The following is a 72089-nucleotide window of genomic DNA, read 5'->3' as shown; positions in this document are numbered from 1 at the left end:
CCCAGCACAGGTTCACAACAGACCCCATTAGAAGTCATAACCTCTCTTATTATTAATACCTACCCAATCGTAACTAAACCTCAACCATGGATCAGACACTATCAAGTTTATGACTTATCCATCCAAGTTGTATTCTCAGTATATGATCCGTATCCTTGGCAGAATGCAACACTAGGTCAATCAAACAATATCCACCTTACGAGTCACCTATATGACTTGTACCCAACCATACGACACTCACCCCTAAGTCATATACATTCCAGTGACCAAAACCATCCAATCAACTAGCACTGCTCATCTTATGATAGGAATTCACCATTCATACCCCACCAAATAGCTTGTACCATGAGTTGTATTGGTTTTGAAAAATAAGATTCAAGGATATTTTCTAAGGGTCCAAACTCGAGATACTTTAATATCCTTCACCAATTCCTTCTTGCCTTTCTCTATGTGAGCCAAACTACCCATAGATAACCTTCTTAGAGCATCAACAATCATATTATTCTTATCTAGGTGGTAGTGAAGACTCATATCATAATCCTTGAGAAGATCAAGCCACCTCCTCTACCTTATATTAAGATCTTTTTGAGTGAACAGGTATTGAAGACTCTTATGATAATAAAAGATATCTATGTGAATACCATACAAATAATGCCTCCATATTTTCAAACAAACACAACTGCCAAAAAATCTAAATCATTAGTAGGATAATTCCTCCCATGTACCTTCAACTAACGGGAGGAATAGGCAATCACCTTTCTATGCTACATCAAAACACAACCAAGCCCTATCCGAGATACATAACAATAAACCTAAAACACATCATTGCCTTCCAGCAAAGTCAGGATTGGAGCCAAAGTCAACTTATCCTTCAACTTCTCAAAACCTTCACAGGCATCCGACCAAGAAAACATAACCTTTTTCTGAGTTAACTTAGTCAAAGGGGCAGCTATCGAGGAAAATATTTCCATAAACCACCAATAATACACGGCTAAACCCAAGAAACTTGAAGTATCGAATAGAGTCATGGGCCTAAGACACCTCTTCACCACAACAACCTTTTGTGGATCCACCATGATCCCTTTACTAGAAATAATCTATCCCAAGAGAATCACATCTTCAACCAGAACTCACATTTAAAGTATTTTGAATACAACTATTGTTTCTTTAATGTTTGCAACACAACACGAGGGTGATTATCATGATCCACCTTACTTTTTGAATCAATAAAAATGTCACAAATAAACAAAATGATGAAGAGATCCAAATACAGCATGAACTCCCTGTTCATCAAGTCCATAAATTCTGTTGGACATTAGTCAACCTAAATGGCATCACCAATAACTCAAAATGCCAATAACGAGTATGAAAAGCCATCTTAGGGATATCCACCTCCCTAATCTTAAGCTTATGGTACAGACCAAAGATATATCTAAGAGAAGAACTTGGAACCCTATAATTGGTCAAACAAATTATCTATCCGAGGAAGAGGATACTTGTTTTTGAATGTCACCTTGTTCAAATGCCTATAGTCAATGTACATCTGAAGAGAACCATCCTTCTTGTGCACAAACAACAACGGTGCACCCCATGGTGAAACACTTAAATGAATAAGCCCCTTATACAAAAAATCCTTAAGTTTTTTCTTGAGTTTCCTCAACTTAGTCATAGCCATTCTATATGGACAAATAAAATTGGACGAGTGTTCGAAAGTAAATAAATACCAAACTCTATTTCCCTATCTATAGGAACACTAGGAAGATCATCCGAAAAGACTCTGGAAACTCATTAACCATAGGGACAAAGGTCAAAGAAGGACCTTCTGACTTAGGATCTTTAACCCGGATCAATTCATAAAAACAACACTTTGTGTTTAACCTCTGATCTCTAAGATAAGAAATAACCCCCAGGAGCTAAGGAACTACCTTCCAATTCTATAAGTGGTTCACCAGGAAACTTAAAAATAACCCTACTGGTCCGACAATCCATAGATGCATAATAAGAATGCAACCAATCTATACTTAGAATTACATCAAAATCTACCATATCAATCTAAAATAGATCCACCAAGGTTTGCTTGCTACCAAAAGATACCACACACCCCTTATAGACTCTCTTAGCAATAACTAATTCACCTACCGAGGTAGAAATAGAAAAAGGATCTGAGATAACTTTCTAATCAAAACCAAAAGATACAGCCACATATGAAGTCACATAAGAAAGAGTGGACCCATGATAAAGCAAATAATATACTTCATGAAAGAAAAGATATAACATACCGGTAATGAAATCAGGTGATGCCTCAAAATCCTGCCCGAGAAGAAAAAACATATAACCTATTCTGACCAACACTAGAACCAGGGGTAGTAACAAAAGTAGATACCACCCTACCAGGTGTAGGAGCAGAAGATGAAGCCACAGGAATCTTATTTGCCCCCGTAGAAACCTTATTAATTGGATAATCCCTAAGCTAATAGACTACTTGGTCGCACTTGAAGAATTTATCATATTCCTTCTCCCAATATCCCTAATAAGGAAAACCACAGAATCGACAAAGAGGATATAAAGAAATTTACTGACCTCCGCTCGCCTTAGATTAGGCATATATGCTCGTGAATTATTATCACCTTGATGATGCCTGTCTCCTGACTGATAAGGAGCACTAGCAGAAAAGGAGCCAGAACTCCGCTACTTCTTTTACTACCATTTGCCACTATCTTTACCACCCTAAGGTTGAACATTTTCCTAATCAGAAAACCTGCTTCTCTTTCCCTGCCTATCCCTAAACTTTACTTGTTTCCTCTTCTTATCTTCAACCTGCTGCATATAAATAATCAACCTTAAGATATCTATATCTTTAATTAGCAAGGAAGTCTTGCTCTCATGAATCAAATCTCTATTTAACCCAGAAGTAAACTTCCTTATTCTCGACCTCATATCATTCACTAGATCAGGAGCATACCATGATTGCTAATGGAACTTAAAAAGATATTTCTTTACTGACACCTTCCCTGCCTGAGGTTCACAAACTTCTTCATCTTTGCTTCCCTTAACTCTTTAGGGAAGAATCGATCCAAGAAGGCATTAAAAAAGGCCTCCTATGAACCTTCCTCTTCCATATCACCTCTATCCTTGTCCCACTCCTCATACCACCGATAAGTAACATCTGCAAGATAATAAGATACACAGTTAGCCCCCTGTACATTAGTATTCTACATCACTTAAAAGATCATTTCCATCTCATCTAAGAAGCCCCGTGGATCCTCCTCTACCTTCACTACAGTAAATGATAGAGGACCCATGTTTATAAATTGACCAACCCTTGTGGCATAAACAGATAAAGTACCTACTGTACCCTTCTCAGTCTGAGCAGCAACCAACAAGGCAATAACATAGATAGACTGACAAAATTCTGCATTTGTCAGGCTGCCCTAATGGACCTGAGGAGAACTAGCCAAAATAGGAGGAACTTCAACACCATAAAAAATAGGACCATGAGATCGAAGATGTACTCCAGACGTAGGACGTACCCCTTCAGCATTTTCCCCAGATGGGACAAAAGAATTTCCTTATGTTCTAAATCTTAGAGGCCTAATTTGAAAGACGAAAAAACAAGGATTAGAGGAGATTTTAGGATTGAGAACTCAAGATTAAAGATAGAATACTAAGAAAGTGAAATATTCCTAAATGTCTTACAATATTTTTCTTATGAGTGTGGTGCACTTCACAACCCTAAAAGAGACTCTACTCGACATGACTTTGTAGACTTCCCAGTTAACCATAAACTTAGGCTCTGATACCAAATTAACACGACCCAACCTCAGGCTTTGTCATAATGGCCTCCCAAGTCCAACCAGGACTGGGGAATGACCCCTGTTACCCAACCCAACCACCTATATCCATATTTAGGTGGGCTAAATTTCAAGCATATAACAAGATAGAATTATAGTTCTTATTAAAACTCTGGGATAGGGTTGTAATAGCAATCGACCTAAGTCCAACCATACCTTAACAACTCCGCAACCATACAAAACCAAACATAGGCTGTAAACTAGGCCATAGCCAAAGAGAATACCAAAACATAATATGATTAATCCCAAAATGTAATAGGACAAAAAGTAAGAAATCATGTTTAGTAATTCCAGCCTCCCATCGTATCCCAATGCCAAGGTCGACACCAATACTAATCGTGCCCATACCAATATTCCAGAAGTACCACAAAGCCTCTATCAAAAAGAGTAAAAATATTTGCTTGGGACATGCCCCTAACTATGGACAAAACCAATATGTAAAATAAAAGAAAAAAGTGTTTAAAGAAATTCATAAAATGAAATAATGCCTTCCAAAAGGATAGAAGCTCACCACTTTAGTACAAATGCTGATATAGAATCCATTTGCTAAATAGGAAGAGTAGAATGATAGGTTCCTGTATAGCGGGGGTATACCGCCGCTAGAAGATAGGGTTAATGAATGTCTACTAGCATAAATCTCAGGATAAGGATAAAATAATGCTAGTTATAAAACCAAGAGAAAACACCCAAAATTCATATAGCCATACATATATAATTTCCAGGAAAGGGAATTAGGTTTAGCATGCATTTAAAACATTTATACCTGGGTTGTGTGGCTTTGCTGTCCTAACCACCGAAGGGCCATATGGGTTTAGCTCCCCTGCTAAAAGAGCCTTAGTGCGTGTAGACATATGATCAGGGAATATCCCATGGGATGAATAGAACATCCCCCAATATAAATTGTGACACACACACATAGTTTTTAAGACCCCTCATATCGACAAATATGAGTTTTCACTTGTGGTCCCCCAGGACCGCCACCTTTCATAACTTTGCTACACACCCTACCATTAATGTCCAATTAAAACTATGTCCAAACAATCCATTTATCATTTATTAACCAAGGCCAATATTAGTTGTATCATCTATAATTCCTTACTTGTAAGAAATATCCATAGCCAAATCATTTAGGTTAAGGGGACCGTAGGTGCCTTTCCAATTACGATATTAAATCAACTTGGGAGATTTACATGTTCTCTACAAGTATAACCATTTAGCCTTTATCCTTTTCAAACCATTTAAACCATGCATAATTCCTTTCTCAAGTTTTAAACCTGTACTAATTCCATTAAAAGAAGTCAATGAAATAAACATATCTTTACAAGCATTTTATCAAACACCTTGGGGGAATATTATAACCGTAACCAACTCCAAAGACCATTAAACCATTACCATTCAATCCAATTGTCCAAATCCACCATTAAAGGATATAAAAGCGTAGTTAAAACCATAACCAAGCATCTAATATCAAAACCACCAAATCAAAGTTGAAAACCATAATCACAAAATAGTAAAACCATGAAATCAATTATATAAACCATGCCTTTAGTTGAAATTACAATGAAGAAAGAGAATAATGCCTTATACCAAAGAATTAATAGAAAGAAATGACCAAGAAAATCCATAAAGTAATCCATAAGATAAAACCCAAGTGTTCTTACCCCAAAACCACTTGAGAGAATTATGAAATATTTTGGAATAGTTTCTAAGTATTAATGACTAGAATAATAGGGTAAATAACCTCCTAAGTTTATTAGATGTTATGGGTCCTAGTTACGGTAAGTAGGGAAATGTGTAGAATACACCCACTTAATCCCTTAAAAACCCATCACAGGGATACAACTGACTCATATGAGTCATACTATCATATACGATCGGTATCAACCACTCATATCCAAGCCTCAAACCTTGGATAAAATACTGTCTAGTATATGACTTATCCAACCAAGTCGTAACCACAACATATGAATCATACCCATAACCCGTATTCCTAGAAGAATAAAATACCAGAAGAATCAATGCTGCCCACTATACAAGTCCTTGATACGACACATACCCAGCCTTATGAATCATACCCCTATGTTGTACCAATTTTAGTGACCAAAACTATCTGACCAATTAACACTACTTAGCATACAACTGGACCATATTATCTAAACTGAGCTGATACTAATGATATTGTTTAGTGGAGCTAAACTGATTTTACTGAGTTTTGTTGACTGATGGAATGTATTGAGTTCTAAGGACTGACTGAGAGTACTGAAGTTACTAAAATTATTAGGAATACTGCAATTACTGTGATTATTGAGATTACTGAGTAGGACTGATCTGATGGATAATGAATTTATGGAGATTTCTTGAGTCATGAGACTGACTAAATTCTACTAATCATGGCTTGACAGAGATTATCATGAAAATCTAACATGGCCCTAGGCATATAGCTAAATTGTCGGGTACAATTTCCCCCAAGATTCGATGGAAAGAAACTAACATAGCATGACTTACGTGGGCACATGATCAACAATACAATTCATAATTCATATATTGAAGCACTTCATCAAACATGTGATATACATAAACTTGTACAAACATGGGAATTTCATAATATCATGCTAGTTGGAAACTTTTCCTTTATATCGGCATTTAATCAAACACGTGATAGGTGTAATATATGTAGACACCATTATACAATAATTATAATGATTCAACATCTAATTTAATTATCCTAGGGTTTAATCATAGGTTCACATGAATATACATCTGCACAAATCAATTCCACATAACATTAATCAACAAACATGGATTTGAATTCAATTGATCATTCACAACATAAGCAAAATAAACCCAACATGAAGTTCATAAAGAAAATCTAAAATCTTGACTTTAGAAAAGAGACTCTTGAGCTTCATGGATGAAAGGAGTCCATGAATGAACACTATACATACCTGGGAAGTGATTTCTTGAGGATTGACGGTGAAACCTTTTTTAATTTGAATCCCCAATAGAAAACCTAGCTTATTCTTGGGAGACACTTGAGACAAACTAGTATATTTTGGGTGAAGAATGACTAAATCATGTGTTATTGGGTATATATATAGGAGTGGGAAATTGAAACTTTTAACCCTGTATGCATCTTTAATTTATGTGAAAAGATCTCCATTTTCATCCTTGGTGCAACGCACCACTATCGCAGAGCAATAATGGAAATTTACAATTGCTATTTGAGCTATATCCGTGATGCGTTGAAGGCTCAGATGACACATTGTATCACTAAAAAGGCTATAACTCTTCACCCGGGTGTCGGATTTAGGCGAATTTGGTATCGATGGAAAGTTTATTCAATTCCCCACATGATAAAAAAGTGGAAATCTTTAAAATACCACGTATACAAAAATGGATTCACCATTCAAAGAAAGATTCTAACATTCTTGGGAAACTTTTCATGCTAGGAAAAGTACGGGGTATGACAATATCTCCCTATTGAGAAAATTCATCTTCGAATGAGACTGAGTGAGAGGGAAAGAATACAAACTTACATACTAAACATGACTGACTGGAATATGATTTCATGAGTGATATAACTGATGGTTGAATATAACATACTGAACATACATATCTGATGCATGACTAATGAGTTGAATTCATGCATTTCTGATGAAGGACTGATAATTGACTTATGAGTACATGAATGAATATTCTAATGAACTGAATTTATCATAGTGAGAATTCATTTCCAATGCATAATTACGTGCCTGAACTGATAAATGAGTGCATGGCCAAATATGCAAGGGTACTCAGTACCAAGTTTGTGATAAAACCCTGAACATAAAATTGAGTAAGACTAAGGAGAACTGTTATCTTAACTAAAAATGCTAATAAATCTGAGATCATCTTTAATAAAGATGCATGAGAGGAAATATGAGAACCTAACTAAGTCTTCTCTAATACGTGACATACGAACTGAACATCATAAATGGAACTGAGCCGTCGAATACTTGGCCCAAAGCTAAGGTTGGGACATTGAGGGTCAACTTATAAATACCCTCTACTCTAAACTAGATTCTTTATGCGAAGAGAAACTTTATTTAAGACATGAGAACATTGAGGAATAATGGGGTATCTCCCCTTTGGGACATTATGTCCCTCTAAGAATGCTCACCTTACTGAGATACTGGGGTGATGCATAGGGCATCCATGGTCTGATTCATGACTAAATAACTCATGCTAAAAATCTTAAGCTAAAATGAGAGCAAGAGGTCTATATATGCATATCATGAGTATGAAGGACCTATAATGTACCTGAATCTATGTCGGGGGAATTTTCTTGATCATGGCAAGTCTGAAGAGCATAAAACCTATTCTGACGTTGACCACTAGTGGTACTGGAAGTGATGTGCTATTGGCATAAATTTTTTCCCTTCAGAGCCCTTACTCTACATTCCAGTAGCCTGTGGCTTGGCTTACCACATCCATAACATACCTCGCCGCCTGCTCTACATACACCTAGGTGGTTCTTACCATACTTTTTGCAAAGTAGATAGGTAAGACTCCTATTCTTACAATCTTGGGCCTCAGATCCTGGTGACCCATCACGAATATCATTCTCGAGCTTGGGTACTGGTGCACTAGCTAAAGATGGAGCTAGGACTGAAAATTTATGACTATACTGAGAATGGTTACCACCTCTTAACTTAGGTTGAGCAAAACTAAAACTACCTGTCCTTACCCTCTTATTCTGCTTTTCTTTCATCTTAATCTTTTGCTCTTCTATCTACTGAGCATGGGTAATAAGTCTGGCTAAAGTCATGTCACTATTCAGCATGACGGATCTGCACTCATAAACAATGCTATCATTCACCCCTAAAACAAACTTACTCATTTGGCCCTACTATCTGCAACCACATGAGGGGCATATTTGGCTAATTGAGTAAATTTAAGAGAATACTCTTTCACTATCACATTGCCCTGCCCGAGGTTGATGAACTGTAGCACCTTGGCTTTTCTAAGCTCTAGGGGAAAGAATTTATCAAGTAACGTGGAGGCAAACTCTTTTTACTCAATTGACCCTACATCGTCTGCCCTCTCTGACTTCCACTACTTGAACCAAGTGTGAGCAACATCCTGTAACTGGTATGCAGATAGCTCAGTACTTTCAACAGTAGTCACCCCCTTGATGTCAATCACTTTCTGCACCTGATCTAGTAATTCCTGAGGGTCCACATCTGACTTTGACCCAAGAAAGGATGAAAGTTCATTTGGGTGAATTCCTAAATCCTGGCGGTAGCTGAATTGGCCACTGGGTTAGTCGGAATGATAACTAGTTGTTCATTACGAGTATCAACTGAATGAGCATGAGTAGTAAATGCGGCCCTAAACTCCGCATGAGAAACATGTTTGCCTAAAGGTTCTTCTGGCTTAGGGGTTGACTGATTCTCGTTTCTTCTTTTAAGAGGCATGTTTGGTAGAAAAAAAGGAGAAATGGATTAGACTGAGAGTTTAACTTTGAGCCTATGCTTACTGACACAACATAATTATTGAAAGAAAGGAAACTGTTCCTAAAATACCTCGTAGCCTCCTGCACATAAGTGTGGTGCACTACACATGTATGTACAAGACTATACTAGATGCACCATTTTAGAATTCCTAGGACACTATTAAACCTTAGGCTCCGATACTAATTTTGTAAAGCAATGAATCTGGTACCCGAAATGCTACATGGTGCCCATGAGCTCGAAGGACTATAAGCTAACCCATGGCTGATATCTGTAACCTGAGCACTGAATAATAGTAATAATATCGTAAATACGGAAACATGAAATGAAAGAACATAAGGTTAAATACTAGTACATAACTGAAAAATATGGTATAACAATACCAAAATAACTGAGATAATTGTCTGAATATACTGTTGTCTGAAAGCCACTAAACTATCTGAATAAGAAGTTGATGGGACATGTCCCCAACAGAGCAACATCCTGTAACTGGTATGCAGATAGCTCAGTACTTTCAACAGTAGTCACCCCCTTGATGTCAATCACTTTCTGCACCTGATCTAGTAATTCCTGAGGGTCCACATCTGACTTTGACCCAAGAAAGGATGAAAGTTCATTTGGGTGAATTCCTAAATCCTGGCGGTAGCTGAATTGGCCACTGGGTTAGTCGGAATGATAACTAGTTGTTCATTACGAGTATCAACTGAATGAGCATGAGTAGTAAATGCGGCCCTAAACTCCGCATGAGAAACATGTTTGCCTAAAGGTTCTTCTGGCTTAGGGGTTGACTGATTCTCGTTTCTTCTTTTAAGAGGCATGTTTGGTAGAAAAAAAGGAGAAATGGATTAGACTGAGAGTTTAACTTTGAGCCTATGCTTACTGACACAACATAATTATTGAAAGAAAGGAAACTGTTCCTAAAATACCTCGTAGCCTCCTGCACATAAGTGTGGTGCACTACACATGTATGTACAAGACTATACTAGATGCACCATTTTAGAATTCCTAGGACACTATTAAACCTTAGGCTCCGATACTAATTTTGTAAAGCAATGAATCTGGTACCCGAAATGCTACATGGTGCCCATGAGCTCGAAGGACTATAAGCTAACCCATGGCTGATATCTGTAACCTGAGCACTGAATAATAGTAATAATATCGTAAATACGGAAACATGAAATGAAAGAACATAAGGTTAAATACTAGTACATAACTGAAAAATATGGTATAACAATACCAAAATAACTGAGATAATTGTCTGAATATACTGTTGTCTGAAAGCCACTAAACTATCTGAATAAGAAGTTGATGGGACATGTCCCCAACAACTCCAACTACTAAAACAAATTGAAAACTAAAATAGTAATGTGATCATCATGTCCTCGAAGGATAAGGACTCACTGCTAACTCTGATCGGTAAACTAGGATGCTACTGGTTCTCTGGAGCTCGTGCTTCTAAACCTATGGTATAAGACACTATAGTGCAAATACATTAGTACTTTTAATGTACTGGTATGCAAGTGAGGTAGGATGAATACAATAGGTTCATATGCATGAGCAATACTAACTGACTGACTAACTTGAACGTGAGAATACATGCATGCATACATAACTGTAACTGAGAGCATGATATGACTGAATACTGAGTTCTGACTACTAGTCTATTGACATTGACATCTGGGTCACTGATAAGTGAGAAGCTGATACTATATTGCTGAATACTGAGGGACTGATACGATGTTACTAATACATGGATAACTGTGTTTGACAGTTCTAATTATGAAGAACTAGTCTGGTTGACTATATCTGATAGTCCTAAATCTGAATTCTAATAACATAAGTTCTGATAACTAATATAGGTGATAAGATGAGTGAATGTATCTGGCTGAGTGAATATATCTGACAGTTCTAAACCTGATGGAACTAGATGAGTTCTGTACTGTATGTGAGTAACTGAATTAGAGATCAGTTCTATCTAGCGGGTGATCTCTACATCTGATGATACTGATACTGATTGACAATAGTTGAGATCAGTCCTGTCTGGTGGGGGATCCTAGGTTATAGTTAAAATGATAAGGATTGACTGTATCTGACAGTCTTAAATCTATACTACTGAGCTAAATTGACTGTATATGAGAGTCCTGATTTTGTAACTGAAATTGTGGGATATATTTATCTAACCGACATAAACCATACTAAGCTAGTTGGGGTCAATACATCTATACAAATCAATTCCACATAACATTAATCACCAAACATAGATTTAAATTTAATTGATCATTCTCAACATAAAAAAAAATAAACCCAACATGAAGTTTATAAAGAAAATCTAAAATCTTGTCTTTAGAAAAGAGACTCTTGGGCTTCATGGATGAAAGGTGTCCATGAATGAATACTATGCATACCTGGGATGTGATTTCTTGAGGATGGATGGTGAAACCTTCTTGAATTTGAATCCCCAATAGAAACCCTAGCTTGTTCTTGTGAGAAACGTGAGAGAAACTAGTATATTTTGAGTGAAGAATGACTAAATCACATGTTATTGGATATATATAGGGGTAGGAAATTGGCCCTTTTAACCCTCGATGCGTCATTAATTTCTGAGAAAATTTCTCAATTTTCATCCTTGGTGTGATGCGCCGCTATCAAGGAGCAACACTGCAAATTTACAATTGCCATTTGAGCTATCTTCGGATGCACTGAAGGCTCAGGTGATACACTATCTGTCTAAAAAGGCTCTAAATTTTCACCCAGGTGTCAGATTTGGGCGAATTTGGTATCGATGGAAAGCTTATTCAATTACCCACATGATAAAAAGTGGAAATCTTTAAAATACCACGTGTACAAAAGTGAATTTTTCTTTCAAATAAAGATTCTAACATTCTTGGGATACTTTTCATGCTAGGAAAAGTACGGGGTATTACAATATCTCCCCCTTAAGAACATTCATCCTTGAATGAGACTAAGTGAGAGGGAAAGAATACAAACTAATGTACATACTAAACATGACTGACTGGAATATGATTTCATGACTCACATGACTGATGGCTGAATATAACATACTGAACATGCATATCTGATGCATGACTAATAAGATGAATTCATGCATATCTGATGCATGACTGGTAATTGTCTTATGAGTACATGACTGAATATTTTTATGAACTAAATTTATTGGAGTGAGAATACATGTATAATGCATAATTACATGCCTAAACTAATATATGAGTGCTTGGCTGAATATGCAAGGGTACTTAGTACTAAGTTTGTGATGAACCCTAAATATAAAACTGAGTAAGACTAAGGAAAATTGTTATCTTAACCAGAAATGCTAATGAATCCGAGATCATCTTTACTAAACATACACAAGCGAAAGTCCAAGAATTTAACCGAGTCTAGCTTGATACGTGACATATGAATGGCACATCATGAATGGAACTGAGCCTCTGAATACATAGCCTAAAGCTGAGGTTGGGACTTTGAAGGTCAACTTATGAATACCCTCTACTCTAAACAGGATTCTTTATTTAAAGAGAAACTTTATTTAAGGCATGATAACATTGAGGAATAATGGGGTATCTCCCCCTTGGGACACTATGTCCCTTTAAGAATGCTCACCTTACTGAGATACTAGGGTGATACACAGGGTATCCACGGACTGATTCATGACTGACTAACTCATGGTAAAAATCTTAAGCTAAACTAAGAGATAGAGGTCTATAAATGCATATCATAAGTATAAAGGACCTATAACGTACCCAAATCTATGCCGGGGGAACTTTCTTGATAATGGCGAGTCTGACGAGTATAAAGCCTGTTCTGACGCTGACCACTATTGGTATTGGAAGTGACGCCTTGCTGATGCAAATATTTTCCATTTTGAGAGCTTACTCTACATTCTCATAGCCTATGGCATGGCTTACCACATCTATAACATACCTCACTCACTGCCTACTCGATACACACCTAGGTGATTCTTACCATACTTTTTGCAAAGTTCATAGTTAAGACTCCTGTTCATACTATCTGGGGCTTCGGATCCTGGCAACCCATCAGGACTATAATTCTCAAGCTTGGGTACTGGTGCACTAGGTGAATATGAAGATGGGATAAAAAATTTATGACTATACTGAGAACGGCTACCACCTCTTGACTTAGGATGAGCAAAACTGAAACTACCTGTCTTTGCCCTCTTATTCTGTTTTTTTCCATCTTAATATTTTGATCTTCTATCTGCTGAGCATGGGTTATAAGTCTGGCTAAAGTCATGTCACTATTCATCATGGCGGATCTATACTCATTAACCATGCTATCATTCATCCCTGACATAAACTTACTCATCTTGGCCCTATTGTCTGCAACCACATGAGGGACATAACTAGCTAATTAAGTAAACTTAAGATTATACTCTTTCACTGTCATATTGCCCTGCCTGAGGTTTATAAACTCTAGCACCTTGGATTCTCTAAGCTCTAGGGGAAAGAATCTATCAAGGAACACAGAAGCTAACCCCTTCTACTCAACTAGCCCTACATCATCTGCCCTCTCTGACTTTTGCTACTTGAACCAAGTGTGAGCAACATCCTGTAAATGGTATGTAGCTAGTTAGCACTCTCAACAGTAGTCACCCCATGATGTCATTCACATTCTGAACTTGATCTAGGAATTCTTGAGGGTCCCCATCTAACTTAGACCCAAGATAGGATAAAGGGTTTATTCGGGTGAAGTCCTAAATCCTAGCTGCTACAGAATTAGCCACTGGGTTTGCTGAAACAATAGTTGGTCATTCATTATGAGTAGCAACTGACTGAGAAAGAGTAGTGAATGCAGCCCTGAACTCCGCATGAGAAACATGTTCGCCCAAAAGTTCTTCGGGCTGAGAGGATGACTGATTCCCATTTCTTCTTTTAGGAGGCATGTTCTGTAGAAAAAAGGGATAAATAGATTAGAATGAGAGTTTAACTTTAAGCTATGCTCACTGAAACAACATGAATACTAAAAGAAGGGGAAACTGTTCCTAAAATAGCTCATAGCCTCTTGCACATAGGTGTGGTGCACAATGTACGCATATACAAGACTCTACTAGATGCGGATTTTCAGACTTCCTAGGACACTGTTGAACCTTAGTCTTTGATACCAAGTTTGTAACACCTCGAATCTAGTACCCGAAATGCTACACGATGCCCATGACCCCGAAGGACCATAAGCTAACCGATGACTGATATCTGTAAATTGAGCACTGAATAATAGTAATAATATCGTAAATACAGAAACATAAACTGAAATTCCATAAGGTTCAATACTAGTACATAACTAAAAAATATAGTATAACAATACCAAAAAAATTAAGGTAATTGTCTGAACATACTACAGTCTGAAAGCCGCTAAACTGTTTGAATAAGGAGTTGATAGGACATGCCCCCAACTAACTCCAACTACTGAAATAAACTAAAACCTGAAATAGTAATGTGATCATCATGTCCTCGAAGGATAAGGACTCACTGCTAACTCTAATTTCTGAATAGGGATGCTACTAGTTCTTTGGAGCTCGTGCTTCTAAACCTATGGTATAAGACACCATAGCGCAAATGTGTCAGTACTTTGAATGTATAGGTATGCAAGTGAGGTAGGCTAAATGCAATACGTTCATATGCATGAACAATACTGACTGAATGACTAACATGAACATGAGAATACATACATGCATACCTAACTATAACTGAGATCATGATAGGACTGAACACTGAGTTCTGACTATCGAGTCTACTGACATTGACATTTGAATCACTAATGAGTGAGAAATTGATACTGTATTACTGAATACTGAGGGACTGATACTATGTTACCGATACATGGATAACTGTGTCTGACAGTTCTAATTTTGAAGAACTGGTTTGGTTGACTGTATCTGATAGTCCTGAACCTGATAGAACTAGATGAGTTCCATACTGTATCTGAGTAACTGAATCTGAGATCATTTCTATCTAGCGGGTGATCTCTACATCTGATGATACTGATACTGATTGACAATAGTTAAGATCAGTCCTGTCTGGTGGGTGATCCCAGGGTCTATTTATAATAATAAGGATTGAATGTATCTGACAATCCTAAATCTATACTACTGAGCTAAATTGACTGTATGTAACAGTCCTGATTCTGTAACTAAAATTGTGAGATGTATTAATCTAACAAACATGCCCCATACTAAGCTAAATAGGGTCTAATTTGTAACCCTAGTTGGAAGGGTATCAGTACTGCGCCATTGATAAAGGCAAATATTATGGAGTCAGTCCTAATCTAGCGGGTGACCCCTGGGATAAGTCCTATACATTTAAATATGCTAATAGATGATCCATGAGTATGTCAGTCCTACCTAATGGGTGACATCTCGTACCTACACTGGCTATGAAGTTTTGGAACTTAGGGATTTTTTCTAGGTATCTCAGTCCTATCTAGCGGGTGAGTCCCCATCCTTAGGCTCGCTCGGTACTAAATCCTATTCCCATCTGAAATAAACTAAACTGATTAACTGATCTAAAGTGATTATCTGAACTGAGATAAGACTAATGATATTATTTAGCTGAGCTAAACTAAGTCTACTGAGTTCTACTGACTAATAGAATGTACTGAGTTTTGAGGACTGACTGAGAGTACCGAAGTTACTGAGATTTCTAGAAATACTGCGGTTACTGATATTACTGAGGTTATTGGGATTACTGAGTAGGACTGATCTGATGGATACTGAATTTCTGGAGATTTCCTGAGTCATGAGACTGACTAAATTCTACTAATCATGGCTTGACTGAGATTATCATGAAAAACTCACATGGCTCTAGGCATATAACTAAATTGTCGTGTACAAGTACCCCTAGGACTTAATGGAAAAAAACTGACAGAGCATGACTTACATGGACACATGACCAACAACATAATTCATAATTCATATATTGAAGCACTTCATGTAACATGTGATATACATAAACTTGTACAAACATGGGGATTTCATAATATAATGCTAGTTGGGCACTTTTTCTTCATATCGGCAATTAATGAAACATATGATAGGCATAATATATATAGACACCATTATACAACAATTACACATCATGATTCAACATCTAATTTCATCATCCTAGGGTTTCATGATAGGTTCACCTGAATATACATCTATACAAATCAATTCCACATAGAATTAATCACCCAACATGGATTTGAATCAATTGATTATTCTCAACATAATCAAAATAAACCCAACATGAAGTTCATAAATAAAATCTAAAATCTTGACTTTAGAAAATAGATTCTTGGGCTTCATGGATGAAAGAAGTCCATGAATGAATACTATGCATGCCTGGATGTGATTTCTTGAGGATTGACGGTGAAACCTTTTTGAATTTGAATCCCCAATAGAAACCCTAGCTTGTTCTTGAGAGAAACTAGTATATTTTGGGTGAAGAATGAGTAAATCACGTGTTATTGGGTATATATATAGGGGTGGGAAATTTACCCTTTTAACCCTGGACGCGTCTTTAATTTATGAAAAAATTTCCCGATTTTCTTTGTTGGTGCAACGCGTCACTGTCGCGGAGCAACACTGGAAATTGAAAATTGCCATTTGAGCTATCTCCGCGATACACTGAAGGCTCAGGTGATACACCATCTCACTAAAAAGGTTCCAACTCTTCACCCGAGTGTCGGATTTGGGCGAATTTGGTATAGATGGAAATCTTATTTGATTCCCCACATGATAAAAAATGGAAATCATGAAAATACCACGTATACAAAAGTGGATTCATCTTTCAAATAAAGCTTCTAATATTTTTGGGAAACTTTTCAAGTTAGGAAAAATACGGGGTATTACACTCGCCTTCTGTCCTTGTATTGAAATAACTCACCAGAGAAGAACACCTAAGATCTTATGGATGATAAGCATAAATCATATCCTTAAAATGTTCGCATAGTATACAAAGAAGGAATGTTGTGTGCACTATAGCTCTATCTGGAGGCTATCATCCCATTTATGTCACTTACAATATCTCTATGTGGTAATATAAGCCATACTTCATTTGTTTCTCCTTATGCACCTAAGACTTAGCTTGACATTCTACGGAGCCACTTGACGTCTTTCCTAGGTGATATGTATCTAATGAATCAACTCATATAGTAACTTTAACATGCTAGGAACTAGCATAAAATGCACATGCACATACAAACATCTAAGCCTTCAAAAATGACTTTAACTTATACATATTTATAAAAAATTTCAGACGTGTAACTTATGAAGTACTAAAATATAGGAACATGTAATAAATGTGCAAGTAAACTCAGAAAACCTATGACACATGAATATATGAACCATAAATAATATGTGAACATTTGAAAAAAAAAACTAATATGTTAATAAATGAACTACAACACAAAATCTGGCACTTGATCATATAGACAGGTATAATTTTAATACCTAATATATGTAACTATAAAAAATGAAAACATATAGCATATTGAATGTTACTCCTCTATATAAGAAGATATAGTATAAGAGTACCTAGTGCATGAGGTTTAGGATTGTAAAAGTATATAGCCAGTTGGTAAGATAATCACAACACCTAAATGTCTCAATTATAAAACTCATAGACAAATATTTACATGTAAGAAAATAACTGTATATTATGCAAACGAATAGGCCCTTTATATATCTAATGCATACCCTCTGAAAAACATATGATACTCAAATAACTATACTATGTATAAGGTGACATATAAACAAATAATTCATCCAACCCACAGGCTATGAATAATAATCTGGGATATATACATAACATGTGTATTAATTAACTATATCATAACATTTATCGTATGCTTATATAAATAAGTTAACTATGAAAGTGCTTGTTACATAAATTTTAACGCTGTGGAAACTCATAGTATGTAAATAACATGATTATGACCTCTGAGCATATGAAATTTAATCTTTATGCAGATATATCTATAACCTATAAAAATAAAAGTTGTACCATATGAGCAACAAAATTGTACATTCTAATCATATAGACTTATGAAATCTGTAACACTTAAATAATTATACTTTTAGAATATGTGATGTACAAACAAATGACATATGATGATTGTGACATGTAAATAATAATCTTAGGACCTTGAACAAAAATCCATTAATGCACATGCACGTAGACTATGATCAAATATTTTATGAAATATGTAATTTGGGCATCAACACTTTATGAAACAAACGTGTAAACATGTTCCATATAAAACATGTTGTAAATAAACAATGATTCACAAAATATGTAACCTATAAACATGAATTTATATTATAAATAACATGCAAATAATTAATCTCCCATAAATACATAACAGGTAAACTAATAAGCTTATGAAAATAAGTACCATATAAATAATTAAGTTACCATATATGCAGTACATATAATCATGCATGTAAGTTTGCTATAACACATATATATTGAATTCATGACAACTTAATTTTGTTGGCATCTTGTTCCTTTGTAAACTACGATAAATTTCATGGGGTCATCTAGTCATAATTTCCATACAAGCATACTTCTTCTAGTCTCAAATAATACTAAGGATACTTCTATCCATATCCCCCGATGGGGGTGTATGTAGCTATATTATTTTTTCTTTCAGTTCGAGAAAAATTCTCTCTATATATATTCGAACATAAGAGCTAGAAATTGTTATTATTAATCTATTTGGTTATTTACTAGGGAAAATGACAGAGGGTAATACCTTATAAGCCTCATACTAGAGTGGAAAGTTAAATTGTTCCTCTTTTATTACTATTACGTGCCACATTATTAAAGTGGGTAGCTAATAGCTTATATAAATTTGGCGGGCAGATAGATTAGCTAGATACTAAAGATAATGTAATCCAAGAACTCTTGTTTTCAACATACTTTTGAAGTCATTTTACTATTTCTCCATATTGTTTAAAGATTATCCACCTTGAACATAACAACTGAGTTTCGACTGTGCTTGGATGATGAACATGTATCAGGTGCACACATACATTCCATCCTTTTCTTCAAAAAAAATTCTCATAAACTTCACCAATACACAAGAAGTAGCTAGTTAGGGCACAAAGACCCCTAGTATATGAGTACGACCATGAGAAATTAGGTGAATAAATAATTGTTATATCCTAAGACATTTATAATCTACTATTGGAAACTTATACATCTCCAGATATATTCTTATCCTCCAATACATGTGCATTCTTAAGAATTGTAGTAGATTAATGTATCCCCTCATTGAGAGTGCCTGCTAATTGACTGCTAACTACTACTATTATATACAAAAGGTACCAGACCTCAAAGTGATACTAATGTTATTTCTCACGATATGCCATCAAAACCCACAAAGGCTATTTATTCATATTTCTATAAATTTTTCAATAAAAGTCACACTATAACTAGGCGCGCTATCCAAGCATATACATAGTCTAAGATGTTCGAATAATATTTTACTATTCTTCAAATGTAAATATTTCCTTCTTGTAACCAATTAATCAATACTATGTCTTCATCTATTCTAAAAACAAATGATAACTCTTAGTTTATGTCTAAGTCCTCGATATTTTTTACTCAAATCTCTGATTGCATACAATTGCTGTTATTTTTTTAAGCAAATCACCATGGGGGTAATCCTACCCATATAATCCCACCGAATGATAATGATCCTTACCCTGAGCTTGCTAGCCTTACAAGGATTCAAACATATTGGTCATTGCCTACTCAACATAATAAAATGCACGTATTTTATGGGATAATCTATGTACATGTCTGGGAAAAAGTATTATAAAGCATCTATGCCTAGTCGACTAGCTAGGGATACCTTTAATTAACACTAGGGAGGTGTATTTACCTAATGGTCAAAACTTCCAGTATACCTTAAACTATTTTAAACTCGTAAAGATCTGATTTGATTGCCTTTACTCTAAAATAATACATTATCCCAAAGCTTATCAGTACTTTACCGAGGAAATAATAAACATCATCTACGTATTCAAATCCTATAAGTACTGGAGAGATCACACGAAGAAGCTTTTGAACTTGAAAATCATTCTTTTGTAACATTTATATTGGAATATGTCGTTTACTATCTCCGTAGTTAAACAATACTTAACTAAATATACATATAAGTAATACCCCTATAAGTTCTACTACAATAACCAACACCAATGCAATTATAAGGGTAAGTGTACCTTAATATCTATATATCTTTATTCTACAAGAAAGTATGAACTTGAAGGTTCAAACTCGCCAAGTTAACTCGAATCTTACTTTAAGTTCGTGGCTAGGCATTTAACTAAAAGTTTTCTGTTGGAAATGATAGTATCTTCCCATTGGCATAATTTGAGATTGTGTTTAATAGGATGAATCTGTATGACGATTAAGCAAAATGTAAATCTGAAATGACTCCTTATAACTTATCTTAGCTTTGTCGCACGATATATATTATGAAAAAAAAGGTTGAAAATCCTAAATGTCTATACAGGTCCCCCATTATAAATGTTGTGCACAACACATTCATAAGTAGGGCTCTACTAGGCATAGCTTCATAGTCTCCCTAAGACACCATAAACCTAGGGCTCTGATAGCACTATTGTCACGCCCTAGTCAACAACGAGTAGACAATAACTGTATAAGTACGTGTTATACAACGGACATATATTTACTCAAAAGAGTTACTAATTCTAAAAAAATTATGAGGGCCAATGTAAATGAACAATTCCAGCTCATTGAATCCAACTGATACAAAAAAGTGAAACTATGAACACGTATAACAACTTGACACTGTTTATGAAGCTTTTAAGAGAAATAATAAATATACTAGGAAAGATGGTAGGGATAGGTCTCTGGCACACCCAAACTATAATTGGGAATATGAATAAATAGTACTAAACATTCATTAGCTCCAGGTAAGAGATGAGCTCACTGACTGCCCTATTGAATGCAAACAAGTACCTATATAGAAGTGTACTCATCGATGTATTTGGTCCTCTATTTACAAGAATGCAATGCCCTGCGAACTTAGGGGAGTTAGTACATATAAAATATGTACTAATATGTAAAGCTTACATAATAGCAAGTGAACATAAAAGGATGCTCAATCAAACAATAGAATGAGAAATTGCAGATGACTAAATATAAAACCTCTTATATGAAACTATCACTTACGAGAGAATGGTGATAAATACACTATATAAGACTATTACTTATGCATTTAACGTATTAAGTTATCATATATCCACTTATGAATAAATCATCATAAATAAAGTCCTAATAAACTGCCTAAGTGATGTTTTGTGCCTACTTTTAATACAAATAATCATATTATGGCCTACCAATGGCATTCTTTGTAAGTGTACAACATATGTTATTCAGATACTCCTAACTATGATTTTATATGTCTAACTGTAATTGCGGTCAGATATAGGGTACGCCCCTCCTTAGGGATCACTACTAGGGTCTGTCCGCAGGCCATATGTGTCATATATTGGCTCGAGTCAGGGGCACCCCATCTGACTCCAAATGAAAATGGTGCCACAAGGGTTGGTATGCCATAATACTTGGTCTCATTGTAGTGGTCTGGTATCGATCTTGTGCATAAAATCACATCAAGCGATATGCTAATCAAAACCTATGTACCCTCCCATCAACAACTTTTATCAGGTAGTGTCGTATAGGCCTATGTAAGTGTATCATGATAAACACTATTCATCAATTAAAGTAATGCTTCTCATATTCCACTAACTTCTCTGCTAGTGTCAAGCTATTTAAATTCTAGTTATTATTTTATTCTATAACTATCCCGCTATATGATCCAATATATAAATGAGACTATGTTATAGCCATTTATTCTAAACTTACTGAATGTGATTAACCTAATATGTGGATTCTTAGAATTTCCAACACACATGGAAACAAATATGTGTCACTCTATACATACTTGACTTGACAAGGGTAAGAATGAATACTGGATGGACGCATGGAAGGATAAAGACAAGTAATTAAAAATGGGAAGAGAACATGAATATTGTGGCAATATTCGGTATGTAGTCACGTGTTAGATGTATAGAAGGTGAATGATTTGTTCCTGTATATCAAGTAAACAATATAGATTATGCTAGGAGAAATAAATGGTTATAAGTTATGCCTTAACGACGAAGGAGAGTTTAATCTTGCATACCTTAGTTTTGGTTTTCATAATATACAACGGGCCGCCCCTTTATCTTACTATAAGAAATCTCAAGGACTTCGTAGATAAAGTAGATTTGAGGGTTCCATATGACTTCAATGATTCAATCTATATAGCCATAATTCATTCATGTCATACTTGACTATGAAATTAAATAATTAAATCACTATATTTTATCGAACACCTAGTGGACATAGAGCTCCACAACCTTTATTGATGGTGCTTGAACATTCAACAACTCTTATCCTTAATGAAGTAAATTCTACAAACATGCTTATATAGAGAATGACATACTTCACTGCCTACAAGTTAATAGTTCACCCAATACATAACTCCATCAATTCTATCCAGTTTCAACTTTTCCTTTTTACTCAAGAACCCTAACAAATCTAACCTACTTACAGATATAGTATAAAGATTCAAATTAAATATCACTAAATGCTTATTTACAGTCATAATAAAAAAGGGGATAAGGAATTTTCCTTTTGGAGTTCAAATTCCAACTATGTATACTATAAATTAATTCTTGAAATCCTTTAAGGTTGCCACAAAATCCTTCAGTTTACGATCCTAAGTATGTAAGTATCCCTTCTCCACTAATAATCCTTTCTTGATAATTTAGGTTAACTCTCTTTTTTGAAATGAGAGAAAAAGAAGGAAGAAAGAAACATAGGAGTAGTAACGTTGTTTCTTGTTTGCTGGAAAATTCTAGTGAAATATCAGGAATACTCAATTTCTTGTTCAATTAATACTAATTTAGGAAAATAATTAAAAAGTGCCCCCACATATTCCCAATATTCTAACAAATATATATCTATATATATATATATATATACACACTCTTAATGTTATACTCTTCAACATTATTAACTTAGATTCTTTTTTTTTGAGATGCTACAATATAATTCTCCTTAAACTATAGTCACACCCACTCCCCATTGATTAGGAGTTATACTTAGTCACAATGTTAAAATAACTTTAAAAGTTTCCTGAGGTGTTACACACATATAGTTCCATATTTCATAAAATCTGCTCAATAGCCCAAAATTAGTTCAGAAGCCTTAGGACCTGAACCAAGGGTCCCCAAACCTAAAATCCATGTTTGGTACTTGATGGAAGAGTGAAATTTTCCATCCAAGATTGTTTCAACCAAATATTGGTCCCACACCTATATTTTGATTTTCCATCTTTTTGACCAATAGGTCGAAATAAGCTTAGGTGCATTAAGACCCGAATCAAAGGTTTACCTAGTCTAAAATTGATATTCTAGATCTACTAGGATAGTCAAAATTTGTATCCGAAACTGTTTTAATGATGTTTTTGCCCGGTGGCCATTTGGAACTAGCGAAGACTTCAAAATAGGGAATTGGCTCTAAAAACCAAATGAATTGCCTAGTAACTGAACCATCGTTACCAACAAGCCATAAATGACTTGGGGAAGCTATGGAGAAGCTTAAATGGTGAAAGTAAGAAGAAATATGAAAAATAACTAAAAGGGTCATTATAATATCCACTACTAAAAGAACTTTCATCCTTGAAATTCAATGGATGGAAAGAATCTGATAAGATCAAAAGGATTAGTGTAACGCCCCAAGAACCTATGCCGAGATGCCATATGATGCATAAGGCCACAAACAGCCTTAAGATAACCCTCTAAGCCTATCTTTACTCCTATAATTCACCATGATAATAATCGAGCGGTAATAAGGAAGAATAATCATACCATGAACATACTGAGATAAAAAATAATACTGTCCTGTACAATCAAAATACCGAGGTTCTGTACATACTGGAACTCTAGTCTGACAAAGCCTCTACTACATAAGACTGAAGAGCCATTGGGACAGATCCCCAACTGTCTCATGCTGAATGGAAAAATAAACAAACATTAATTAGCAAGACAAAAATCATGAACATAGGTCCTTGAACCATGAGGACTCATCAACTGCAGGAATGTAGATGAATGTACTCGTAGATCACTATCGCGGCTGAGACTGAGCACCTGAACCTATATCACAAGGAAATATAGAATAAAAAAGGGTATGAGAGTCAGTACTTGGGAATGTACTGAGTATGTGGGGGTGGATGCAACATTTCAGATAATATCATAAGTGTATAAGAAAACCATGCATGCTGACAGTAATAACTCTCTTCGCTTGAATTATCTGAAACATTATTTTCATAAATCATCAGTAATAACACATGCTTCATAAATCTCATAAATCATTTAACTCAACTCAAAAGCTTTGACTAATGACTTAGAGTGACTCGGTAACTCAAGGTATTTAGATCATTATGGGTTTGGGAGTTTCTTATAACCGACATAACTACACCGTGTGAGCCACATGGAGTCCAACATTTTTTCCTCCTAAGGAAAGAACCCCATAATGGTGGGGGTGTCGTACTCTTGCCAGGGAGTACAACCTTAATCTCGTCATCACAATCTCATACTCAGCCTTTGGCCCACAATTATCAACTTCAATTCTACGGTGGCACATAGTTCTGGGAAAATACCAAATTTTCCGCTCAGTGCTAAATACTCCTCCCAGACTTAGCTCAGAACGCATTAGGAAATCCACCTCAATCAATATAAACTCATGGGTCTATTATGATGACCAAAATAACTATATATTTCATCGGTAAATCATATACGACTGTGGATTCCTAACTCGACTCAAAATCTAAAAATCTTTCTCAACATCAAGTATCATTTCTTATCAAATCATTTCAAATACCAAAGCTTTAAGGAAACATCACCGGACTCATTCTAGACTTTTAATCTCAAGTATCGGTATGCATTCAATAGTCAAATCTCTCATAGAAAAACACAAATCTTGAAACTTATCATAAATCACTTAGAAATCATCAATAAATATAATGATAATATAGAACTCATGGAATAAATACTCAATTTAAGAAGAATGATGGTGAAATAACCATAATTATCAGTCTTATTCAATACAAGTCTCATAAATCATACATAAAAAAATTTGGGTGTAAACCCACTAGCAAAATCATGTAAATCAATAATAGAAAGTAAATCTTTAGGCATAAGAACGAAAAAAGTGTTCTTGTTCAAACCCCACATACCTTGAATTTTGATTTGAAGATGTAGGAACTTGTTTGGAACTCTTCTCACACTTTTAGTCCAAGATTCTTGATGCCTTTGACTTGAGAAACTTAGTTCTTGAACAACTTGGAGAAAGTCATGGAAGTTTCTTTGAATTTCTTGGAAGAGGATTTGGATTTTAGATCTTGTAGAAACCCTAGTTTCTAGGAGATTCTTAGAAGATTGGAAGAGAAAGGAGAAGAAAAATGAGTGTTTCTTCTCCACTTTGATATTTATATATAAGACCACATGAGTAGGCTAGTTTTTCTCCCATGTTAGATTATGCTTGTTCATTATATTTTAATGATATTATGATGGATTTAATATGGATTTTAGGTGTTGGTATGATGAATAGAAATTCTTTAGGTTAGTTGGACCGTTTAGGCTAATTAGAGATCATAAATTTGGCATAATTGACCTAGTTGCTCATATTTTAGGTGAATTTTCTATCTTAGGACTAGTTAAGGCTTGTTTACCATCTAAAAGTGGAATCAAATACTATAATCCTAGTTTGAATAGAAATTTTCTAAAATGAAACTTCAGGGATTAGATAAAGGTCCTTAATCCACTTTAGATAAGACACATGTTGGCTTGTGTAGACATTTATATGCTTGTTTGCTCTTGGAAATGATTATTGTGGTAATATTGTAAAACTTTGACACTTGATAGTGATGTTGGTTGATGTTAGGGTTGATGCCTATTGATTATGCTATTAATTACTCTATTGATTATGCTATGCATTAAGTTGATATATTTATATTTACTGGATAAAGTCCAAAAGATGCATATAATATTGGTTATATATTTACCAATTCAAGTCCCACAATTAATAATATATTTACCGGTTCAAGTCAAGCTATTGATGATATATTTATCGATTCATGTCCGGCTATTGATTATAATTTTTAGTTCAAGTCTAGCTATTGATTATATTTACCGGTTCAAGTTTGGATATGCATATTATGCTATGATGATAGACTTATTATGGAATAATGACATTGGGGTGTGAGGTTGATAATATAGCTAAGTTAAAAATGAAGAAATGGTTATAATATGGTATGATATAAATGGATCGAAGTGATATTATATTTATTTGATAAATAAATTGCTAGTCAATTTATAACGATTAGTTGGAAAATTATGGTTAGCCTATATATAAGGATTAGTTGTTATATGCTATATTTGTTGATAAGTGTTGATTAGTTGACAAGTGAAGAATATGATAATCAGTGTTTATTCTGGGACATGACTTGTATGACTTCTAATTGGATTATGAGAGTTAATAAATGATAGTGGTGAAATATTCTATCTTTGTGTGTACTCTCCAAGTGTGTGGGAGTCTGTAATGATTTATTTAGTTTTTGCACTAATAGGTGTATAGGAGCCAATTTTGTAGCTATGTTACTTCAGTTTATTTACCTATATATGCATAACGATGTTAGAGTGGATTTAGGTTTGTTTCCTTACCTTGACTTAGTTATGTTATTTTACATTCTACTATACTTATATCATGATTTAGCTTAGTCGACCGATGATGTCTACTGATTACCCGTTGTTTAAACATTAGATGTGGTGAACTCTATCTCACTACCAGTCCATGAGAGCTGCTCATTGAGATTCTCCATCTTTGATGTGGTGAACTCTAATAGCATATCTTGTTGGTAAACAATTAGGTTCAATTTTTCATGCCTACTCATTAAAGTAAAAGAGTATAATTTACTTATACATTAGATAAAAGAGAGGTTTCAAGCTTGAAGAAGAAGAACCTTTTCCAAGAATTTATAAGAGCTCCTATGATCACTCATCAAGTAATAAACATTAGCTAGATTTGTCCAAATGTGAGACACTTTCGAGTCTTCTTTCAAAGCTGCTAGTAAACACTCTTTGGCAACAATAACTGCATTAATTTGATCTGCAGAGGTTCCATCAAGAGAATTTACTTTGAACCTTATACAAGTTCACTAATAAATAAAACTAGCTAAGAAACCATATATTCTTATTTCAAGGATCACCTTCAAGAATAGAAAATTTCAAAATGACCATTTATGTAGTAAAGTACTATTGTTCACTAAAATATCAAATATATCAAAAAGACGAACACATTGCTTTGGTAATTGTCACTAACCAATCAGGAGTTATGAATTTAATAGAATCATTGAGGTTATATAGCCTATCTAAGATTTGAGTATATTTGCAATCTTGACAAATTAAAATATGAGGTAAATTTTGGAGAGTTGGAAAAAAAAGTGAAAAGGGGATAAAAAGGGGGATAAGAGTTTTCAGTGTTTCTGGAAGTCATTATTAGAGATATCAAATTTAATCAAAATGGCCCTATTTTTTAATTAATCAATACAGCTTGAGAACGTCCTAGTAGAAATGCTAAAACAAAAGCAGTTCTAGTTATGATAGCACCCTAATTGATAGAATAGCCTTCAAGTAGAAATACTATGTGGAGAAAAGCTATATCTTTATACGAGGTATATTTTATACAGGAGGTTCACTAGGAGCTGGTGAAGGAGACATATGTGCAGTGGTGTTTCGGTTATCCAAGCTTGAAACCACTGGTGTAGTTGGAGATGGAGGTGGAGGAAATGAATTCTATTAGTCCCATAACTTGAAACAATTAGTTTTCCAAAAACCAATTCTTTTATTTTCTCAATCATAAGTTACAAGAGTGTTGTGAACAACGATTCTTGTTGCAAATAGAAGGTTACATGTTTCAACGAGGGAAGAGTCAGGAAGATGGAACTTGTCAAGTAGTAAGAAGTGCCTCCAAGAAGACTAGTTGGATTCTTTCCATTAGGGAAAATTCCCAGGCAATAAGTACCACGTACTTTGATTTGATTTAAAACATACAAGGTAGAATGGAAATGGGGGAAGATAATCAATACAAAATAGTAAAAAGACAAAGAAGCCAGTAGATTTGACTCCAAAATGGTGTCGGGCAAGATAGTTAATAAAGTACTAAAGCAGAATAAGATCTTACCAGGAACAAGTATTTTTCATAAGAGAGAGTAGGTTTATTTCCATCGCCAAATACCATATTAACAGGTGGAAAGTTCATTGCGAGTTGTGACACGTCGCTGGAATATATATAATATTAATAATATGGGTAAAACCAGCAGTAAGAAGAAAAGAAATTCAAATAAGATTAGTTTATTTCCATCCCTGAATACCATATCAACAGGCAGAAAGTTCTTTGCTAGTAGTGACATGTCGCTGGAACATATATGATATTAATAAAATGGGTAACACCAATAATGGAAAGAAAACAAATTTAAAGAAGAAAATTATAGGACGCCAAATTAATTTCAAAATTCTTTATATATTACCTTCCATCCCCTGAAAAGCAAATATCATTAAAACTAGGATCAGACCCTTTAATCTGTTTCATAGAATGAAGCTCTTTCATTACTTGAATAGAAGAGTGAAGAGATTCATCCAGAAAGGAATAAACTTAGTTGCATTTATGTATTTAACCCCCTAAAGATCCACTTTTTTTTCCACTAAACATAATGCAGCAAAAGCAATGAAAGGCAATATCAAAGATTTCTAGAAACTTGCAAAGAACTCTGTATAAATTGAAAGTATTACCAGCTAACATCAATAACAACATACCCATTATGTTCGTATGAGTGGGGTGTGGGAAGAGTGGGCTGTACGTAGCTCTTAATCCTATTCTTCTTACCAATAGCATTTTTCTGCCACTACTCTTTTTCAGGTAGATTAGGATCAAACAAATGACAGAAATATTAGCAAATATGTAGATAACAATATCTTACAATACTGTTGAAAGCTATAAATACTGGTTCTGGAAGGTAAGCATAGGTTGTACCACTATCAAGAATAGCCCCATGTTTTCCACCAAAAACCCAAGGATTCATTTTCAGTGGCTTCCCAGGTACAAGTATCTCCTTCAGCTCAATATTATAGTATGGGTTGTTGCCGTCCGAGACTAGAGTTAATGCGTAAGATTTATCAAGTGTATTTTTTAGGAGGAGACCTAAATTCCTATGTATATAAAAAGATTATATCCAATACATACCTGTGACCAAAATCTTATTTAGTAAAGACTATGTGAGCAGGGGGCTTATTCTACCAAGAACCATTACCCCACCATCAAAACCTACATAGCACAAAGTGAAAGAATCACTGATTACATGTTTTTCAACAAGTTGATCAACTATAATAACATCCCTTCGGCCCAATCCCATTATACCATCTGCACGTTGGTTGTAAGGATCACCAGTTTCTGCAATTTCACATCCAAAAATAGCTCGTTGTGGTCCAAGATCACTAAGATTTCCAAAAGATAAGACGTCCTCTCCAAGCAACCCAAAACTTGAACTCATCTCAGTATATCATCTTTCATAAATACACTGCTGCCTTTTAAGGTCATAGGGACAAACCTTATCACATTTCACAGATTGATAAATGCTTGACATTTCCAACTGAAACTTAGGATCCTAACTCAGAAAAAAACATATTCCCACTGATCAAAAGAAGGAAATAAAAACGTCATACAGTTCTAAGTGCAGAATTAAACATTTCTAATAAAACTTAATAGGGTGCCCTTTAGTAAAATCAATAGTCATATAAAGTTGCTTCAAGTGTTCATATTTGTCTCCAACTAGGATTCTTTATAACTATAACTCAAAATGAGCATAAGACATATTTAAATGTCATGAAACTATATAAAGAGATTCTGCTGCTCACCAGCTAAGAGAAGCTTATAAATTGATTAAAAAAATTATTTTGCATTTTTTATGAGTAGAAATTGATTACATTTCTATCCTACTTAGATCAATTTGTTCTGGTTTACCTGTCCATGTCCTCTTTTCTTATAATAAAATACGTTTAGAATTGCTTCCTCAAGAGAGACATGTCATCCCACTGCTGGGAATGTGGAGCCCTAAGGTTCCTATACTGACAGCTACTTTTGCTGGGAAGTCACTGGGCAGGTACTATCCTAGCTGGAGATAAGTTGAGAAAAGAAACATACTTAATTGTTGGTTACTTTGCTTGCAAAAGGAATCCTGGAGGGGCTAAAGATTATTCTAATGTTGCATGAGAATGGACATCAAATATTTTTATTTCTTGAGAAGCGAATGGAAATCTATTCTATCTATTATCTTTTCCTATTCTTCCTGCAACATGCTTGTCCTATCAGTTTGGAAAGTAAGAGGAAGAGATTATGGAACTAACATACTTTACCTAATTACAAGGAGAGAAACAGAACATCCTATGGAGGATTACAATTTGATTATCACCAAATTAAGACATCAATTTTTTTCTCTACACATTTCCTATGGTAGACACTATCCAATAAACATTAATTAGCATTTTAGGAAAAGCTATATAAAGAGGGAGCATAGAACTTCAAAGTGAGTGAAGATAACCAACAGAAGGACTTTGTCAAGGAGGGATTGTACTTGGTATGTTTTAGTAGAATCATTTATCGGATATATCATAAAAATCTTTTTATAATTCTAGTACAAGAAAAAACTAGAAACATATGAGAAGGATCAGAAGTGCCTACAACATAAACACTTCTTATTATGGTTTGTAATACCTCGAGGTTTTCCCATTTATTATGGTGCAGGAACTAGGTTACTTCCTAAAAATGGTCTCCCTACCTACAACATAAAAACTTCACTCTTAATAGAATGACCATGACTGCAATCAGAATACAATATGCTTTTTAAGCACCCAAGGTATGGACAAGTGGTCATCGAAGTTGGAGAACTATGAGGTCTCAGGTTTAAAACCCTGAACCATGTGATTTTTCCAATCTTTCTAAGCCTCAGCTCCCACAGTTGTCAGGTACTTGTCCTGATAGGAGAAAAAAGGTGTCGGGGAATAGTCGAGGTACATAGAATCTAACCCAAACACCACCGTCATAAGAAAAAGATTTTTTAGAAATCTAAGATATGTATACTTTGTTTTTGAGTGGTAAGTTTCTGACATTATCATCTTCAAACCCCATCTGTCTAAAGCTATTGTATCATTTTTGCAAGTGATGCAATCACAGTGAGCAGCTAAGTGCCACATTACTAGGTTGGAAATGCTTAGGTACATTTTCTATAATCTCAACATTGTATGAGTCAATTAACCTTTTCTCTCTCTTTTATAGACATACTGGGTAGGATTTTTCTTCAGCTTGAAGAAATATTGGTAAACCTAATTTCATTTGGAACATTCAAGCCTTCATAACTCAAATTTCATTCTTCAAATTATTTAAATAAGACGCGATACTGAAGAATCCATTATTTTTAATGGAAGGGAGAAGTTCTAGTGGCCACTTTTAATCTTCAGTAGAAATGATCAAATATGTAGGACTTAAAAGGAAAAGAGAAATCTAGTGACATATATATGCTTGTTCACCGTATTATGATTATTTGTGCAAACCATAGGGTTTTTACTAATTGAGGTCCCCTACGACAACTTCTATGAAGTATGATGCCAAAAGCATTCCAAATAGACAGCTGGCTAACATCAGATTTCATAACCTTCTAAAGTTTAGCAAAATTTCTGCCTCACCAAGATTGAACCAACCAATAAGAGACCTATACCTCCTACCATACAATTCCTTTAAAAAGGCAATACAAATACTAGAATAATAGCTTTTGTAGTAAGCAAACTCTACCCAAGGTAGATACTCAACCCAATAACCACCATAATCAATCATAATGACCGAAGCATATAATCCAATGTCTGAATAGTCCTTTCTAATTTCCAATCTATCTGAGGATGAAAAACAGTACTCAGACTCACCGTAGCGCCTAATCCCATCTTGAAGAAAAACCAAAAATGAGATAAAAATTGCATACCACTATTAGAGATAATCAAAATAGGTACCCCATGCAGCTTCACAATCTCCTACAGATAAAACTGAGCATAGTCCTCAGCCAAAAAGTTAGTCCTCACTCGCAAGAAGTGAGCAGACTTTGTCATGCTATCCATGATGACCCAAATCGAATCAAGCTAGTTCTGAGACTGAGTAAGACCGGTAACAAAATCTATATTGATTACTTCTTATTTCCAAATAGGCAAATCAATTTCTTGATACAACCCATCAGGTCTCGTGTGCTCAACTTTAACTCATTGACACACCATGCATTTGGCCATAAAATCAGCCACATCCCTTTTCATACCATTCCACTAATATATATCCTTGAGATCATGATCATGATCATCTTCATCAAGCCAGGATGTACAGTGCAGCAATTCATGCATCATAGCCAAGGTCCTTTGCTGCAAACCATCGATATTTAGAACGGACAACCTCCCTTAGTACCATAAAGTGTTTTCACCACAAATCTCGAACACCATTACCTTTTTCATCTTCACGTTGTTCTTGATTTTCATCTAGATTGGATCTAGCAGTTGCTTCTCCTTAATCTCTAGACCATGAGACGACCGAACAAATTTCTGTACCATCACATCACCATCCTCGAGTCCAAGAGATGAGCTCCAAGATTAGCGAAGTGGTGAATATCTTTTAGTAATTATCAATTTCCTTCTCCATAAGAGCCAAAATCTCCATGGACAACCTTCTAAGAGCATTAGCAACCATGTTAACTATACTTAGGTGATAGTGAAAAATCATATCATAGTTCTTGAGAAGCTCTAACCATGTCCTCTGCTTAAGATTCAGCTCCTTCTGAGTGAACACGTACTATAGACTTTTACGATTCAAATATATGTGCACTCCATACGAATAATGTTGTTATATTTTCAAAGAAGAAACCACCACCAACAAATCCAAATTATACGTAGGATAATTTCTGTCATGCACCTTCAACTTCCTAGAAAATAGGCAATCACCATTCCATGATGCATTAAGACACAACCAAGTTCCACCCTAGATGTATCATAATAAACCACAAACCCCTCACTACCCTCAGGTAATGTCAAAACCAAAACCAAGTTAGCTAATCGTTTAATTCCTAAAAATTTCCCTCACAAGAATCCGACCAAGAAAACCTCACCTTTTTCTGAGTTAACTTAGTCAAAGAAGCAACTATCATCAAAAAGCCTTCCACAAACCACTGATAATACCCAGCCAAACTAAGAAGCTCTAAATGTCAGTTGGATTTGTGGATCTAGGTAACCTCTTAACCACCGCTACCATTTGAGGGTCCACCATGATCCATTCACTAGAAATAATATGACAAACAAAACTCACAGCATTCAACCTAAACTCAGACTTAGAGAACTTGGCATAAAACATATATTACTTTAAGGTCTATAATACCACATTGAGATTATTAGCATGATCCACCTCTCTAGGAATAAACCAGAATGTCATCAATAAATATAATGACAAAGAGAACCAAGAACTACCTAAAAATACTATTCATCAACTCCATAAATACTACCAGGGCATTAGTCAAACCAAGTAACATCAATAAGAATTCAAGGTGCCCATACCGAGTATGAAAAGTCATCTTAGGGATATCGTTCTCCCTAATCTTAGTTGATGATTCCCAGACCAAAGATCTATCTTAGAGAAGAACTTGGTACTTTGAAACTGATCAAACAAGTCATCTATACTTAGGAGAGGATACTTGTTCTTGACTGTCACCTTATTCAATTGCCGATAGTTAGTACAATCTAAAGGGAGCCATTATTCTTGCGCATGAACAACACCAGTGCACCCTATGGGGATACATTAGGATGAATAAAACCCTTATCCAGGTGATCCTCAAGTTGCTCCTTAAGTTCCCTCAACTCAGTCGAAGACATTCTATATGGAGGAATAGATATTGGATGAGTTTTCGTAACTAAATCAATACCAAACTCTATTTCCCTATCCATAGGAACACCAGGAAGATCATCCAAAAAGACATTAAGAAACTCATTTACTATCGGAACTGAATGTAGAGAAGGATTTTCCAATTTAGAATCTTTAACCCAGACAAAGTAATAAAGACAACTTTTAGAGATTAACCTTCAAGCTTTAAAATAAGAAATAAGTATCCTTTAGGAGTTAGGAAACCACTTTCTCACTCTGTAACTGGTTCACCAGGGTACTAAAGATCGCCTTATAGGTCTGATAAGCAAAGGACATGTAGAAATATTATAACCAATCAATCACAAGAATAAATTCAAAATCTACCATGTCCAAATCAAACAGATCTACCAAGTCCTTTTTGCTACCAACAGATATCACACATCCCATATAGTCTCTTTTAGCAATAATTGAGTTATCTACCATTGTAGAAATAAAAAGATAATCTAAAACAACCTCAGGATGAAAATCAATACGTACAACCATGAATGGGGTCATATAAGAAAGAGTAGGCCCCAAGTCAAGAAGACAATACAAGTCACGAGAAAAGTATTATAATATACTAGAAACGACATTAGGTGATACCTTAGATTCCAGCCAAGATGCAAAAACATGCAACCTATTTTGGCTTATGTCGGTATCAGAAGTAGTAGAAGATACCCAAAACACAACACCAGGTAGAGAAGCAGGAGATGAAGCAATTGGAGCTTTGACCGCTCCCGATGCTCCCTTTTTGATAGGATAATTTCTGAGCATATAGCCTGGCTAGCCACTTTTAAATCATTTGTCCCTGTATTTATCACAAAAGCCCTAATGAAGACGACCACTATACCAACAAGGAGGGCATAGTAAATTTGACTGACCCCCACTCACCTTAGATAGGGCACCTTGTGCTAGAACATTATCACCACCTTACAGATACCTTTCACCTGACTGCCTTGAGTAAGGAGCACTAGCAGTAGAGAAAGAACCAGAACTCCCTCACTTCATCTTTGGCTATTTAACTCCATCGCAACCACCCTGATGCTGAGTACCATTCTTCTTAGAGAACTTACTACCCTTACCAATATTTTCCCTTAGCTCTGCATATTTTCTATTTTCTTTCTCCACCTGGTTCATGTGGACAATAAACCTCAAAATATCTATATCCTTGATCAGTAGAGAAATCTTGCTTTCAAGGATCAGGTCCTGATATATCCTAGAAGTGAACTTTCTCATCCTCATCCTCATGCCAGCGACCAAATCATGAGCATACCTTGACATGTAATGAAATTTCAAGGTGTGTTCTTTGTATGAAATTTAAAGGCGTGTTCTTTGTTAGATATTTTACCTTGCTTGAGATTCACAAACTCTTCTATTTTTGCTTCCCTCGGCTATTGAGTAAAGAAATAATCTAGAAAAGAATTAGAAAAAGCATCCCATAAGGACAACTCCTCTATATCACCTCTATCTGTATCCCACTCTTCGTGCCATTAGTACGTAATATCCTTGATCTAATAAGATGCAAAATTCACACCTTGCACATTTGTGTCCTATATCACCCTGAATATCTTCACCATTTCATCAAAGAAACAGTAAGGATCCTCCTGCACCTTCACAAAAGAAAAATAGGAGGATTCAGCTTCATAAATAGGCCAATAATTTTTGCCTCAACAAAAAACCCACCAGATGTATCCTGCTCAGCCTGAGCAATAACAAACTAAGCAATACGATGAATAAACTGGTGAAATTCTACATTATTCACCTCACTTTGAGGAGGACTAGCAGTCAGAAAAAATTAAGGATAGGACCTTGAGATCAACTACGAACTCTAAGTGTAGGACGTACCTCATAAACATCATCTCCAGATGGGACAAAAGAATTTCGTTATGTTCCAGATCGTTGATGCCTGATCTAAAAAATGAACAACCAAGGATTAGGGATGAATTCTAGGACTTAAACTCCAAGCTTGAAAACAAAATACCAAGAAACTACAACATTTCTAAATGCCCAGTAACCTCTGTCTTATGAGTACGGCATGCTACAAACCCCTAAAATAGACTCTACCAAACACAACTTTGTGGACTCCCAATTGACTATGAACCTAAAACTCCAATACCAATTGACATGACCCGACTCAGGTCTTTATCGTAATGGACCTCCACATTAAAACCAATTTCCAACAAAATATTATTCTGTTATTATTAACCAAGTCTATTATAAATGGTATCATCATACTAACTATAACTTGCAGGGATTGTCCTTAACGAAATCTTTTAGTTGTCAAGGGATCCCCATGTACCCATAGACCCTTTTATCCAATTAACTTAAGGGATTACCATGTACCCTACAAGTATTCATTACCATATTAACTTGGGGGATTCCTTTGTACCCCACAAGTATGTTTATTAAGCAAAGTAAGAGTCATTTCAAAATTATTTAAACCAATCATATCATATAGGGTTCCATTACCAAGTTTAAACCATGCATAAGTTCCATTGAAAACCCAATAATATAGTGAAAACATTTTATAGGCATTTTATCCAACTCATTAGGGGTATAGTATTTCCGAACCAAAGACAATTAGCAAACAACCATTACAATGCAACCAATACACCAAAACCACTATTAATGCATATAAAACATAATTAAAACATGGCAAAGCCATAATCAAGCATTTATATAAAAATCCTTAAATCTTGAAAACACAAAATCATACAACATTTAAATCATGAAAACATTGTATAAAATTCATGCCTTTAGTGTGAACTAATAATAAGGGAAGAGAACATGCCTTAAACCAAGAAAATGATGGAACGAAATCACCCAAACAAGCCCTAATTTAGTTCTTAAGATGAAACCCTAGCTTTCTTTGCCCAAGAACTCTAGAGATAATTTAAGAATTTTTTCTAAGTGTTAAAGAATAGAATAGTAAGGCAAATAAACTCCCAAGTTCAATATAAGTTGTGGGACCAAATAAGGATAAGTGTGGAAATGTCTAGATTGCCCTTACTTAAACTACACTTAATTTCTGACAAAGGGTATGACTTCTTCTTACAAGTCTTACCCATCCTATATGAGTGGTACCCACCTCTCATAACCTAGGCTCCCTCATTGCACCTAATATTGTCCAAGGTATGACACACCCAAACCTAAGTCATATCCAAGTTATGACTAGTACCCATAAACCGTATCCCTGGAAGAATAGAATTTTAGAAGGTTTGAAGATTAACCTCCATATGAGTTTATTATACGACTCGTACCTAGATTATGGATCATGGTTACATAATCGTACTCAAATACAATTTAAGTTATACGGTCTATGGTTAAGTGAAGTAACCAACCTACCCATATCTATAGATATGACTCATACCACCCAAGTCGTACCCATTCAAGTAACTATGTCCATCCCACTAACTAATACTAGTCAACATACGACTGGACCATTCAACCCATATCCAAGTGTATGAATCATTCCCTTAAGTAGTATTTATCCCAAAAACTAGAAATAAAAGAAATTTGCTAAGGTCTAAAAACTAGGGTATTTCACTTGTGGAATGTTATGGAGTTATCTTTACTTTTCCTCAAGAGGCTATAGGTCATTTAGGAAATGTCTCCTTCTTTTTATACTCTAGATAGTGTAGTAAAGTTGTCCTTTTAGAAACTTATATTGATTAGTTTGTTAATCTGAATTCCTCCAACTATTACTTATCTTTGAGTTAATGTAAGAAGTAAATTTAAACTCCTCCCGATATAATGCTCTCAGATTAACTATCGGAGACTTCAAAAATTGTACAAAGGGCTTGAGAGGATCCCATTGATAAGTTTTAAGTCCTTTAAGTCAATGTATTATATCCTTATCCATATTAGTTGTACCATTAAGACAATATAAGATATTTATTCATATTTCTCCTTTTCCATTCATTATAGATAACACTCATGAGAGGAGAGAGTACATTCTTAGATTATTGAATAAGGTTTGTATTCAAGGTATAGTGTAATATAGGGTTTTATTATCCATAAATAGTAGAGCAACCTCAAAGTTGGAAATATGGATTGAGAAGTGTAATGACAAGAAAAGAAGGAGATTGCAATTTGTTGAAGGTATATTGTTGTGTCTATCTCTGCAATTAAGAATGGATTAAGGTGATATGTCTTTGTGTCTTAACTAAGGAGTAATGAGTGTGGTCAAGATTTCATAGTGGAAGGTAGAGAAAGAGTTATTAGTTAAGGTGACTTGTTATATGCTTAAAGTAGGAACAAAGTTCTTGCTGGAATTTCATTGATCCTTAAAATAAAAGTATTAGGTTGTTAAGTATTATTGTCTTTCTTTTGTGATTGTGAAAAGGAGAGAAATACATTTAATTTAGACATATGGATGGTTAAATAGAAGTGATGTATGGAAGGGGGATATGCTAATGGAATGTAACTCGATAGATCATAAGATTAGGTTCAATTATTATTATCAGGAGGTTCTAGTGTACTTGTATTTCTTGATGTTTTATTTTATAGCTGCCATTCAAGAGTAGAATATGATGTTATGTCGTTAATAATGTACATTAAAATACACTATGTTTGAATAGTGGATGATCTTCAAGGTGGAAAGAGTGATTGCGTAGTATAAGGATGCTAGTTGTATACAAGGAGGTAGTAGGCTTGCAACAATGTATGTAGAATATATGTTCATTCATATACAGTTAATTATGATGTTTTAGGTGTGATGTATAGGTGTACACAAGGTGATTTAGGGATGAATTATTTTCGAAGATTATTAAGGGTCTTGTGTGCTTAGATCGTACCCTTGAGTTGCTAAGTGTGAATAAAGCTAGTTATATAGTATATGGTGTTCGTAATAGATAATTCAGGAGTTATAGGTTTTTGGTGTTTAGTCTTTTGGCATAATAATAACTCTCAGAGTATAGGGAAAATTTTATGTTTAGAGGTTTGATATGTTCAAACTACGAGGAGAAGGGCGGATTATGTATTTAGTGAGGCAGGTATGTTTACTAAGAAGGGTGTAAGTATATAATGATGAATGTGGAAGATAGAGTGAGTTAATGGTGGTATATAATAAAGGAGTTCTATCATAACCCAATATAAGTCCTTATTGTGATGGGTATCTCAAGCCCACCATGGATCGGAGACCACCCCCTTAGCCTAACCCTAAGAGAACAATAATAATAATAAAGAAGAAGACAATAAAGATAATAATAAAAGATAAATATATCCAATGAAATATATAAAAGTTCAAACCCAACAATCCATCCCACACTTGTCCAAAAAATCCTCTATAACCAGTATATGGAAGGAAATGCCCTGACCATGATAAAGAAAAATCATAATTCACAAAATCTGTAAGGAAACGTAATTAAATGGTAAAATTTTCCAGATTATGGAGACTCTCCGCTTCACAAAGACTCAACCTAATGCCACACATAAGTAATAAAGGAAGCCTAGCACCCTTCAACACGAAATGAAGTAGCGTACAGGGACTGTCAGTGGGATAAGCACTGGCATATAACTAAGGGGAAGTGATAAAAAAATCCATATCCAAAATCAGCCAAAACCACATACACACATTAATATATTCATATATATAAGATGCCAAGATAGGGAAATGCCAAGAAAATGAGAGTTTAAAACCATTAACCTAGAATATGTAGCTCTATCCGTACAAAGGGAACCCATGAGCTATATGTGTTCAACTCCTTTTGCTGAAAGGGCCTCAGTGTGTCATAGCTGGACGAACTGAGGAAATCCAAAAGGGGGCTAAAAACACCAATGCTCTGGCCATCCCAAAATAAAATGTCTGAACCAAGCACACGGTCAAATAGACCCCCACATCGGCAAACATGGATTCCAGTATTGGACCCCCTCGAGACCTCCACCTACATAGTGATCTATGAAACCCCCTTTAAGACCATATTAAAATAACTTTGCACATAATGCCAACCATATACCAAGGTGTCTCATATTAAGGAAAATTAAAGCCTGATCACTGTATTTAAACCATTCAAAAAGAATTCAAGTAATTTCTATTAAAATCCCCTAACCTAACAATGAAACCATATGAATATTAAACCAATTTATGCCATAATGAAGAAAAACAAAAGTTAGGGATGAGAGACATGACTAAAATACTAAGATTGAAAGAAATCCTAAGATTAGAGCCTAATTGTTGAATCCTTTTAGAAACCCTAGCTTTCTCTTGCTTTGGGGAGTTTAAGAGGAGAGGAGTGAATTTGATTTTGTTAACTTATGGAAAAGAGGCTATTTGAGGTGTTTTAAGTCATTGGATAGTAGTTGGATGGGAGAAAAAGACAAAAATAACCCCATCTAAGATGTGAAGGAAAATTAGACCCAATCGCTACGACTCAGGTAACGACTCATGACATCTCACCATGAGTAATTACCTAGACTCATTATCGTAGACCCCAAATCCCATCCCTTTAATATTATGGTCATGAGTCACTCATTCTAACTCCTGAACTGACCTAACGATTTGTGATGAGGAGTTGTGATCAAAGCAAAAACTTTGGCATCTTCACATTTTAGACAACGAGTCCAACCCTACGTCTCATTACGTCCTGTAACAAGTCATACTCTTGGATCATTATAAAGGGAAAAACATCTGGGCAATTCACTCATGAGACTATGAGTCTCATCCTATGACTCATGACGATTGATTATGACTCATCACATGAGTTATAGTCATGACCGTAGTTGTGAAAGCTAAGAAATTTTAGTGTCCAAAACCTGGGGTATTGCATTACCACCTTAGGATCATTCATCCCCGAATAACAATTTAGAGGCACCCTTAGAATGATAAAAGATAGAATGCAACTAGAATCCAAGGAAAAATTCAAAGTGCTGTTAGAATAAAAGAAACTCATACCTTAAGTATGTTTATCCAACCCAGGGAACAAGAATGAGTACTTGGCCCTCATATCTTTCTTTAGCTTCCCATGTATCTTCTTCTACCTGTGATTCCTCCAAAGCACCTTTACCAAAGCTACATCATTAGTCCTCAATCTACAAACCTTCCTATCCAATAGCTCAACCAAAACTTCCTCATAGGTTAAGGAATCCAAAATACCAACATCCTCTACAGAAATAATCAATGAAGGATCAACCACATATTTTTTCAGCATAGACACATAGAAAATAGGCTGAATAGAACCCAAGCTCATTGGTAAATCCAACTCATAATAAACTTTCCTAATTCTCCTTATAATTTGATACAGACCAACTGTTGGTTGAGTTTCTCCTCCTTCCTAAATTTTATAACTCTTTTCATAGGAGAAACTTTCCAAGAACATCCAATCACTATCATCAAACTTCAACTCCCTTTGCCTTACATCTGCATAAGACTTTTTGCAGTATCAAACAGTTTTAAGTCTTTCCCTAATCACTTCAGCCTTTTCAGTTACTTTGTGAATCAAGTCAAGAAAAAACAACCTAGTCTCACCAACCTCAAGCGATCCAATATGAGACCTATCCTCCTACTATAGAGATCCTCCAAGGGAGCCATTTAGATGCTAGAATGGTAACTATTGCTATACATAAAATCAATAAGAGGGAAAACGATCAGCCTAAATCCCTTTAAGATCAATAACAAAGGCCCTTATAATATCCTCCAAAGTCTAAATGGTAGGGTCCTATTATTCATTCATTTAAGGGTAGAAAGCTGTGCTAAGCTTCAACTGAGTTCCCAAACCTTTATGAAATAAATGCCAAAAGTGAAAAGAAAATGGCATACCTTGGTCTCAAATGATGGACACTGGCTCTCCATGAAACTTAATTGTTTACTGAAAGAACAACTTAGCATAATCCGCTATAGAGTAGTTGGTTCATACTGGCAAAAACTAAGATGACTTAGACATTCTATCCATAATGACCCAAATAAAATAATACTGATTTCAAGATCGTAAAAGACCTATAAAAATCCATATTGATCATCTCCCACTTCTACATGGTTAACTCTATCTCTTGAGATATTTCAACAAGCTTTAAGTATTCAAACTTGACATGATGACAAATCGTATATTTATCCATGAAATTCACCACATCTTTCTTCATATTATTCCACCAGTAGATTTTCTTCAATTTATGGTACATCTTAGATGAACCTGGATTAATTTTATATCTAGACTCATGAGCCTCAATCATAATCCTTTCCTATAGCCCATCAACCTTGGGAACACATAATCTTCCTTGATACCTTAAGATGTCATCTCGCCTAATCTCAAAAGCCATAACCTTTTGCTGACCCAAATCATCCTTAATCTTCATAAGTCTCGGATCTAAATCCTTATTCTCTTTCATACTCAACACTAAGAGATTATTTAATCAATTCTTGAATAATCATTCTCCCACCCTCAGAGTCCAAGAGATGAACTCCTAAATTAGCCAAACTGTGAATATCATTCACCAACCTTTTTTGATCCTTATCAACATGAGATAGAAACCTAAGGGACGACCTTCTAAGTCCATTAACAAAACCATTAACTTTGCCTGGATAATACTGAAGGTTCATATCATAATCCTTAAGTATCTCAAGCCACCTCCTTTGCCTCAAAATTAATTCCTTCTAAGTAAATACATACTGCAAGCTCTTATGATCTTTATAAATATCCATATGCATCCCGTATAGATAATGGTCCCAAATCTTTACTGCAAAAACCATAGCTACCAACTCTAGATCATGAGTCTGGCAATTCTTCTTGTAAACCTTAAGCTACCTAGAAGAATAGTCCTTAACCTTACCATTCTACATTAAAACATAACCCTGTCCCATATAGTATGCATCAAAATACACAATGAACCCATCTGTACCCACGAGAAGGGTCAACACTTATGCATAAGTCAACTTATCCTTCAACTTTCCAAAACTACCTTCATAAGCATCGGACCACAAAAACTTTACCTTTTTCTGAGTTAACTTCATCCATTATTGTGGTCTATCACACACGCAAGTGCACCCGATCTTATCAGTAATATAGTAATTCAAAAAAATTAGATATTGAACCCATGCGAACTAATTAATTGGTAATTTACTTAACTTCAGATATGATAATATTATATTCAAGTGCTTCAGAATATTAAGATGGATTTAACAATCTAAAGAATAATTAATAATAATAAAACAACAATAGTATGTCAATACCAATAAAAGCAATGATGTAAACAATAAGAGGGAGAGTTCTAAGGTTGAGACACTCTTAACAATCATGTAAATATCTATCGTTATTAAGATTGAGTTGGTTATTGGGTTGTCGATTTGTAGGGTTTAATTTGTGATCATGACCTTTCAAGCCACTAATATTCTAATTAAAAGGACATTGCAACATTATTGAGTAGGGATGCGATCATTCTTTTAGTTGCTTTAAGTTATGTTCCTTCATCTGAACTAAACAAGGTTTGTAGGAATATTCCTATCCTCGTTGCTAATTCAAATTCTTTATTCTGTAAAGGAATACGAACTTATGACTTAAACTCTTCGATATATCTTGATGATTCTTCTTCCGAGTTCACAAAAGGGCTAAACATGTATTTTAATGGTGGCTATGAATTAAAATAGTAAAAGTAAGAGAAAAAGAACAACCCTTTCAATAAACCAATGTTCAATCACTCTAAGGATATGAAAATACAATCATGTTCTAGGCCTAAACCCAGAACAAAAGGTTTTATCAATTTATCTTCAAAATCAACAACCAGGAAATATAAGTGAGCATACCAAATTCAATGTTGAAAGATAAAAAATAAAAGAACCCTAGTAAAACTCTCATAAGTTTTTTCCCTTACTATTCTATATGCGAAAGATGTTGACAGTTATGTTTAAGCTCTTCTTTTATAGTGGGTCTCAGCAGGAAGAAAATTACCCTTCACTGTGTCACGGACTGTATCATAGTTACTATGGTCCGTGACATGCCAGTATCACTGATACTTACTGGAATGTCAGTTGCAAAATGAACCAGCCTACGTGCAAAGGAGGCTATCATTGACACTATGTTCTGTGGCATGGGGATATCATAGGCCATCACTGGAATCACCATCTGATTTTAATTCATCAATATGACATGGATCCCAATGCAGAGGCTAATGTCTGTGGAATGATGGCATATTCTTTTCTCCATTTCTAGCTTCTTTGATGTTCTCTTACTTCCATACTTTTTTTTATGCTTTTCGAGAATTATTTCCAATATCTTCATGCTCAACATACTATTCCAAATGCTTCCACGATCCAAAAGCTTCTCATTACTACATCACAATATGTTTAATTTCACCACGATCAAGCCTTGCAACACTAATAATGTCTATTAGCTTATTTTAGATCATACACAATACATTTTTCAAGTTTTAGCTCATAGAACAAGTAAAAATATAGGTAAATATTGGAAGTTGGACGTATAAATGAACCTAAGATTATTGCCCCACACTTAGAATCTTGTTCATCCTTAAACAATCCCAGGCAATCATTATAAGACAACTAGACTTCACAACCATAATCTGAACAAGACACTTTTGTTTGGTACACACAGGCTACTCATGACTCATTAATTTTCATCTCAAGCATGTCATATCGTACATGAAAACACACAAGATTACTATTTTTAACCTCCCAAAGCTCAAAAGTTGTCTCTATCACGTGGAAAACTTATGAACATTATTCAACAAAGAAGTCATACAAGTCACCTAACCATCCTCCATATGCACCCTTATAAGAATATGGTAGCCTGTACTCACTCACAATCATGCAATCTATCATAAGAATGGGTACATAGGGAACAACATTCACTCATTATCGCAAAGAATTCACACAAGATATATGATGAACCATAGGCTTTCTTTTAGTATATTACTCTACTAATAGTCAAATATTCAGAATAAGGATCAAATAGGTCTTTAAAGGTTGTAATGTAAGCTAAGGATGGGTAGGAACTGTTTGGGTAAAAATAGAAGCTAATCTCCCTAAGTTCTTTAATACATCACATAAAGATTAAAAACACTAACTTAACAACAAGTTTTTCACCTTATCTACCTTCCCTTTTACTTTTGTTTTGACACCATATCATTAAGCTGATTTGTACACACTGTGCAAGGGAGTCTACTTATTCAACACATTATTCTTTTTTATTTAACATTTCATAGTCTTTTCATCACCTAACTCCCAACCTCATTGTACCTTAATACTTACAGAAATAGCTATATTTTGGGATTTCGCTATCACCTTTTTCCTACTTGTCTTTCAACTTCTTAGTCAACTAATTTTTCACTAAAGTTCCTAGGATCTTTGGATTAAATTAAGGTCGAACAAAAAAGGGTTACAGGTATATGTTAGGCTAATAAAGAAAGTAGGCTATAGGCTTAACAGGTCTAAATAGGAATATTCACAAGGGTAGGTAAAAAAGGTCTAAAACTTGTCTACCAACAAAATGCTTACATTATCTCCTAAATTCAACATTCTTAATTTCACTTTTTAAACACACGGGGCAAGTTCTGGACATCACTATGTAAGTTAAATAACTAGATAATCTCACTAACCCCTAGTTCATGCTAGATTAAAGTAGGATCCCTATATACTTTCAACCTAGTAAATGTACAATTTAAAAATTAAGCCAACAAATCAAGAGTTACACAATTGAGATTAGTTGTCTCAAACTAGCATCCTTCTTTTTACTTTAACATGCTTCTTTCTAAAACAAGTGTTTATCATGTCATGTAGCCATAGGGCCCAACATAAGTACCTCACACTAGAGTAGTGGTCGGGTTCTGCTCACTTATTTATTCCTTAATATTAATTCCCTTTAACACGGTCGACATCCATCCATCATAGAGGAAGGCACCTAACTATGACTAGTTATTAAAATCACCGTAAAACAAAAAAAATTACTCCTAAAAATTAAATTAAAATTAACTAAACAACTTAAAATCAAATTGAAATTAACAAAGCAACTAAAATTACGAATTAAAGATAATGAAATAAGTAAAGTAAAGAAACAACTATGAATTATCAATGCAGCAAGTATCTTAATTACTAACCATTACAGACTGAATAGTTAGAATGTAAATCAAATCCCAGCATTAATAGTATCTAAAAATAACAAAAAAGATAAAAGGAGTTAATGAGAAGTGCAAAGAATGAGAACCATAACCCCACTATTAAAATATAGCATTGTCCCTAGTTCTTGCAAACATAATCAAGTTATGAGGTGTTAAAAAACTCCTTGGTTAGGCCTTGTCTATGTTATCCGTGACATCTGGACCATAGGCCTCCTTATCCATATCTTGTCTACAACATCCTTCTCCTTAGTCACTATATCGGAATCTCTCGTATGTTGCTCCTCATCTATGGGCACATCATCATCTACAAGCTCTACAAAATCTAGGCCTATCTACAGAAGGTCCAGGCATGGTGACCAAGTGGGTAATCCAGCTCTATAGCATGAATCTATTCCCTCATAGTTGGTCTACCCCCAACTCTCAACTAAAGTATCTATAGCCTTTACATGCATGTAATAATCTCATTATCCTGAGTATGACACTTGGGAAAAATAAGTATCGGCTTATAAGCCACATCCAATCCATGAGTCCTAGTAACATATATGGGGCACATACCCACTAATAGCTTCTTATATAGTACCTCCTCCTTAACCTTATGACCTCTAAGAACCAATTCAATAAGCCACCAAACCTATATCTACGCCCTTGATTGTAGCGCGTCTTCTTTATAGATAAAAAGATGACAACATCCATATTAATCTTAACATTCTCCCACATCAAAGCATAAATAAAGAAGACCCTATCATAAGGAACATCTGTCATATATTTCCCCAGAATGAGGTGATGACTAATAATCTTTGACCACATACATACCTCTCTATTAATTTGAGAATATGAGATTGTCATGTGAAGGCTTATCTCTTTGTGATAAATCCACCTAGCTATAGATATATTTCCATACAATAGATGTCTAATCTCTACATATGGTAAGGGTGATATTCTTCTACCTTAGATGAAGTGCATCTGCCTTTGGAGTCCCTAAGATAGCATTCAAGTTATGTGCAGAGAATTTCAATAACTTCCCTCGTATCTTTACTTTAGAATCGGGATCCCTGGGTCCCAGTTGACATAAAAATCTCTGATAAGGTACAAGTTACACTCAGTGGGATACTCAAATAGGAAGTTTACATGTAGCTTCTCTAATCTTGGTACCATGTTGGGGTACTCCCTCATAAGCTTGCCCGGTTGATGAACACATCCGGGCATACTTTGTCTCATCGTACTTTGAATACCATTTCTTTAGAACATTAATCACATTTTTTCACATTAGCTATAGTATCTCTAAAAAACATTGGCCTAAATAAACTATACTGCAATAATTTTTGTGTTGTCCTTTGACCTCCATAATGTCTGCCATAAGGTGATGAATGGAAACTTTCCAACACCTTTTTGGATTCAGCTTATGAAATACATCTTCTCACAATTTTGTCAGCACTTTCTTGAAAGGATAAGGCTCATCCCATATGTATGAGTGAGAATCATGAAATAGCTTCCCTTTCTATTGACTTGTGGCATCTGGAGGGTAAATACCGCCAACCAACAAGTTTACTGTATCAGCATACAATGGGACCTTTGCTATATTTAGTTCCATAAGTTGTTCATTTGGAATTCCTCCTAAATTCTTAAGGTATCATCAGCAACATGATTATGACTCTTAAGCCTCGATAAGTGGTCATCCACTTAATTTTTAGCTTTTTTCTATCACAAAACTCCAAATCAAATTATTGGAGTAGAAGGATCCATCTAATTAACATTAGCTTCACATATTTATTGTTGAATAAATACCATATAGTGGTATGATCCACATAAATAATCACCTTTTTTCCTATTAAATATGCTCTAAACTTTTCAAATGCAAAAACAAGTGTCGACATCTCTTTTTCTGTAGCTGTGTAATTAATTGAGGTCGCATCTAAGGTTTTACTAGCACAGTAGATGGAATGAAATACCTTATCTTTGTGCCGCCCCAGTATTTCTCTAAAAACCACATTACTTGCATCACACATCAACTCAAAAGGTAATCCCCAATCAAAAGCAATCAGAAAAGGTGCTTCTATCAATATTCTTTTCAAGTTCTTAAATGTTTTTTAACACACGACCCTAAATTTAAACTTTATATCTTTCTCCAGCAGAATGCACAATGGACTTACTATTTTTAATAAGTCTTTGATAAATCTTACATAAAATCCTGCATTCCTAAGGGAGCTTCTCACACCATTCACTAATCCCGTACATGGTAGCTTTTTAATGAACTCCATTTTAACTCTATCCACCTCAAGTCCTTTGTGTGACACCTTGTGACAAAGGCAATACCCCTTTTTACAATAATGTGGCATTTCTCCTAGTTTAATATGAGGTTAATCTCTTCACGCCGAGCCAAAATCCTATATAAGTTCTGGAAAAATACATTAAGTAAATTACCAAATGCAGAAAAATCATCCATAAATAACTCGACCGAATCCTCCACCATGTCATAGAATATATCCATCACGTATCTCTGGAATGTTGTTGGAGCATTTCACATGCAAAATTGCATGTGTCTAAATACATCAGTGCCATAGAGACAGGTGAAGATTGTCTTCTCCTGATCTTCTACCACTATGGATATCTAATTATAGCCTGAATACTGATCTAGAAAGCAATAATATTCCTATCCTACCAACCTGCCAAGTATTTGATCATAAAAGAGATGGAATAGTGATCCTTCCAAGTGGCATCATTAAACTTCCTATAATTTATACAAATCCTCTACCTAGACAGTGTACGAGTTGGAATCAACTTATTATTATCATTAATTATAACTATCATCCCCTCTATCGTTGGAACACGCTACATAGGAATGAACCATTTACTATTTAAGATGGGATAAACTATCCCAACATCAATCCACTTAATGACTTTCTTTCTTGTTACTTCTTTCATAAAAAGATTCAGTCTTTATTGGTGTTGTACACTAGCTTTATATCCCTCCTTCATAAATATTTTGTGCATACAAAAAGCAGGATTATTCCTTAGATGTATGATATTTTCAATTTAATTGACTTCTTTCTTCTCTTTAACACTATAAAGGACTCTCTCATCTACACATCATATAAACTCATAGAAAGAATATCCAATAAATATCATAACACCAAAGAAAGCATATTTAAGATGAGATAGTATAGCCTTAAGCTCTAGCTTTGGTGCTTCCACAATAGTTTCCTTGGGAGAGGGACCAATAGGTCTAATCAAAGGCTTAAATTTGGCCTCTCTGGTAATAATTCTTGCCACATCCAGAAATTGAGCCCTTTTAACTGCTTCAATATCACCAAAAAGATCATATTCCACCAATGATCGCTCAAAGAGGTCCTTGAATATAATAAGGTGAAAGTAAAACTCAAGGTCTACTACTGTGATAGTAGACAACTCCTTATATACAATTGTCAGCTTTATTTCCTTATATACATCCAAAATCTAAACCTTATCACGAGCACTTAATGTAAACTATCCTGCAACCACATCAATTAATGAACATTTAATTGATAAAAAAAGATGTCCTAAAATAAATGGGACTTTTGGTTCAACATCAAAATGAAGAATAATAAAGTCCACAGGGAAGATGAGAGACCCCGCTTGCACCATTATATCTTGAATAATTTCATAACATCTACCAAATAAACGGTCAGCCAACTAGAAAGCAGCTGTGGTAGGCCTTGGGCTACCTAACTACATCTTTCTAACTAAAGATGTGGGCATAAGATTTATGCTCATCGCAAGATCACATAAAACTCAAGCTCTTACTGATTTCCTGGTTGTAATCAAAATTGTGAAGCTCCCTGGATACTTTATTTTTGTGGGCAACCTATTTAGAATTTGTGATGTGGACTCCTTAGTGAGTGCAATACTAGCATATTCCGTCATGCATTTCTTGTTAGAAACAATGTATTTAATTTACTTAGCATACTTTGGGATAATCTGCCAAACATCAATGAGTGGCAGGATAATGTGAACTTGTTTTTACATATCAATAAACTTCTTGTAGCAAGCTTCCTCTTAGTGTTTCCACAACCTTTGTAGAAAAGCTGGAGGTATCTTGAAATTTCCCACTTTTGTTTCCTTGCTTTCAAATTTGTCTTCCACAACTTTTATTTTTTTCTTTGCCTTTTCACCATTGGTGGACTTGTGATTCACTTGATTACGTTCTATCTTATTCAACTGCAGCCCACTTCGAGTAGAAATTTTATTTAACTATTTTGGATTTGGCTTAATATCACTAGGTAAACCTCCCTGAGGTCTAGTGTTTTATGCCCCAGCAATCAGACCCATTATAACCTTCAAGTTCTTTGTAATAATCTATTGATTCTTCACATCTGCTACTAATTATGCTTGAGTAACCATAAAATATTTCAGCATCTCTTTAATATTTCTTGATTGAGCAGTGGCTTTATTCCCTAGAATATTCAACTACTAATTTTGATTTACTTGCCCATGATATTGATTTGTATTCTACGCCTGATTTCCACCCCATGAGAAATTAGGATGATTCCACCAATAAGGAAGGAAAGTATTTCTAAACTTTTGATATCCTTAACAATTTTTATTTCCCACATGGTGAGTAGACTCTGAATTAGCTACTCAAGCATCCACTACATGATCACTATTTTCATATACCTAGGACTAATTATGATATTGATGAACTATATTTAATGTGATAGTATAGACTTGTGATTCCCAGATTCCTATTGATGAAATATGTAGTTATCTAATTTTGTAGTGCGGCAATCTGTGATGAAATAGCTGTAAGATGATAAACCTACAACACCCCTGAAACTTTCTTTGGAGCACTAATTGTTGCATCAGTATGCCACTCAAGATTCCCCAGTGAAATATGATTCAACAATGTGTGAAATTCATAATACATCTTCTCTAGTTCATGTCCACCTACAATTGAATCTAGGAGAATCTTCGTGTTTTGATCAAGACCCTCAATGAAAATATGTACTAAAATATCATTATTCTTATGATGGAGAGGGTATTTTTAGAGAATAGCCTTGAATCTTTCCCATGTTTGGTAAAGATTCTGTCCATCTTTTTGCCTAAAACTCAAAATCCCACTTCTCAACTATTTTTTCTTCCTGGATGGAAAGAATTAAATAAGGAATTTTCAAGCTAGATCACTGTAATGCCTCGCATTTTAGGCTGAAATATAGACCATGATTTCGATGCGTTGATAATACCAAAGCCATAAATCCTATGCCAATATGGCATATTAATTATTTGCATAGTATTTTAATCCATTCAATCTTGAATTTAGACCATAGAGGTCCTTCAACTCAAGGACGAGTTGAAACTATTTGGATTGATTAAGTTTTAGTGGATGTTGTAATTTGTGTTAGCTTTCATTGATCATAACGCTTTGTATATATCAAATTAGATAGCCTACTATGTGTCAAATGATAGGTCATCGATTTAGCTTTCTAGCAATATCAATTTTGCTAAAATCCGGCACCCGAGCAAGAAGTTATGGCCTTTCAAAGTAGTATGCGTCGCCTAACTAATCGCACATGGCCCCTGGAAAACATAGGTGATAGCATAGGTGGCACCTATGTAAAGGTTTCAATTGACTTAAACACTCCGTGTTTGGGGCAAAATGGTCCTTTTTGCACCCTTATTTAGCCACAAACACAAAATTTAGTTGCCAAAGACACCAAAGAATACCTTCATTCATCAAAATTGTTCAAGAACTCTCTCTAGGGTTTCAAACTAAAAACCCAAGTAGTTCAAGATTCAACCATGGGTTTTCAAAATAAATTGAAGATTTGGAATCTCCACAATGTAGGCTTCAAGAAGAACCTATTATATTCGCATATAGAGGTACATGGGGTTATCTCAAAAATTTCATGGGCTTAAAAATTCATGTTTAAAAAAATGAGGGTTTTGAAATTATGAATTTAAACATGTTTCAAGGGTCTTTATGACATTGATTTGATCTTTAGGCCTAATTCCAAAGTGATTTGATATATGATACATGTATATGCATGTATTCCAAAAAGATGTTAACTTTAGAGCATGAATGATATGGAATCCCTCTCTTGATGTGAATTTGTTTTAAATGTTCATATGATGTAAATTGTTTGAACATATCTTGAAAAGCATAGCATGAAATATTTTGAGAATTGATATGATTTTTACTTGAAAACAAGAGGGCTATTTGTGTTGAAATATGTTAAATACAATGGTTGAATGAGAAGAATGATGTGATATTGATGGCTTACAAGTTGGGTGTGAAGATACCCTACAAAATATGACGTGATTGAATTAGATAAAATTTGAATGCATTGATTTTTGATGATATAGGTGGATGCTCGAAGAAGGCATTTTAGTGTAAGGGCTCATCAATGGAAACCGTGTTTGCCGACATAAGAATTTGGTACCTTGCTTTCTGATCTTGCGTAGCTGACTTTATGTTATTCCCAAATTGGGACTATGATTAGGAGCCCTGCTTTGTGATCTTGTGCACTACCATTAGTTTAAGGCACCCTCCTGTGTGATCTTGTGTGTCTTCCCCTCACTTATACTCTAATCTCAGCGGCAACCAAGGTTTGACAGTTGGTGTAACTGTGATATGTAGGGTGTTCCACGTAGCTCAGCTGCATTGCATTGTTGTTGAAAACAATTACATTACGCCCATGTGTTTTCAATTGATTTGATATGAAATTTCTTTATAATGGATCTCAACTATATTTTGTAAAAATATTATATTTTGTTTTGATATCTCTGCGTACCAGTACTTTTGTATTGACCCCTTTCCCTCCCAGGTTTGGAGGCACAGTCTAGGTGTCCAGAAAATTAATAGATTTTCTCAGACAGATTCGCAGAGTCACTTGGTGAGGCTTCTATATTTTAGAAGGCTTGATATCTTCCAATTTCATTTATCATTTATTAGTTTTGGGTCAACTGGGGGCCTTGTCTCAGTTTTTAGATAGATATTTGTTTCAGTCATATAGTAGAGATTTTGCAGACGTTATAGAGATGTTGATGGAGATTGTGGGATATTATTACCCATTATTGTTTTCATATGATTCTTGAACATGTTTCCATTATATAGTGTATCTTCCGCATTTCTTTTTCATATAAGTCATATGCATGATAACTAGTTAGATAAGGGGTGTTTCGGGCCTTGATGGTTTAGAATAATCATCACGGCTAGGGCTCTGGTTCGGGTCATAACAAACTTGGTATCAGAGCATGGTTCATGGTCCCAGGGTGTCTGCAAAATTACGTTGGGTAGAGTCTTGTTTATGGGTATGTATCGTGCAACACTTATAATCAAGAGGCTACTAGGTGTTTAGGAATGTTTCTCTTTCTTCATGTTTTAGTTAGTGCAATAGAGTCAGAATGTTCCTCTTTCATACTCAAATTCGTGCTATGGTGTCGCCCATATGAAAGTAACACTCATCCCAATTCTTTCCTTACTTGGACATTCTCAGACATGCCTTATCGTTGGGCGATTCAAGTATAGAAGTTTAGAGTCTAAATGGTATGGTTCATTCTGATCGAATCATATAAGATTTTTGCAAGGCTTGAGAAGAGACTATTACTGCTTCAGAGTGTGTTGGTTCTAGTGTGAACCTTTATTTTGATGAAATCATGCTTTTTATCCTACAATATTAAGTGTATTCAATTCTTTTCAGAACTTTTGTTGCCAGTGTCACACTTCAGAGGTAATAAGGTATAGCAGAATGTTGGAACTGTATTTCCACCTGAATAGTAATGTGTGTTAAAGTATTGTTGTCATGACCTATTAGTAATGAAATTATACCAAGAAGTTGGTGATTTGAAGTCACAAAGATAGAAGTTAGAGTGAGGATGATTTACCCTTTTATAGTGATAAACTAATTTGGTAGCTAGCAGCATGTGTGGACAATATGGTAGTCCACGGAGGAAGTGTTTGACTCCGATTTTATTTATACAGAGTAAGATGTGTATTTTTAGTTCATTGAATATTGTGTATTAAATGTCTATCTCATGATATATTATCATTAAAGTGTTGTTGAAAAATAAAGTCTAGTGAAGCTGTGTGGGGCTCTTTTGATTCACTAGCATAGTTGACTTGTCATTCATCCCATTTTCTAGTTTAAAATACAAAATCAAAGTCTAGTGAAGCTGTGTGAGGCCTATTTCGATTCACTAGCAACTTGTTTTTTTCAACTTGTTGTTCTTGTGCAGGTTTAATGTATGTATAGCTGAAGCTGGTTGCATGAGATTGGGCCGGTAAAGAGATGATTCATCCTTATGTGTTAGTTTATTAGTAGAAGATAGAGAAAGATTATTAGGCAAGGTGAATTGTCCTTGCTTGAAGTATGAAAATGGCCAGATTAGCCAGTAGGTTATAAGTATAGACTCATGGTTGTTGTGGACTTTGAAGATAGTGTAAATGTACGCTTGGGTAAGTAATTGTGATGTGAGAAAGCAGTATAAGTAGATACGATTGTACGGGGTTATAATATAAGGATAAGGTTGACCATGTCTATTAGAAGGCTGTGACCCTCTTGACCCTCTTTTCATTGGTAGTTGTAAACTAGTGCTACTTGTGAGAAGGTATGTAGAAGATTTTTGAGATATTTGGATAGAATGTCCGAATTTGATGGATTAGTATATTTATATTATGTTGCATTCTTCATTGGTGGTAGATGATTGATACTAAACTATAGGCTTGAATTTAAATGGTGTGGTGGTAAATAGTGGAAAAAGTTTGATGATGCATGTTTTGTGGGATTAAATTAGTAGGGTTGAGGTGTTGAAATAGAACATGCTAATGGATTATGATATGGAAAACCGTTAGGTCATGATCGATTATTGTGGTTATGAAGTTTTAGTGCACTAGTGTTTCGTGATGTTTATTTATAGTTTCCAAGTGAAAATTTTATGTAAGGTTGGGTTGTAAATCATGCATAGCACTAGATATTAAGTTTGAATAGTTGATGTACATGAAAGTGGATGTGAAGATTTCTTGGTTAATGAATACTAGTTGTATAGAAGTGATCTAATAGGCTTGAATGGTGGATGTAATAGATTAAGTTTATTTGATTCGTAGTGATGTATGATATTGTATGTGTGATGTAGAAGTATGCCTAAGGTGACATGAGGTTACGAAATTCTTTCTAAGGCTATTACATATTACGTGTGGCTAGTAGTACTGTTGAGTTGCTAGATGGGGAAAGACTAGTAGATGTTATAAGGGTTCTAAATAGTTAAGTTAAAGAGTTTTGATTGATAGTGTTGAGCCTTTTATATGATCTTGATTCTCATAGTAATGAGGCATATGTTGGGAGTCACGATATTAGTACGCTATGTCGAAAGTTGTTTGGTTCATCAAAGACTTGGTGATATTCATGTTAAGTGTTAGAATCTAAGTTTGAGTTTTGAAGGTTGAACTGATAGAAATAAGTGTGAAAACTGATGTATCCCAGAAGGTAGTCATTCGAGTTAAGTTTTATGATATGCATTCATTGTCTTTTTATTTTTCAGACCCTAGAGTACAGTAAGTGTAGTTCAGTTAGAATCTGGTAAAGGATCTCCCAAACTCTAGATGATAATGTGAAGCTGAGGGGGAGATGATAGAACAAATGACCAAGTAAGGCTCTCAGATTCTAGTAATGATGCAGTATGGTTTAGAACATCAGAAAGTGAGGGTGGATCTCAACCCATTCCTACCTCAGTATTTTTTTTAGTTATCCGGATGCTTACTCATGCCTTACGATTTAGTTCCGTGATCATAGTTCATGATTTCTCTATATGATAGAGAGTCACGTACTCTTCCAGTTCCAAGATAATGAGTTCTAGTTCATTAAAGTAGTCAGAATCACATTCCTTATGTTATGAACTCTAGTTGAGGTCATGCAACTCTTGAGGCATTTACTCACTCTTTATAGTGTGCTCAGTCCCATATAAAAATCTTTTCACGCTTGAGGGTCTTATGTTTTAACCTTTTAGTGACCATTCCTATGCAATGATAGTGGTGATGATGTAAATGTTCTTGTTAATGGAAGATCATAGTGTGCTTGTTTAGATAAGGCCATAAGTATGAAGTTAGATTTGGGGCCAAGTCTTTGATACATGTGATGGTTAGTGGAAAAGTTGGTGTGTGTATGTTCTTAGGATAACGCGTGGGAGTTATATTGATAATAGTTTAGAAACCATGTGAAGTATGTATTTATGGGTGATTGCCTTGGAGTTAACATGTGGTTAAAAATTAGACTTTAATAACGTTTTAGGATTTTAGTGGATGGTCGCAATATGCATTAGCGACTTCATATTAACAGTTCAAAGTTGTCATTGAAGTAACAAGGAATGTTATACTTAGGATGTGATGTTTAAAGGAGATATAGAAGATTGCATCATATGGTTTAGAATAATAGCGTGGTCTGGCATGTTGTATTTTTTATGACTTAGTGTTAGGCTTGATCATGGCGAAGGGACTAAGTTATTTCCGACATTAGTAGAAAGATTTGTCAATGCTCATATGATAATTTTAAGATGAGTTGAATGAATATGATATTTATAGGGAATATCATAGTTAAGCGATATTCGGGAAGTGCGCTAAGACTGAAAGTAAGAAGTTGTATTGCCAAAGGTCCAAAAGTTCTATCCTAATTTAGGAGTTATATGTCTATATTCTAGACTGCTGAGTAGTGTCAATGTTGTGATTTCCATAGATTGATGTCTTGTGTAATCCATACCCAAGATTCATCGCTCTCTATTACTGCTAGAATTTCTTTAGAGAATTGTACTGAAGAGATACTCCAGTTAAGTATGAGGGTGTAGTATAATTCAGTCAGTATGGCCAATAAGTCAGTTTAGCAGCCAGATTCGCATGACTTGTTTTCTCGTCTTTGCACTTATTCATGCTGCTCGAAATCTCAGACATGCTAATATTCTAAGATAGAGTATACCAGTAGTTACGAGTATGACCCAGTTCATGCATCATCCATTAAATTCAGATTCCAGATGTTCAGTTATGATTCAATTCGTAGGTGCCCTGTGCACGCCTTAATTTTCTGAGTATCTTAGTGAATTGAGCATTCATATAGGGACATAGGGTCCTAAGGAGGAGATACCCCATTCAGCTGCATGCATAGATTCTTATTACAAGCTTCGCACCAGTTATCATTGCGTATTCAATCATATGTCAAAAGTCAGTTCAGTCAGATATGCATGCATTAAAAATGTATTTTCAATAGAAAAGTGCATCTTATCAGTGTATTCAGTTATGCGTTAATGAAAACAACTCATTAACAAATCGACGCATCAGATATGCATGATTCATTATGAGAATTCAGCCTATGAGTCACTTCAGTTGTGTATTCCATGCGTCGGATATGCATTTCTGGCATAAGCATTTAAAACATCAGTAGTTCTAATCTTATAGTCATGTTTTCGATCAGCGTATTCTTTCTTAGGGAACATATCATGTCCGCTTTATCCAATACCCTTAATACTTCGACATTCTACCCATCATTCGGGGACGAATGATCCCAAGGGAGAGATAATGTAATGCCTAGCATTTTGGGCTATAATATAGACCAAGATTCTGATGCGTTGATAATCCCGAAGCCATAAATCCTATGCCAATATGGCATGTTAATTATTTTCGCAGTATGTGAATCCATTCAAGCTTGAATTTAGACCATAGAGGTCCTTCAACTCAAGGACGAGTTGAAACTATTTTGATCGATTAAGTTTTAGTGGACGTTATAATTTGTTTCAGCATCCATCAACCATAACTCTCTGTATATGTTTAATTAGAGAGCTTACTATGTTTCAAATGATAGGTCTTCGATTTAGCTTTTCAACGATACAAATTTTACTAAAATCCGGAACCTGAGCAAGAAGTTATGGCCTTTTAAAGTAGTATGCGTCGCCTAACCAATCGCACATGGCCCCTAGAAAACATAGGCGATAGCATAGGCGGCGCCTGTGTAAACATAGGCGATAGCATAGACGGCGCCTGTGTAAATATAGGCGATAGCATAGGTGGCGCCTATGTAAAGGTTTCAAGTGACTTAAACACTCCGTTTATGGGGCAAAATGGTCCTTTGCCCACCCTTATTTAGCTATAAACACGAAATTTAGTTCTCAAAGACCCCAAAGTACACCTTCATTCATCAAAATTGTTCAAGAAATCTCTCTAGGATTTCAAAATAGAAACCCAAGTGGTTCAAGATTCAACCATGGGTTTTCAAAACAAATAGAAGATTTAGAATCTCTGTAACGTAGGCTTTAAGAAGCACCTATCATATTCGCATATAGAGGTACGTGGGGTTATCTCAAAAATCTCATGGGCTTAAAAATTCATGTTTTAAAAAATGGGGGTTTTGAAATTATGAATATAAACATGTTTCAAGCATCTTTATGATATTGATTTGGTCATTATGCCTAATTCCAAAGTGATTTGATATATGATATATGTATATGCATGTATTCCAAAAATATGTCAACTTAAGAGATGAATGATATGGAATCCCTCTCTTGATGTGAATTTGTTTTAAATGTTCATATAATGTAAATTGTTTGAAAACATCTTGAAAATCATGACATGAAATATTTTGAGAATTGATATGATTTTGACTTGAGAACGAGAGGGCTATTTGTGTTAAAACATGTTGAATACAATGGTTGAATGAGAAGAATGATGTGATATTGATGGATTGAAAGTCGGGTATGACGATACCCTACAGAATATGACATGTGATTGAATCAAATAAAATTTGAATGCATTCATTTTTCATGATATAGGTGGATGCCCGAAGAAGGCGTTTTAGTATAAGGGCTCATCCATGGAAACCGTGTTTGCCGACATGGGAATTTGGTCCCCTGCTTTCTGATTTGCGTACCTGACTTTATGTTATTCCCAAATTGGGGCTATGGTTAGGAGCCCTGCTTTGTGATCTTGTGCACTACCATTGGGTTGAGACACCCTACTGTGTGATCTTGTGTGTCTTCCCGTCACTTATACTCTGATCTCGGCGGCAACCAAGGTTTGACAGTTGGTGTAACTGTGATATATAGGGTATTCCAAGTAGCTTATCTGCACTGCATTGTTGTTTAAAACAATTACATTACGCCCATGTGTTTTCAAGTGATTTGATATGAAATTACTTTATAATGGCTCTCAACTATATTTTGTAAAAATATTATGTTTGTTTTGATATCTCTGCGTACCAGTACTTTTGTATTGACCCCCTTTCCTCCCAGGTTTGGAGGCACAGTTTGGGGGTCCAAAAAATCCATAGATTTCCTCACACAGATTTACAGAGTCACTTGGTGAGCTTTCTATATTTCGGAAGGCCTGATATCTACCAGTTTCATTTATCATTTATTAGTTTTGGGTCTACTGGGGGCCTTGTCCTAGTTTTCAGATAGATATTTGTTTCAGTCATGAAGTAGAGATTTCACAGATGTTATAATGATATTGATTAAGATTGTGGGATATTATTCCCCATTATTGTTTTCAGATGATTCTTGACCATATTTCCATTATATAGTGTATATTTATCATTTCCTTTTTATATAAGTCATGTGCATGATAACCAGATAGATAAGGGGTGTTTTGGGCCTTGATGGTTCAAAATGCTCGTCATGGCTAGGGCCCCAGTTCGGGTCGTGACAATCACCCCATAAAGTTTTGGAGTTTGGTTGTTCAGCATTTGACCACCTCTTTGCTACCCCCAATAGAGTAAAAGGAAAGAGAGTGAGTCTGATGTAATTAGTAGATACCTCAGTAGGAATGTAGGTGTCACTTATCTCACGGAAATTTGTATGTGCTGCTGTGGGTCCTCAGGAGATAAACCTGTAAATTGCCCACTGGTGTGTAAGAGTTTCTCTATCTTCTACTTCAATTAAAACCGAACACCCACAGTTGGTTTGCGGATACTATTAGCAGCATTATTCATAAAAGTCTTTGCCACTTCATGAGTAGATCTAGCCTTTACTTTATTTGCAGAAGCAGTTGGAGCCACCACAGCAGGAGCAACTGGAACAAGAATAGGATTCACCTGATGTGCCATTTGAATTTTCTGAATTGGATATTAAAGTAATGCCTCCTTGACTTTGATTAAATATAAGTTCATGTTCTAAATAAGGCTCAACCAATTCTTTTGCTCTTGTCATTCTGATACATCACTTTTACTGCAAAAGTTATCCGATAAGATTAAGTTTTTAACACTAAAATTTATTATCAAAAGCAAAAATTTAGAAAATTACAAATTATTTGAGTCCCCAGCAATGACGCAAAAACTTGTTGCAGTCTATCACATAAGCAAGTGCACATGATCGTACATCTCATGGAGTGACTCAAAAGAATTAGATATTGAACCCACAAGGACTACTTGATTAGTAATTTACTTAAGTTCAGTTCCAACAATATTATATTCAAGTATTTCAGAGTATTAATATGGTTGTAACAATCTAAAGAATAATTAAGAAATAACAAAATAACAATAGTGTGTCAATAGCAATGTAAGCAAGGTTGTAAACAATATAAGGGAAAATTCCAGGGTTGAGACACTCTTAAAAATCATGTAAATATCGATCCTTAGTGTGATTGTGTTAGTTATCGTGTTGTTGATTCGTATGGTTTAATTTATGATTATGGTCCTCCGAGCCTCTAATCTTCTACCTAAAAGGACATCGCAACTACATAATTGAGTGGGGATGCGATCATTATTTCAATTATTTAAGTTATCCTCTAGCATTTGAATCAAACAAGGTTTCTAGTTATATTTATATCCTAGCCACTACTTCAATCCTTTGCTCTATGATAGAATAAGAACTTGCTCTTTAAACTCTTGATCTATCCTAATGATTCTCCTTTCGTATGCACAAAAGGATTAAACATGTATTTTAATGGTGTCCATGCATTAAAATGGTAAAAAATAAGAAAATAAGAACTGCCTATGCGATAATCCAATGTTCAATAACTCTAAGGATATAAAAAAACTGTCATGTTCTCGGCCTCAACCCCAGAACAAGGGTTTTTAGCCATTCATGGTCAAAATTAACATCTAAGAAATATAATTGATATTACCAAATTCAAAGTAGGAAGATGAAAAATGAAAGAAACCTAGTAAAACTCTCATAAGTATTTTTCCTATGCTTTTTCATATGCCAAAGATGTTCATAGTTGAGTTTAAGTGTTCCTTTTATAGCATGGCTCAACTGCATAAAAATACCCTTCACCGTGTCACGGACCTTATCACGGTGATTAAGGTCTGTAAAAAGGCCAGTATCACAGATGCATACTGGAATATCACTTGCGAAACACACCAGCTTCCATGCCACGAAGGTTATAATAGTCACTAAGCTCCGTGGCACAGGGCTATCACGAACCTTCACTTGAATTTCCTTCTAATTTCAATTCATCAATGTGGCCTAATGCGGAGTCTAAAGTCCATGGTAAACTGGCATATTTTTTTCTCTATTTTAAGCTTCTTTGATATGCTCTTACTTTCGGGCCTTGTTCCATGCCTTTTAGAACCTTGTTCAAACATCTTCATGCTCAGCATGTTAATCCAAGTTCTTCTATGATCCAAAAGCTTCTCATTAGGGCATCATAACATGTTCAATTTCATCACAATCAAGCCATGCGACATTAATCATGTCCATTAGCTCGAGAATATGATTTTAACTTAAATAAAATACATTTTGCAAGTTTTAGATCATAGAACAAGTATAAATTTAGGTCAATATTGTCACTTGGACATCTAAATATGCCCAAGATCATCCACGAAGCAGCAATAGATGAGAAAATCTCTATAAATCTCCTATAATACCCAGGCAAGCCCATGAAGCTCCCAATCTCGGTTGGACGCATCGGTCTACATTATTTATTTACTACCTCTACTTTCTATGGATCCACTTTACTCTCTCAACTTCTGGTACTTAAGAGTTTGCAACATAATTTTTGGTACTTAAGAGTTTGCAACACAATTTGGAGGTGAATGGCATAATTTTTCTCACTTTTGGAGTACACCAAGATATTATCAATAAATACAATAACAAATAAATCCAGTAATTTCTTGGAAATATGATTCATAAGATCCAAGAAAGCAGCTGGAGCCTGAATAAAGTCATTGTGACCATAACTGGTTCAAAAAGTAGTCTTCAAAATATCAACCTCCCTAATCTTCAGTTGATGATAACCTGAATAAAGATCAATCTTAGAGGAAAACTTAGAACACCGAAGCTGATCAAGAAAGAAGGTCATCAATCCTAGGAAGAGGGTACTTATTTTTTACTTTTACCTTGTTCAGCTAATGGTAGTCTATACATATCGGAAGAGACCCATCTTCTTTTATACCAAAAGTAAAGAAACACCCTATGGAGAAAAACTAGGGAAAATAAAACCCTTATCAAGAAGATCCTTTAACTACTCCTTAAGTTTCTTTAGTTTAGTTGGAGCCATCCTATAAGGAGGAATGTAAATGGGATGGGAATCCAACAAAATATCAATCCAAAAGTTCATCTCTTAATCAAGAGGAATCCTAGGAAGATCATTGGGAATTACTTTGGGAAACTTGTTAGCCATAGGGATAAATTGCAAAGAACTTTCAGAATTAGAATCCATAACCGGAACTAAATGATACAAAAATTCTTTTGAAATCAAATTTTAGGATATAAGATAGAAATCAAACCTCCATTTTGGTACCATAGTACTTCCCTCCTATTTAGTGGCCAATTTATTAGGGAATTGGAAATTGACCTTTCAGGACCTACAATCCAGAGACACATATCATGAATAAAGCCAATCAATCCCTAAGATTACATCAAAATCAACTATGTCAAGCTCTATTAAATCCACCAATGTCTCCAAATGAAAGAATGACACCACAAACCCCTATAGATTTTTCTAGAAACTATCGAATTACCTACTAGGGTAGACACTAAAAAAGGATTGCAAATACTTTCAGGACCAAAACCAAAGTGTACATCCACATAAAGGTTCACAAACAATACTAAAAATCATGAGAGAAAAGACGTAACATACCAGTCACAACGTCAGGTGATGCCTCAGATTCCTGAAGGGTGACTAGTGCATAAAGATAATTTTTGCGAGTGTCGATACTCAAAGTGGTGTCTTTTGTTACCAAAGCTTAAGAAGTATTGATTGGAACATTGTTAGGTCCTATGGGAACTCTTGATGAGGGGAAATGTCATAGCATATGACCAAGTTGACCATAATTAAAGCACTAATTTCTCTCCTTTTCATAATAACCACGGTGAAGCTTCCTAAAAAATTTACAATAAGGATAACGTGGGGCTGATGGAGCTCTACTAGCCTACGACTGGGCATCCTGTTCCTTAGGACCACTACTATTCTGAAAATAATGATTACCCAAAAGCTTAAGATAAGGAACACTGGTAGAAAAATACAAATTTCCCCAATTCTTCTTTTTAGTCCATTCTCTACCATCTCTTCTACTAATTTGCTGACCTGCATCCTACTCACCCTTCTTTAAAAATCTGGGCTTCTTATTCTACCTCTCTATCATTTCTACCTATTTTTTGCATTCTCTACCTTCTGCATATAAACTACCAACCTGGAGATGTCCGTATCATTGTTAACATTATGGGCTTACACTCTAGTACCATGTCATGGGATAAACCAAAATAAAACTTACTTATCTTAGATCTCATGCTACATGCTAACCCCAAAGAAAGATTTCACAATTGCTGAAGTTTTAGGGCATACTCCTTCATACTCATCTTACCCTACTTGAAGTTCACAAATCTTCCACCTTAGCTTCACTAAACTCTTGAGGAAAGAAGTGATCAAGAAAAGTACCTAAAAACTTATCTAAAACTTCTCGCTCAACATCATGACCCCTCATCGATTCATACTCCTTGTACCATTGTTAGGCTACATCTTTAAATTGATATGCAATAAACTCTACACCTTTAGAATTAGTAGCATGCATTACCCTAAAAATCTTTTCTATCTCATTAATAAAACCCTGAGGATCCTTCTTATCCTTAGATCCTGTAAATATTAAGAGATCCACCTTCATGAACTAGTAAACCTAGGTGACCTTAGATGAATAAGTAACTAAACCCCCATGGTCAGACTTATGAGACTGTGATACCACAAACTAAGTAGGAATATGAGTAGACTGATGGAACTATACATTAGAAATATATCCCTGAGGTGACTGAGCATAAGTATCACCAGCCTAGATAGCTTGAGGAGGACTAGTATGGACCGCTGGAACTATACGTGGAGTGGTACAATTAGGAGTAGGGACCCTAGATGGGGTCTGCACTGCATAAAAAAGGGTGAGTTGCCTCAAAGTTTTCCTCAGGTAGGATAGAGGGTCCACCAAAGTTTTCTCCAAACAATAAATCTTTGGGGAGGCATGATCAGAAATGTGAGTAAGCCAAGATTTAGAGAAGATCATGATACTAGAATCTATAGCCCAAAATAGAACATAAGAAAGGGAACATTTCTAAATTCCTTGTAGCCTCACCCTTATAAGTATGGAGCTCTACATATGCATAAAATAGACTCTACCTGACATAGCTATAATACCCCGTGATTTTTCCTAGCTTAAATTCATCCCTAGAGTGTTAAGAGATAGCTTACAAAAGAAACACTATTTATTTGGTGTGGAATTCCTCAAATTAGGAATTTTAATTGTAAAGGAATTTAAATTAGCTTTCCATCGATATAAGATTTGCCTAAATTTGATAACCAGGTAAGAAGTTATGGTTATTTTAAGTTCCTGATGCAAAACACCATCGTTGGACCCTTAGAGCATCACGGATTAGTGTAAATTCCTAATTGTCCCATTCCAATAGCCCTTCGCAATATTAGAACATCGCAGAAAGGGTTAATTTCTCGTTTGTTAATTTCTAGAGGTCCATCATGATAATGACGCATCACGCCATATGCCAAAATGAAATTCCAAAGGGGCACCGCAATTTCTCCGCATCACAGAGTCTGCCCATTTTTCATTCATCAATTTCCAGTGAGCCACCGCGATAGTGGCGTATCACAGTGGCCACCCAGATCGAAAAAAGGTACGTTGTCCAATTTTTTATAAAAGTTTAAAAGGGGTATTTTGGTAATTCCCCAACCCCCAGTCTATCAAAAAATAATAGATTAATCATATTTGTGTGCACTTTATGTTTTATACATCACTATCTATTAAGAAAAACCCTAAGGCTCATACTTTCTCTCCAAGAAACCCAAAATTTCCTCCATCAATTCTCCAAGATAATATAAGATTGAGAATCCCCAATTTAAGAACTCTAAGAATTCATCTCCAAAGCAGCAATAGGAATCCAAGATTCGAGTTTCTCATCAAAGATCATCAATTTAAGGTATGTGGGGTTTGAACAAGGATAATTCTTTAATCCATGAGCCCAAAACCTTATTTTAATTACAAATTTACTATAATTTATAAGATTTCCCATGAAATTAAAGTTAGGGTTCATACCCATTATCATTATTTGTAAGATTATGAGATTTTCAATGATTTAGAAGTTGAATTACTTGATTATATTATATTTCTATACATTGTGTAGTAATTTCCAGATTTTGACATAAATTATGAGTGTTTATATTAACAAGTATGAATTTTAATATATTTTAACCTATAGATTGATGCATGGGTCATTAAGACCTAATTTAACATTGTTATTTCAAGATTATTTGTGTTATGAGCACCCTCAGATAAGATTCTTCATAGATTTTGATAAATATTTGACCTTTTGGTCCTAAGATAAGATAAAGAATCCACTTTATTCAGAGAACTTGAGATTTCAAGGAAGAAAAACATAATTGGTTTTATTGTAAACCCTTGTGCTATTTCTGAAGTGGATTTCTTAAGATTTTGAGCATAAGAATGGGAGTAGTATTTAGCACCGAGATGGGTAAGTTACTACTATTTCATACCCTAGAACTACATGGCAACATAGGATTCAGATTTATTCCCACTTCTACGTGAATAACTCAGATTTTGATCACTAAGATAGAAGTTTTCTGATGGAAAGGATAGAATAGCCCTACCTAATAAGGGCCAGATGTAGGACTCTATGGATTCTCACGTGGTGTATGTAAATCAGAAGAACCTCCCAACAGATGTCCTCCACTCTTCAATAGTCTATTGATTAAAAGTTTTAAGATAAAAGAATACGTTTTCGGAAGTTCTGGTATTGAGATTTTAAGCCCTAAGATAAGCTATTTTACAAACTTCAAAACTAAGTGTAATGGCTCACAAGATTTACGTTATAGCTCATATCAATCATGCTTACAATTTTCAAAGTTTAGATTACTCAAGTTGTGTGAGTCATTTACATTTAGTATGCATGAATTTAATAAACTGTGATGATGTTGTTTACTTATTGCATGCACCCCCATATACTCAGTACATCTTCAAAGTACTGATCTACATATATTTCTATGTGCTACATTGTCTCATAATGTAGGTTCAGGTGCTCAGTCTCAGCAGCATGAGTGATTCCTGAGAATCTCATCTACATCCCTGCAATTGGTGAGTCCTCTATTTTAGGGACTTGGTTATTCATACTTTCAGTTTATTAGTAGATATCTCCTTATTCATTTTAGACAGTTTAGGTTAGCTAGGGCCTGTCCTATTGACTCTCTAGATTCAGATAGTAGAGGCTTGTTGGACAACTCGATTCAGTGTTAGGATTTTAATAAAGTATTCAGATTCTTAGTATTGTCTTACTAGGATTTGTGATATTTCTATGCTTTCGATAAGATTTCCTCAATTATTATGTTTTAATTTTCATATTTGTCGTATGTTCAGATCCAGACTTAGTAGCAAACAAACAGGGTTAGCTCAGGACAACTTGTTGTTCAGAGCACCATGTGGAATCCCTGAAACTATATTTTGGGGCGTTAAAAACTTGGTATCAGAGCCTAAGGTTAAGAGAGTCCTAGGGAGTCAAACCAGCCATGTTACATAGAGTCTTGATCATCGGTGTAAAGCATGCTACATCTATGAGCAAGAAGCTATGGAGCATTTTAGGAAATTTTCTCTTCTTTCATGATCTATTGTATATTTAGTGTATCTATCTACTTCTAACTCCTGATTTTAAGTGACAGAAAATGCCTCTTTGTTGAGCTAACACCCGTAGAAATGATAATCAGCCACCAAGCCTACAGATCCTTCGAATGAGAATATGTCACATGCAGAGTTTTGGGATGCCTTTCATACACTAGCCCAAGCTGTAATAGCTAATATTCAGGAAAACCATCAGGATATAGTCCTACCTCAGTAGGATGGGGACATAGCCGCAGCTAGAATCCTAGATTTTATGAGGATGAATCCGCCAGAATTCTTTGGATCAAAGGTAGGTGAGGATTTAGAGTTTTATCTAAATGAGGTGAAAAAGATCACCTAAATTATACATGTTTCTGAAGAAGAGAGTGTATAATTGACATCCTATAGGTTGAAGGATGTTCGTATGATTGGGTGGTGTTGTGGAAGAATAGTAGAGGAGAGAATGCAGCTCCCATGAATTGGCAGATATTTCATGATAGGTTCTTAGTAAAGTTCTTCCCACGTAAGATGAGGGAAGCTAAGATAGAAGTGATCATGAACTTGAGGCAAGGCTTAATGACAATAAAGTAGTATTGCCTCAAGTACAACCAGTTGTCTAAGTAAGCCCCTGATCAGATGGTTGACCCTAGGTCAAGAATGAGTAAGTTTATAACTAGTGTGTCTAGGTTAGTAGTTAAGGACTGTAGGACTACTATGCTCATTGGAAACATGGATCGTCCTAGATTACTGATGCATGCTCAATAGATTGAGGCATAAAAGAGGAAAAAAAAGAAAGAGCAAATACTAGGGCTAGAATAGGATAGTTTGATTATTGTCAGAATAGGTGTGGAGGAGGAAATTCTTCACAGTTTCAAAGTTGTTGATATATGCCTACACCATCTTCAGCCTGTGCCCCTACACCTAGAAATAGGCAGGAATAGTGGGGTAAGTCATCTATGTCCAGATCTCAGAATAGTATGAGTGGGAAGCCTAATCACCCCTAATGTGTTAAGTATGGCAAGAATCATGGAGGTGAATATTTGTGTGGTCAGAAAGGTTGTTATGGTTATGGCCAGGTGGGTCACGGAATCAAAGAGTGCCCATATGCTAGGTGGTGGAATAGAGATGTTCGTCCTCAAACTCAAGCAAATAGTGCACCAGCTTCTCTAGGTATCCCAGATCCTCCTCTAGGTGTATTATATAGTACCGGTGGCAGTCACTGCTAGAATTGATTTTATGCTTTACCATCCCATCAGGAGCAAGAGGATTCACCCAATGTTGTGATTAGTATACTTTGTTTCTTTCATTTTGGTGTTTATGTGTTGTTAGACCCTGTGTCGAGTTTCTCTTATGTGACCCTGTTAGTTGCAGTAAATTTTGAGATAAGTTCTATAAAGATCCCTGAGCCCTTCTTGGTGTCTACTTCTGTAGGTAAGTTAGTTGATGCCAAATAGATCTATAAAAAGTGTCCTATCACTATTCTTGATAAAGTCATGTTAGTAGACCTAATAGTGTTAGATATGGTTAGACTTTGATCTTATCCTTGGTATGGACTGTCTCTATTCATGTTATGCTTCTATAGACTGTCGCACCTGTTCTTTGAAATAGCAGTTCTGAGATGAGCCAGTCTTTGAGTGGTCAGGTAATTCAGTATCTCCCAAGATTTACTTCATATCATACCTAAGTCCAGGAAGTTGATATCCAAAGGTTGGATATATCATCTAGTTCGAGTGAAAGACCCAAAGTCTGAGGCTCCAACACTTCAATCTGTCCGAGTGGTTAATGAGTTCCCTAATGTTTTTCCAGAAGATCTCTCAGGAGTACCTCCTGATAGAGAGATCGTATTTGGTATTGACCTTCTCCTAGATACTCTACCTATTTCTATCCTTCCTTACCATTTAGCACCTGTAGAACTAAAGGAATTGAAGGAGAAACTCAAAGATCTTCTAGATAAAGGTTTCATAAGGCCCAGTATTTCTCCATGGGGCGCTCCCTTTCTATTCATGCAAAAGAAATATGGTTATTTGCGTATGTTCATTAACTATCGTCAGTTGAATAAAGTTTCAGTAGAAAACAAATAGACTCTTTCTAGAATAGATGACTTGTTTGATCAACTCCAAGGTGTAAGTTACTTCTCAAAGATAGACCTTAGATTTGGCTATCATCAACTTAAAGTAAGGGAATGTGATATTCCACAGACAACTTTTAGAGCCCGTTATGGCCATTTTGAATTTCTAGTCATGTCTTTAGGACTAACCAATGCCCCAGTATCTTTCATGGACCTCATGAACTAAGTGTTCAAATAGTATCTAGACATGTTTGTCATAGTATTTATAGATGATATCCTTGTGTATTCCCGTAGTGAGGATAACCATGTAGATCATCTTAGGATTGTCTTACAAACTCTTAGAGATCATCAATTATTTTCCAAGTTCAGCAAGTGTGAATTTTGGCTAAGGTTAGTAGCCTTTCTAGGTCATATTGTTTCAACCGATGGCATTAGAGTCGATCCCCAAAAGATAAAAGCCGTAAGGAGTTGGCCTAGACCTATCTCTTCATCATATAATAGGAGTTTCTTTGGTCTAAATGGTTATTACCACTATTTTGTTAAATGTTTCTCCTCTATCGCATCTCCTATGTCTAGATTGACCCAAAATAAAGTTATGTTCTTGTTGTCAGATTCCTACGAGAAGAATTTTCAGCAGTTAAAGGCTCAACTCACTTCATCCCCAGTTCTAGCATTACCTGATGGTACAGGCAGTTTCATGGTATATTGTGATACCTCTAGAGTTGTTTTGGGTTATGTGTTGATGCAGAGAGGTAAGGTCATATCTTATTCCTCTAGATAGCTGAATCCTTATGAGAGGAATTACCCAACACATGATCTTGAATTAGCTGCTGCGGTGTTTGCTTTGAAAATCTGGAGACATTATCTATATGGTGTGCATGTTAATGTTTTCATGGACCAAAAATGTTTGCAATATGTATTTAATCAAAATAAGTTGAATCTCCATCATAGAAGGTAGTTGGAGTTGCTGAAGGATTTTGATATGAGTGTGTTATATCATCCGAGCAAGGCCAATGTAGTGGCAGACGCCCTTAGTAGGTTGTTTATGGGCAGTGTTGCTCATGTTAAGAATAATAAGAAATAGTTAGCTCAAGAAGTTCATCCTTTGGATAGATTGGGTGTTAGGTTAGTTGATTTAGCTGAAGGGAATGTTTGGATTCAGAGTAGTTCCGAATCTTCTCTAGTTTCAGAAGTGGAGGAGAAGCAAGATAAGGATTTTAGTTTGGTAAAACTGAAGGAGTCCGTTAAATGCCAAAAGGTAGAGTTTTTCCCCCAAGGGTAAGATGTGTTAAGATACTAGAATAGATTGTATGTTCCTAGTTACTAAACTTATATTTTGGCTCAATTTCTCAACCATTTTTCTTTTATTTTTGCCATTTCTCCTTTATAGATTTTTTTCCGGATTAGGTGTGGTTTTCTTTTTGCTTTTATTTTATTGATTTTTTCTTTTTTTTTTCTTTTAAGGTTTTCTATTTTTTTCTCCTACCCTACCTTGCTTTATTTTTCCTTTACATTACACCCTTATGCATACCTAATTTTAATGATGCACCCCTATGATAGCTACCATCAACTTTGGTAATTTGCTTAATTTAAGGTGCAAAGTGTCCAAGGAGGGACCAGGGTCAAATAGGGTTCATTGTAATCAATTTGGGAATTTTAAAAGAAAAAACCAAGAAAATAGGTGTATGTAGGCTCAAATCAAGGATAAAGGGATACTTATTCATTTTTTGGACTGTTATTTCGGCTTAGAGTGGATTAAGCAAAAAATAGAGTATGATCACATCCTAACCAACTATCCTATAACCTAGGAGATACTAACCAGACAACTTCTGAATTAAATAAAGAAAGGGAACTTGGTAAGTATCTCACACACACATGGGACTCTCACAGATATTTACATCACATAGTTCATAGAACTTTAGAAGGGGTATCATTTTTTTTAAAATAGTTTAAACACATAAAATAATTGTCAACTGCACTTTAGATTTCTTATCTTTCTTCTTCTTAAATAAAAATATAACAAACACAACACATAAAACACTATACAACTAAACATAATGGTTCTAATATGATACTATAATCTATGGGAAAATAAACATGATAAGAAAAACCCTCGACTGTGGTATACACCTACCCCAACTAAAGACTATGCACTGTCCCTAATGCATATCTATAATGTAAAAGCAAGGGATGGAGACATACCTAGGTTCACTAGGAACCAAATAAATATGTTTATGTTTTTGGGGACTTATACTAGACCCTACTCTTATCAATAGTTGTCCCAGTAGTAGCCGAGACACTCACATCAATAGTGGCATTGATAGTGACAGATGTTTTCAATGGTGGCTGAATCCTGAGAGGAAAAATAATGCTTCTACTCACATTTTCTACAGCTGAAACTGTCATCTCAACTATGTGGGAGCAATCAAGTCTTACTTTATCTCATGGGC

The 72089-nt window shown here is 35.2% G+C and overlaps 1 non-coding gene and 1 pseudogene across 1 annotated transcript; one reads left to right on the top strand and one right to left on the bottom strand.

The window, feature by feature from the left end:
* Positions 1-27433: 27433 nt before the first annotated feature.
* Positions 27434-60572, bottom strand: LOC124889614 (annotated as a pseudogene).
* LOC124889859 lies at positions 51522-51628 on the top strand. Its single transcript, XR_007048773.1, has one exon. It is a non-coding gene; the product is annotated as a small nucleolar RNA R71 (small nucleolar RNA).
* Positions 60573-72089: the final 11517 nt, after the last annotated feature.

The sequence above is a fragment of the Capsicum annuum genome, chromosome 12, assembly GCF_002878395.1.
Source record: "Capsicum annuum cultivar UCD-10X-F1 chromosome 12, UCD10Xv1.1, whole genome shotgun sequence".
Taxonomy (NCBI): Eukaryota; Viridiplantae; Streptophyta; class Magnoliopsida; order Solanales; family Solanaceae; genus Capsicum; species Capsicum annuum.
The sequence above is the reverse complement of the archived record's forward strand: the minus strand, read 5'-3'. Positions and strand labels throughout refer to the sequence as shown.